This window comes from Tasmannia lanceolata, unplaced genomic scaffold (genome assembly GCF_043159265.1).
Source record: "Tasmannia lanceolata isolate RefF3 unplaced genomic scaffold, GAP_Taslan_0.1 ptg000015l, whole genome shotgun sequence".
In the NCBI taxonomy this organism is placed as follows: Eukaryota; Viridiplantae; Streptophyta; class Magnoliopsida; order Canellales; family Winteraceae; genus Tasmannia; species Tasmannia lanceolata.
The window spans coordinates 9,351,314-9,423,402 of record NW_027518692.1 but is presented as its reverse complement, the minus strand read 5'-3'; the positions used below and the strand labels follow the sequence as shown (position 1 = coordinate 9,423,402).

General features: G+C 40.5%; 2 long non-coding RNA genes across 2 annotated transcripts; both read right to left on the bottom strand.

Moving 5' to 3' along the window:
* Window positions 1-44,935: 44,935 nt before the first annotated feature.
* On the bottom strand, window positions 44,936-46,150 carry LOC143892384 (uncharacterized). Its single transcript, XR_013255486.1, has 3 exons — window positions 45,919-46,150; window positions 45,677-45,837; window positions 44,936-45,555 (listed from the first exon to the last, which is right to left on the bottom strand). It is a non-coding gene; the product is annotated as an uncharacterized LOC143892384 (long non-coding RNA).
* Window positions 46,151-46,215: 65 nt separating this feature from the next.
* On the bottom strand, window positions 46,216-47,294 carry LOC143893051 (uncharacterized). Its single transcript, XR_013255694.1, has 4 exons — window positions 47,225-47,294; window positions 46,977-47,105; window positions 46,514-46,846; window positions 46,216-46,423 (listed from the first exon to the last, which is right to left on the bottom strand). It is a non-coding gene; the product is annotated as an uncharacterized LOC143893051 (long non-coding RNA).
* Window positions 47,295-72,089: the final 24,795 nt, after the last annotated feature.

Below are 72,089 nucleotides of genomic sequence, written 5' to 3'. Positions count from 1 at the left end.
TTCGCAGAGCTCAAAATTTTTTCTGTTTTTGCAGAGAGTTCTGCCGAGAGAGAGATTGAGAGGGGATAAGGGATATGCAGAAAACAGATAAAGAGATCTAGAGATAAGGTGAGGGAGGGACAGACAGAGAGGATAGTAGGGAAGATGAAAAACCGAATGAATGGAGTGAGGAAATAAAAAACCCAAGAGGGATGATCGTGAGATGAAAAGAACAGAGGGGGAGAGTTTAGGGATGAAAGGAACAGAGGGGGAGGTTGAGGGCAATGGAGGTCTGCTGTTGGGATCGTGAAACCAAGGGAGAAAGAAGAGAGCAATGGAGAATAGAAAGCAGAGGGTGATGACAGAAACACAGAGAGTGTGTGATGGGGGAGAGAAAACAGATGCTTTGAAGGGAAAAACAAAAACAGAGATTCAGAAGTTTAGGAAGAAAAAAAAACAGAGATTGAGAGGGTAGAAAGAAGTTGGGAGATCCCGGAAGCTGAGAGAGGTTGGCCTTTTTTGAGCAAAAAAACCGAGCCACCACCTTCCCTTTTTTTCTTTCGGGCTTTCTTTCTTTTCTCCTTTAGAAAATATCTCGGAAAGTTGCCGAGAGATCTTGCTATCTTTCCTCAATGGAGTGTCTTTCCTTTCTTTAAAACCGACCCTCCCATTTTTTTTTTTTAGAAAACTTCCTCCAATCTACTGTCGTTTCTCTCTAAAAACAGAGCCACTATCTTTTTTTCTTTTTAGAATCCCAACCTGCTTTTCTTTCTTTCTTTTTTATGCTAGCTCGTCTCTTTATTTTTTAGATAGGAATACCATATTGTATGTTTTCTTACCTTTTCAGGGGAACATATCACGCGAATACACATAATGCATGGATTTTGGTTATTCGGCTATCCAATTAAATGGGGTGGACATGATAACCATAAAGTGATCCTCATCGCCCGATTGATTGGCTACCATGCACATACACTAAAATGATCTCGACCATCGATTTTATGATCCACTACATGAGCAGGTGGCGCCCCAAAACCATTTTCATAAGATGATTCAAATCGTTCATTAGGCGGACCACGCCACACCAACGGATTGCGCCCCATAAATTAGTTTTGCGGGCCAACCCAAGCCGCTCAATTACTAGGCCATGGCACAAATTGGGTTTCGCAGTGATTTAGCAGCGCACTCCCCTAATCCTTTCTATAAGATTACCCTAACTGTTCATTTAATGGGCCACCATTTTAATTTTTCTCAATAATGAGCCCGGGCCAGATCCAGCAAAGTACATTATGTCCACCATGGACATTAATTTCGCTTATTGGATCCAAATATAATCAAAATTTATTCATTCCATTTAAACAATGCAGGGCGCACCTGCTTGATCCCATTTAAACAAATGTTCAATGCGGGCCCACCGAATGGGTCCAAATTCTCTCTTGCTTTGATTCTCGCGAATAACCACTCTCAACACTTTAATGGAAAAATGTGAAACATGGCGGAAATGATTGAAAAGATCGAGAAAGCATAAGGGACGGACACGAGAATGAAAAACTCTGAAAAAGACTAATAACAAGAACACTAACTTCTTTGTTGATTAGAGCGGAGAAAAATGGGGGTGTCTACAGTTAGGTTGCATTTTGTCTAGAAAGTCCTTTGTTGGCAAAACGCTGCGCAAAATGGTGTTGTCACTTTTGCTTTGGTATTCAATGAATACGTCATCTCTACCAAAGAGGGGCATCTGTAGACACCCCAATTTTGCTCCGCTTTAATCAACAAAGAAGTTAGCGTTTTGCTATCGATTTTTCAGTACTTTCCTTTCCGCGTCCGTCTCTTACATTTTTAAATCTTTTCGGCCATTTCCGTCATGCTTCGTGTTGTCTTGCTAAGTGTTGAGAAGGGTTATTAGCAAGAATCAAAACAAGAGAGAATTTGGACCCGTTTGGTAGGCCCGCATTGAACATTTGTTTAGATTCGGTCAACTCAAATGGGCCTACCAAGGGTTTCAAAATTTTAATTTTTGAAAGTTATGAGAGAGTTGTGCACAAATGGAGTTCATTTTTGAGTGGGGATGCGTTAATAGTTAAAAAAAAATGGTTTCGAGATCTAACAGATTACCTGTTCGGCCAATATTTTATGGAATCTCCAATTTTGCAAATTTTGTCTAATGGGACCCACATTAAAACGTTCTAGAGCTCTCTTTTGATAAAAGGTTAAGGTGATAGTAACTTCTTTTTCAGATCTATGTCATCAGATCCTATATTTATTGAAACTAGCAGCCACCATGTTCATCCGAATCTCTCATGCACTCGTGTGTGAGTCCCACTTAGAATATATTATAAATAAATGCAACTTTGGGGGGTCGTCCACACCTTTCTGAGCTATGATTCCTCATTGGAAGGTTTGCTATAAGAGGATTTGGTTTTTTTTTTTAAAAAGGAAAAAAGAAGAAGCTATAAATAGAAAACACCAATAATCTTTTTCTAAAAAAAATGGAGGATATGGTTTCTTTTATTTAAATTTTTGAAAGAGGGATATTCCCGTAGCTATTTTTGGAGGCTAGCTATACGTGTAATCAACTTTGGAAGGAAGTCTCTGCATGCGTATTTTTTTTAGAAAGCCATAGCGATATTTGGGAAAGAGATTTGATCTTTGCAAGGAAGAAAATTTGGAAAGGAATCAATTAATTTTGTGTTTTGGCAACTTCTCCCTTCTTGGCTGATATATTGGGATAACTCTGTTTGGGCAAGAGAGGAGGAGGAAAAAAGACCTCAAAAGAAAAAGCTCTCTCTCTCTCTCTCGATCAAAAAACAGCACTCCCCATCACTCCCCACGGTATTCCCTCTCCCCATCTCTTCCTCTGTTTTTTTTTTCTATCTCCCCATCACCCTCTGTTTTTCCCTCTCTAACCATCTCCCAATCCTTCTCCCTCTTTTTTTCTGTCTCAACCATCTCATCTCCCAACAACAGCCCTCTTATCCATCTCCACAGCCTTCTCTTGATCCCTTTCAACAGCCGACTCTCTCCCTCTCTGTGGGACCCGATCCCGCGAGAGGGGCGTGGGGCGCGAGCCGCCGCGCACTATCCCTTGGTCTCTCGTACCCACGCGATTGGCGTGTGCCTTTTATTATTAATTTTAATTCATCTTTTATGTGAACTTGGGATCACTAAGGCAATCCGAATTCCACACAAAAGAGACTGACAGAGTCGCCACCTAGATGTGGGATCTAGGACCCATAATTAACCAGAAATCTAGACTCGCTACCTGGTTACAAGAATGGAAGGTATGGGGATTTATCCACCACATGCACCATTCCTGCCCGATAATCGGTCTTCAATTCCAAAAGTTAACCCTTTTAAATTCATTTTTAATGGCTCATTCAACTCTCTGTTAATGTGCTATCTATGTGACATGCATCCTATGATCTAATTTCAATGTGAATCCTAAATGTGTATCTTGATTTCTTAATTGGTTTGGATTCAATCTAAGTGAAAGTTCTCCTAAAATTCTAATTTCATGGAAAATCCTAAGTGATTTGATTGTTTCAACAGTTTTAAAAGTGATTAGCCCGAGTCCTCAGATGATCTGGTATTCATCCAAAGAAGCCTACGTATCCCCGCCTCCACGAGAATCAAGGCAACGTAGTTCTTCGCGCCTATTCTAAATTATGATGCCTAAGACACCTAGCCCTCTATCCTAAACTCGATCTAAAAGACCGGACCAATTATTAAAGTTTATTGTACGATTATTTAAATTCCAGTGAATTGTGAATTTTAGGACACCCTATATGCCCTAACTAAATGCAGATTAGCCCTACGCTTATGCAGGTGGTTCTTACAACCTATGTGTGACTAGGCTGTATTTCCTAAGGAAAACCAAGGGTGGACTAGCGTATCCTACTCTAGTCATCACTCGGCGATGTGGATCGCCAACTGACCGGACGGAGGCGCTCCTATAACTCTAGGACAGACCTCTAACTCTAAAACAAGCACACAGCAAACAATCAATCAAACAACCTATCAAAAGAAAAACCCTAACTCTAAAATTCTCTATCGAGGAGAAACTCCTAACTCTAGAGGAAGGTCTTTTGAAAACAATATTTTAAAGGTTTTTGAAGAAGGTTTAAAACGTTTATTTACAAAAAAAGTTTGGCTGGACTTGGGATGTAAATCCCAAGCTGCACTACGTACCTCGGAAGAGGATCAAGCCAACGTAGTTCGAAAACGAACTCTCAAACTACGCTTCTAAAAGAAACACTCACACTTCAAATTTTTTAAGGTTTTTTTATATTTTCAAATGTTTTTGATATTTTTAAAGTTTTCAAATATTTTTGAGTTTTAAATTTCTAATGTTTTTTGGATTTTAAAGCTTTTCCAATGCTCAGGACCTTTAGATGAATTCACTCTTACAGAGAACAAACAAGCATAACCATAAACTAGGGCAAAGCCCTAAAGCAAAAAGGGGAAACCCCAAACAAGCAACTAACGCCTCAAAGAGACGAACCACAACAAGAAAGATAGCGTCCCAAGAAGAGAGAAAACGATCCAAGATCCCAAGCAAGCAAAGCTTTAATAAGACTGAGTTAGCCTCTAATCAAAGCGAAGTAATCAACAACTCTAAAGGAGAAACTCCGAACTAACAACACTAAAGAGGGGAACAAATGAGTCAGAGACTCTCTAATACTACAACTTAGAGGAGGAATGAGTCAAAGACTCCCAAAAAACGCCAACAGAAGAACCAATGAGTCAAAGACTCCCTAGTAATACCACAAAAGAACGAATGAGTCAAAGACTCTCTAATAATACCTACTAAGAAAACGAAGTGAATCAAAGACTCTCTAAAAGAAAAGGAAACACGAGTCAGAGACTCCACTAACACCCACTAAAGGATAGATGAGTCAAAGACTCTATAAAAGAAATGGAAACATGAGTCAAAGACTCCACTAACACCAACTAAAGATAAATGAGTCAAAGACTCTCTAAGAGAAAAGGAAACACGAATTTGAACATTTGGCAGAGGTAAAACACCCAGCCGGGCCGGACAGCTACCTAGCCCTAGGGTGCAACAAATGTGCAACCCAATACCCATAAGGGTAGGGGTATGAAGCCAAGCCGAGTATGGTGTTCTCCCAAAACCAAACGGCGCACAAAGAGGACTAACGAGAGAATGAGACCGGGCGGGTCTCCCAAACAAACACAAAGATGAAGGTGCTTTAGAGATTTTAAGATGATTTTCACTTAATTTTTATTTTTTTAATGGATTTTACCCATTTTTAACCATATGAGTGATTTTACAAGTGAAGCTGTTGCAAACGAACTCGAAATGAGTTGAAACTTCTCCACCAACAAGATATGATGAGATGTAATTTACTGGAAGATTTTTACAGATTTTTACATTAAACTCATATTTAATATGGATTTAAAAATTAATTAACCAGATTGCAAAAATAACACATAAACTACTAGAAATAGATATCTAAATTCCATGAAATTTCTACAGTAGTAAGAGATAAGTGAAAATAGCATGCTGTGAGATTTCCATGAATTTAGAAAACTATTTACTATCAGTTTCGGATTTTTTAAATTTCAAACCAGATTATGAATTAACACTACAGCTCATATGAAACAAGATCCAAATCACTTGAAAATTTTACAGAAGCAAGAAGTATAGAATTTAAGACTACTGTAAAACTTTGGAGAATTTTATCTGTGATTTGACGTCAGTAACAATTCTCCCAAAATCTGATAATTTTCAAAGAATGCGTAAAATAATATACCAAACAAAATCCAAAAATTCTCACAAATTCATGGTAGAATGTATCATTATCATATTATTTTCTCAAGAAATTTCATTATTTTTGGAATCTGTTTAGTATATCGTTTAGTTTTCTTTGTTAAAAATCATGCAAAAATCCGAAAATATACCAAATAATTCTAAAAAAAATTCCGAGAACGGTGTACCTACCTGTGATCGAAATCCTCGCCGAATCCGAGAGCCGAAAAACTCAAAAATTCCGCCTCCGTGCGATCGCTTCCGCTTTCTTTCTCTTTTTGCTTCTTTTTTGTTTCTTTTTCTTCTTTTCTTGTTTCTTTTCTTTTTTTTTTCTTTTCAACCCCTCATAGCAACTTTGTTAGAACACATGATAGAAGAGAAATGAGTTCTCCCTTCTCTCTTACTCACCCTCATTGAACCATTTATAGCAAAGGAATGGGAGGGTGGTGGTCACCATTGTGGACTTATTCCATGGTAGGTGGCCACCATTGTGGACATATTCCATGGTAGGTGGCCACCATTGTGGACATTGAATTTTGACATGTGTGTGGCCCCATGCATGTTTTTTAAAGTCCTTTTGAGTAGGTAAAAGATAATCCAAATGGGTCCCATATGTGACCAAATTCCCAATTGTGCATAAAATCATATGCCCCACTCCAAAGTATGATCGGAACCGTTCATTTGATGGGCGACAATGTGATTTAATTTGTGCTCCGCTAATCAATCCTATGGGCTGATCCAAGCCATCCAATAGATCAAAATGTGAATATGTTACCCCATTTTTAAATCACTCCCATTTGATGATCCGAACCGTCCATTTGATGGGCGACAATTGATGATCTTGACCGTTCGAATGGTGGTTCGCAATGTAAATTGGTTGTGCCCCCTTAAATCATTCCTCTATGACGATCCAGACCATCCAATTGATGGGTCCCCTACCTAAGTAGGTTGTGTCCTCCTAAATCATTTCAATGGGCTGATCCGAGTAACTCAACCTGATGATCGTAACAAAATTGGTTGTTAAAACGACTTCTCTGAGATCTTGACCGTTCTCTTGATGATCATCTTTAGGTGTTGGATCGAAGTAGGTTCAAAACTCATTTTTCACTAAAACAATGCGCGGGCCACCCTGTTTGATCCAAATCTAAACAAATGCTCAAGACGGGCCCATCAATCGGATCCAAATTCTCTCTTGCTCGAATTCTTGGGAATAATCTCTCTCAACACTTAACGGAAAAGTGCGAAACATGGCGGAAATGATTGGATGGGGTTTCGCCCAAGCATAGCGAACTTCGGTCCGATCAAAATGGGGTGTCTACAGATGCCCCTCTTTGGCAAAGCGTGTGTAACACGCGAATGGCAAAGCTGAACAGACGACACATTTTGACTGACCCGAAAGCAAAGCAAATTTTTGGGTTTTCAGTTTTAAAACGATATTCACAGAGATAAAACTCTACCAACAATAGGGAGATAGCCTCTCACCGACTCTTAACTCGGCAACGACAACTCAAAGAGATAGTCTCTCCCTAATACTCATGACTCAACTGTTTAAATCAATACGCAAAGACTCTATTAAAGCAAACACAAACATACTCTGTTAAAACAAAGCTTTTAAGAAAACGAACCCAATAAAATTACCTCAAAGAAAGCAGACCACTATCGATGCAGACGTAAATCAACCCTTCAAAGAATATCAAATCAAATTACTCAAAGAGTATGTAACACTCATAGAGTCTCAAATCAAACACTCAGAGAGCTTCAAACACATAGAAATCTTTATACTCAAAGAGCCTCAACCACCCGAAGAGTCTGTAACACTCAAAGGGTCTCAACTACTCAAAGAGTCTCAAACACATGCAAAAACCTTTATACTCGAAAGAGTCTCAACTACATAGAGAAACCTTTATACTCAAAGAGCCTCAACTACCCGAAGAGTCTGTAACACTCAAAGGGTCTTAACTACTCAAAGAGTCTCAAACCGACACGAAAATATTTATACTCAAAGAGTCTCAACTACCCGAAGAGTCTGTAACACTCAAAGGGTCTCAACTACTCAAAGAGTCTCAAACCAACACAAAAACATTTATACTCAAAGAGTCTCAACTACCCGAAGAGTCTGTAACACTCAAAGGGTCTCAACTACTCAAAGAGTCTTAAATACACCAAAAAAACATTTATACTCAAAGAGTCTCAACTTCCCGAAGAGTCTGTAACACTCAAAGGGTCTCAACTACTCAAAGAGTCTCAAATTACAACACAAAAACATTTATACTCAAAGAGTCTCAACTACCCGAAGAGTCTGTAACACTCAAAGGGTCTCAACTACTCAAAGAGTCTCAAATTAACACAAAAACGTTTATACTCAAAGAATCTCAACTACCCGAAGAGTCTGTAACACTCAAAGGGTCTCAACTACTCAAAGAGTCTCAAAACATTTATACTCAGAGAGTCTCAACTACCCGAAGAGTCTGTAACACTCGAAGGGTCTCAACTACTCAAATCAACACCAAACATTTATACTCAAAGAGTCTCAACTACCCGAAGAGTCTGTAACACTCAAAGGGTCTCAACTACTCAAAGAGTCTCAAATCAACACAAAATATTTATACTCAAAGAGTCTCAACTACCCGAAGAGTCTGTAACACTCAAAGGGTCTCAACTACTCAAAGAGTCTCAAATACAACACAAAAACATTTATACTCAAAGAGTCTCAACTACCCGAAGAGTCTGTAACACTCAAAGGGTCTCAACTACTCAAAGAGTCTCAAATTAACACAAAAACGTTTATACTCAAAGAGTCTCAACTACCCGAAGAGTCTGTAACACTCAAAGGATCTCAACTACTCAAAGAGTCTCAAAACAAATCAAAACATTTATACTCAGAGAGTCTCAATTACCCGAAGAGTCTGTAACACTCAAAGGGCCTTAACTACTCAAAGAGTCTCAAATCAACACAAAATTTTTTATCGATCTTATATCGAGTTCATTGATAGCATAGCTATCTCCTGCCGAGAATAAATGGGAGTGCATGATCATTGCTGAAAACCAAACTCAAATAACTTGAAAGAATTTTTGGGTATTGACTCTTTTAAAGAGAGGAAAAGCATTCTGTTAAGATTTGAAGATTGCAAAAGTAGGTTCTAGATTTCGCTGGGGACTAGATTTTCTAAAACATTGACTCTTTGAAAGAATGAGTTCAATTGAGGAATTTGATTCAAGAGAGTGTTCAAGCTTCTCTTGCCTCTATTTGCTGAAAATATTTATCTCAATTTTCTTGTATTTGATATCTTTTATGACTCAAGTCATAAAAGATGCCCCTAGTATGATTACTTCCATGACAGAATCCATAGGAGAGCAAAATCAGGATAGGTAAGAAAATTCAAGTTTGCATGGGTTCTTTCTCTGGTATATGGGTAAATGGATATCCACAAATGGATGAGTCTGAGAATTTTTTTCTTCCATTGCTCACTACTTGAGGCTTTGATGTCTTTGGCAAGTTTGAACAAAATGTCTCTTGCCCTTTCCTTGATTTCTAAACCAGGATCTACTCTGAATTTTCTTCACATTTAAAAAGGTATACTCTCGCTCTTCCAGTGCCAAACACTTCGGACATTGAGAGAGAAAACAATGATAAAAATAAGACCAAGACTTCCAATGACTCAATCAAAGAAGACTCAAATTACTCAAGGGACTTGACTCACTTTTGATTCACCCTTAGATAAAATGTGTTATTTTATTATGGTAAGGCTAGGCACTCTTAGAGTACTCTTGAAAACCATGTCAAGAGGCTCTAGTTTCCTCCATCGGGATTTCCGTCATGGTTATTAACCCCTTCGGATTGCTCAGTCTTAATGCCCCTAGTTTAAAAAAAGATATCAAAGCAAGTCTTGTCGACACTACTCGGATTCCAGGATCCTGCCCTGTGTAGAGGTTGCTTCTCTGTCTCCTTGATTTGTCTTTTCGGAAGAAGTCAAAATTAATGTCTTCCAAGTTTTCAGTCTAAAAGACCACTTATCTCAACTTTTGCTTTCCAAGCTTTCAGTCTAAAAGACTACTTATCTCAATTTTTGCTTGTACTCAAACTTGGGAATTCTACGTAACTGAGGACCTCCTTCTGCTTCTATTCAACTCAACTTTTCATGGGAAGTATTTGCCTCTGACTAGATTGTCTCTTCAAGTTTTCAATCCAGCATACCACTACCCTTACCTTCTGATAAGTCAATCATTTTGCTTGTTGACTTAGCAAGAAAAACGACTTTCACCTTTCTCTAGGCCGCCCTTTCGGGTTTTCAACCTAGCGGATCTTCAGACTCTCATTCTTTTCTTTCTGTTTTTCTTTTCATTTGCCTCGAACCTTTGCTTATTTCACCAGAAGGACTTTCTAGGTGGGCTTGGGTTCAAAAGGGTTAAATACATAGGGTTCTAAGGATTTGGACCGAATCCGGTCTAGCCAGACTACCTACGTACCCCAAAAATGGAGGATCAGATCCGCGTAGTTCGCTTAAGGATTTTTCAAAGAATGGTTTAGCATTTAGCTTCAAAATTTTGAAAAGGGATTTTATCCCAAGGTTTGACCGAACTTGAATTAATCAAGTTGCCTACGTACCCCTGAAGAAATGGGGATCAGGTCCGACGTAGTTCGGGTGCATAAATGCCCCGAGTTTATAATATGATTGAAAAGAAATTGTTTAATTTTGCTTTTGGCCCAAAGGGTTTACAAATGGATTTTAAAACATTAGGATTTTGGCTATAAAAGCTCAAATGATCAAGGATGGCCTCCTGATGTATTTGATGTACAAGCTCTGTTGCTTAAGGTTCAAAGACTTAGAAAATTTTCGAGGAGTCTGATGGCATGTCAGGCAAAACTTCAACCACTATGCTCCATTCTCATCTCAAAGATCTTGGATTTATGCTCAAGATTCCACAACTCCTTGTCCGAAAATCTTCTCTCAGTATTTCATCAGCTCCACAGGATGTCTGATGCTTATCTCTTTAAAATTTTACTCTTCAACTGGATGTCTAAAGCAGATGAAGTCTTGCTTTGCTCAACGACAGGGCATTCCCCTGGTTTATCCTTATAGGATCAAGCAAGACTACCTCAAACCCCTCTAAACAGGTTTATCAATTCTTTGCGTTCCTCGGGAGATAAAGTTTTGCCACTCCATCTTTCTCGAGTTTCGAATTTCGATACCACTATCAATGGCTTCGATTTCTTGTTCAAGTGGCTATGCTCGACGCTCTTCCTCTCGTTTGACCATCTTTCAGATCTCGAGGGGAATTTCGTCTGCATTCTCATCCGAGAAGGGGGTCTTGTAGTTGTTTTAAACATTTAATCCAAGAGTGAATCATAAAAATTTGAAGATACAGACTCAAATGCTTTATTGAATTGAAATACTTTGAAGTACATAGATGACTTTGAACGCGCCTCAGTAGGCTCTACATTGAATTTAATCAAAAAGCTAAACACCGACTTTGAACGAGAAAGACTGATTGACATGACACATTTTCTTTTCTTTTTTTTAACATCAACATAACTGAACTTTTCCAACTTCGAGAGAAGAAAGTTGATGTACACTCAATGAAAGACAAATCTAAAGACACAGGACACTTCTTCAAAGGTAGTGAACCGGCACTGAAAGTTTATAGGTGATACACCTTTCTTCATGATAATGATAATTACAAAGTTCGATCCTGAAGTAGGAATCCCAGAAAAGGCAACTCCACAAGGTCTAGTTTAAATGGGGCAACAAAAGGCTTATGCTGACAATGTGGGTAAAGCAATAGACTGATGTATCGAATGAATTCAGAAATGGTCAGTCTTTTGGAAGAAGGGCTTTTTGTTGAACACAGACTTTTGACTTAGAAGCAATCACACTATCTCAATAGTCATGGGATAAAAATTCTAAACAAATAGAGAAAAGAGTAATCTTGACATACATCAACGGGTATGTTAATTTTGGAAAGAATCCTCAATCTATTCCTTAAGATGTTCTTTGGGTATAACCGTTCTTCTTTTGTGAATGAAAGAGTCAGGAACGATAAACATCCCTAATCAAAATAAGTTTCGATCTCAGCAACGATCATGCACTCAAAGAATACAGGTAAGATCAAACTTTTCCATCAATGATTTCGATATGATCCAAGGGTAAAAGATATATGATAGGTAAACATTGATCAATGAAAAATCAATGGCTCAGATAATAGACCATGGCCATAAGAATGACAAAAGTAGAGTCAAGGGCCAGATCTAAAATCTGAATGATGGATATCAACAACTGTAGATCAATATGATTAGATCAAGATGAGATGAGATAGCATAAGATTGCTTTCAACGGATGGATCATGAATGACTAATCCTATGAGATCTTTGGAAATGAATGGGATTTACATCCTAACCCCAAAGGAAAAGTTTTTTTTAATCTTCGCACATTTTATCAGTGTTACCTGAAGGCATCAACCCTAACCCTAATCTAGCGGAGTGGAGAGAGGATCTCGACTCATGACTTTGTTTGTGTACCTAGGACCGATCGTAGCCATTGAAAGATGGACTACGGCCTAATCTAGACACAAATGGGTAAGATATCCTAAACTAGGCTCACACACGTGATGCACATGTGTTCGTATACTACATGCATGTGTGGGTTAATCTAGGGGTAAGGCCAAGAGTTCCCTTAGCGCGAATCCATGTTCGATATACTGTACCAGTGTCCGGCGTATCAGTACGTGAACAAGAGATCCGTTTACGTACCATAAAGGTACTAGGCTAAGGGTGGAATGCTTCTCTAGCACAGAGGCACCAGGTGATGAAATCCCAGTCAACCATGCTAGATAACACTCCGGGTTCCTAAAATAGGACGTGTGTGCATGTGAGATGCAGGGGTTTAGATGAAAGTGATGTAAGTGTGTGCAATAAGTTCGCGCAATCTATGATGCCTTCAGGTTTTGTTAGATTAAGTTTGAGTAAATGTGATGAGAAAATAAAGCATACAAACTAATCTAACAAGCATAAAAGAGATAGAGTTTTCATGAGCCAGTTGAAATAGATTCAAATGAGTTATCCTTTGGAATTGTAATGAAGTTAGGTTATCCCCAGCAGAGTCGCCAGTCTGTGGGACCCGATCCCGCGAGAGGGGCGTGGGGCGCGAGCCGCCGCGCACTATCCCTTGGTCTCTCGTACCCACGCGATTGGCGTGTGCCTTTTATTATTAATTTTAATTCATCTTTTATGTGAACTTGGGATCACTAAGGCAATCCGAATTCCACACAAAAGAGACTGACAGAGTCGCCACCTAGATGTGGGATCTAGGACCCATAATTAACCAGAAATCTAGACTCGCTACCTGGTTACAAGAATGGAAGGTATGGGGATTTATCCACCACATGCACCATTCCTGCCCGATAATCGGTCTTCAATTCCAAAAGTTAACCCTTTTAAATTCATTTTTAATGGCTCATTCAACTCTCTGTTAATGTGCTATCTATGTGACATGCATCCTATGATCTAATTTCAATGTGAATCCTAAATGTGTATCTTGATTTCTTAATTGGTTTGGATTCAATCTAAGTGAAAGTTCTCCTAAAATTCTAATTTCATGGAAAATCCTAAGTGATTTGATTGTTTCAACAGTTTTAAAAGTGATTAGCCCGAGTCCTCAGATGATCTGGTATTCATCCAAAGAAGCCTACGTATCCCCGCCTCCACGAGAATCAAGGCAACGTAGTTCTTCGCGCCTATTCTAAATTATGATGCCTAAGACACCTAGCCCTCTATCCTAAACTCGATCTAAAAGACCGGACCAATTATTAAAGTTTATTGTACGATTATTTAAATTCCAGTGAATTGTGAATTTTAGGACACCCTATATGCCCTAACTAAATGCAGATTAGCCCTACGCTTATGCAGGTGGTTCTTACAACCTATGTGTGACTAGGCTGTATTTCCTAAGGAAAACCAAGGGTGGACTAGCGTATCCTACTCTAGTCATCACTCGGCGATGTGGATCGCCAACTGACCGGACGGAGGCGCTCCTATAACTCTAGGACAGACCTCTAACTCTAAAACAAGCACACAGCAAACAATCAATCAAACAACCTATCAAAAGAAAAACCCTAACTCTAAAATTCTCTATCGAGGAGAAACTCCTAACTCTAGAGGAAGGTCTTTTGAAAACAATATTTTAAAGGTTTTTGAAGAAGGTTTAAAACGTTTATTTACAAAAAAAGTTTGGCTGGACTTGGGATGTAAATCCCAAGCTGCACTACGTACCTCGGAAGAGGATCAAGCCAACGTAGTTCGAAAACGAACTCTCAAACTACGCTTCTAAAAGAAACACTCACACTTCAAATTTTTTAAGGTTTTTTTATATTTTCAAATGTTTTTGATATTTTTAAAGTTTTCAAATATTTTTGAGTTTTAAATTTCTAATGTTTTTTGGATTTTAAAGCTTTTCCAATGCTCAGGACCTTTAGATGAATTCACTCTTACAGAGAACAAACAAGCATAACCATAAACTAGGGCAAAGCCCTAAAGCAAAAAGGGGAAACCCCAAACAAGCAACTAACGCCTCAAAGAGACGAACCACAACAAGAAAGATAGCGTCCCAAGAAGAGAGAAAACGATCCAAGATCCCAAGCAAGCAAAGCTTTAATAAGACTGAGTTAGCCTCTAATCAAAGCGAAGTAATCAACAACTCTAAAGGAGAAACTCCGAACTAACAACACTAAAGAGGGGAACAAATGAGTCAGAGACTCTCTAATACTACAACTTAGAGGAGGAATGAGTCAAAGACTCCCAAAAAACGCCAACAGAAGAACCAATGAGTCAAAGACTCCCTAGTAATACCACAAAAGAACGAATGAGTCAAAGACTCTCTAATAATACCTACTAAGAAAACGAAGTGAATCAAAGACTCTCTAAAAGAAAAGGAAACACGAGTCAGAGACTCCACTAACACCCACTAAAGGATAGATGAGTCAAAGACTCTATAAAAGAAATGGAAACATGAGTCAAAGACTCCACTAACACCAACTAAAGATAAATGAGTCAAAGACTCTCTAAGAGAAAAGGAAACACGAATTTGAACATTTGGCAGAGGTAAAACACCCAGCCGGGCCGGACAGCTACCTAGCCCTAGGGTGCAACAAATGTGCAACCCAATACCCATAAGGGTAGGGGTATGAAGCCAAGCCGAGTATGGTGTTCTCCCAAAACCAAACGGCGCACAAAGAGGACTAACGAGAGAATGAGACCGGGCGGGTCTCCCAAACAAACACAAAGATGAAGGTGCTTTAGAGATTTTAAGATGATTTTCACTTAATTTTTATTTTTTTAATGGATTTTACCCATTTTTAACCATATGAGTGATTTTACAAGTGAAGCTGTTGCAAACGAACTCGAAATGAGTTGAAACTTCTCCACCAACAAGATATGATGAGATGTAATTTACTGGAAGATTTTTACAGATTTTTACATTAAACTCATATTTAATATGGATTTAAAAATTAATTAACCAGATTGCAAAAATAACACATAAACTACTAGAAATAGATATCTAAATTCCATGAAATTTCTACAGTAGTAAGAGATAAGTGAAAATAGCATGCTGTGAGATTTCCATGAATTTAGAAAACTATTTACTATCAGTTTCGGATTTTTTAAATTTCAAACCAGATTATGAATTAACACTACAGCTCATATGAAACAAGATCCAAATCACTTGAAAATTTTACAGAAGCAAGAAGTATAGAATTTAAGACTACTGTAAAACTTTGGAGAATTTTATCTGTGATTTGACGTCAGTAACAATTCTCCCAAAATCTGATAATTTTCAAAGAATGCGTAAAATAATATACCAAACAAAATCCAAAAATTCTCACAAATTCATGGTAGAATGTATCATTATCATATTATTTTCTCACGAAATTTCATTATTTTTGGAATCTGTTTAGTATATCGTTTAGTTTTCTTTGTTAAAAATCATGCAAAAATCCGAAAATATACCAAATAATTCTAAAAAAAATTCCGAGAACGGTGTACCTACCTGTGATCGAAATCCTCGCCGAATCCGAGAGCCGAAAAACTCAAAAATTCCGCCTCCGTGCGATCGCTTCCGCTTTCTTTCTCTTTTTGCTTCTTTTTTGTTTCTTTTTCTTCTTTTCTTGTTTCTTTTCTTTTTTTTTTCTTTTCAACCCCTCATAGCAACTTTGTTAGAACACATGATAGAAGAGAAATGAGTTCTCCCTTCTCTCTTACTCACCCTCATTGAACCATTTATAGCAAAGGAATGGGAGGGTGGTGGTCACCATTGTGGACTTATTCCATGGTAGGTGGCCACCATTGTGGACATATTCCATGGTAGGTGGCCACCATTGTGGACATTGAATTTTGACATGTGTGTGGCCCCATGCATGTTTTTTAAAGTCCTTTTGAGTAGGTAAAAGATAATCCAAATGGGTCCCATATGTGACCAAATTCCCAATTGTGCATAAAATCATATGCCCCACTCCAAAGTATGATCGGAACCGTTCATTTGATGGGCGACAATGTGATTTAATTTGTGCTCCGCTAATCAATCCTATGGGCTGATCCAAGCCATCCAATAGATCAAAATGTGAATATGTTACCCCATTTTTAAATCACTCCCATTTGATGATCCGAACCGTCCATTTGATGGGCGACAATTGATGATCTTGACCGTTCGAATGGTGGTTCGCAATGTAAATTGGTTGTGCCCCCTTAAATCATTCCTCTATGACGATCCAGACCATCCAATTGATGGGTCCCCTACCTAAGTAGGTTGTGTCCTCCTAAATCATTTCAATGGGCTGATCCGAGTAACTCAACCTGATGATCGTAACAAAATTGGTTGTTAAAACGACTTCTCTGAGATCTTGACCGTTCTCTTGATGATCATCTTTAGGTGTTGGATCGAAGTAGGTTCAAAACTCATTTTTCACTAAAACAATGCGCGGGCCACCCTGTTTGATCCAAATCTAAACAAATGCTCAAGACGGGCCCATCAATCGGATCCAAATTCTCTCTTGCTCGAATTCTTGGGAATAATCTCTCTCAACACTTAACGGAAAAGTGCGAAACATGGCGGAAATGATTGGATGGGGTTTCGCCCAAGCATAGCGAACTTCGGTCCGATCAAAATGGGGTGTCTACACTCTCCATCCCTCATCTCTCAAGCACTACACACTACCCTCAGCTTTCTCATCTCCCTGTCTCTCCCACCCTCTATAGCCCACCAAAGCCCAAGCAAAAAGAAAAAAATATATAAAGAGAAAAAAACAGAGTGCGTTTATCTCTCTCACTCTGTTTTTCCTCTCCCTCACTCACTCCCTCTGTCTCTCCCTCTCTCGATCCCTCAAGCTCTGTTTCTTCCTCTCTTGACCACTCTCTCCCTCTGTCTCTCCATCTCTCTCACTCTCCTCAGCCAACCAAAGCAAACAAAAAAAAGAAAAAACAACCGTGCTCCCTGGCCAGAAGCTCTCTGCAACCTTCCCTGAGGAGAATCCACGTTTTCCTCGAACAGAGATCACCTTGCCACACTCCTTATCTCTCCATCTTCCTCATAGCCCATTCACACTCATTCCTCTCACCTATTTGCAACCTATCCCCAACAACAAGTAGTGGTTTTTGTTTTTTTTTTTTTTTAAAAAAAAACAGAGTATCCCACTACTCCCTCTCGGCTTCCCTCTACTTCTCTCATATCCATATCTCCCTCTCGGCTTCCCTCTGTTTCCCCCATCACCCTGGATTTTCTCTCCCTCATCCTCTCCCTCTGTTTTTCACGTTTTCACCCTCTCTGTTACTCTCTCTCACTTTCATCTCTCTGTTACTCTCTCTCTCTATCTCACTCATCCTCAAAATCTCTATATCTGTCGATCCCTCAAATTCTCTATGTTTGTCGATCCTCAAACTCTCAATCTCTCACTCACTCTCACTCTCTATCTGTCTCTCTCTCTCTCTCTCTCTCTCTCTCTTCCCCTCAAACAGTGAGAAAAATAAAGAAAAAAGAAAGAAAAAGAAGGAAAAGACATTGGAGTGCACGTCAGCGGACATTCTCGGATTATCAAGCTCTCGGATTCGGCGAGGATTTCAATTACAGGTAGGTGCACAATTCTCAGATTTTTCCAGGACTATTTGGTATTTTTTTTTTTGCATGATTTTTAGCATTTAATTGAATTTAATTCAATATTATATGTGTGTGCTAAAAATCATGATCTACATGAGTGTTTCACTTCCGATTCGTCCCGAAATTTAATACACTAATCTATTTAAATAGACTAAAATAACCATCAGATCGGATCGGACATTGGATCAAAGGTTTTTGAAAATTTGAGTGAAGAATGGAATTTCATTTAAAATAATGGCTGAGAAATTACAAAATTCGAAAAAATAGCTATCTCAGGATGATTGATTTTGTGGAATTTTAAATTTTTCTTGTGTTCATCACATCAGAACAAGATTAAAGGACATTTTTTGGAGTCGTAATTTTCTCAAAAAGCATGTTTTAAAAATACAAAACTCTTCAAAAATGTCTGTTTGACGAAGAAAAATAAAATATATACTGAATAGATAGCAAAATTAATGAAATTTTGTGGAAAAATAATATGGTGGTACTGATACATTCTACCATGAATTTTTAAGAATTTTTGGATTTTTTTTGGTATATTATTTTATGCTTTCTTTGAAACCAATCAGATTTTGTGGGATTGTTTACTGACATCAAATCACAATTAAAATTCTCAAATTTTTACTGTAGTCTTATATTCCATATTCCTTACTGGTGTAAAATTTTAATTTGATTTGGATCTTGTTTCCTAAGGGATGTAGTGTAAATTCATAATCTGGGCTTAAAATTCAAAAATCCGAAATTGATAGTGAATAGTCTTTAAAATTCATGCAACTCTCACAGCATGCTATGTTTACTCATATATTACTACTGTAGAAGTTTCAATGAATTTAGATTTCTATTTCTAGTAGTTTCTGTGTTATTTTTACAATCTGGTCTCATTATTGCTAAATCAAAAATAAATAGGAGTTTAATATAAAAATCTGTGACACTCTTCCAGTAAGCTACATATATTCACATCTTGTTGCTGTAGAAATTTCAGTTCATTTCGAATTCGTTTGCAATAAGTTCACTTGTAAAATCATTCATGCGGTTTAAAATTGATAAAATCTACTAAAAATTGAAGTTAATTAAAAATCATTATGAAAATTCCTAAAGAACCTTAAATTTCTGTCACATGTTCACTCCTCAATCCATGGAAAACAGAAATCTTAGGATCTTTAGATTTTCCAGGCAAAATGGCCAGTGTGTCCATAATCGTATCTCAATTGCAATTGATCGTTGACAATTCGAATATTTAAGCTATAGCATGTTATTGGCTCCGAGGTTACTGTCCACGGAAATCCTGAGATATGCCAGGCAATATGGTGCTATAACCTAATTATTAAATTGCATAAGGAAAAAAGCACGCGATTCCCTTCCATGGATGCTATTCTAGGCCGAAATTGGTGAACCCTAGAACCTTTGGTATTCCTTAAATGTCCAGAAACCGAAAATGCTTGAAATCTGAAATTCATTAACTTCAATAACTTAAATCGATTTGTCTTGTGTCTCTTGGAACCGTTGGATTACGGTTTCCGTCATAAGAACCATTAGAGACCAATTTAGGAACACTTACGTCATGTCGTGTCCTAGGTTTTAGGGAGTCTTAGGTTTTAGGGAGTCCTAGAGTTAGGAGTCCAGCCTCATCACGGACATTTGCTATGGATAGCAACCGTGCCATAGGTCTAGTTACACTAATCACCCGAATTTTCCCTAGGACAAGCCTAGTTACCTAGGATGTAGGTTAACCTGCATTAGTCTAAGGGACAACTTGCACTTAGATAGGATCATATAGCATCTTAGTTGAAATCATAGGATAATAAAATCTTCAACTTGAATTAAATAACTTCTCTTAAAACTGTTGAAACAGTCAATCCAGTTTAGATCGGTGTCTTAGTTGAATTAGGCATAAGTAGCTTAGCTTAGGTGCATCGAACTACGTCGACTCTGATCCCAGTGAGGCTTGGCTACGTAGGCAGCTTGGATGTCTGATGGCATACCAACCGTGAGCCGGCTCCACAACAAATTGTGGGGTTTTGTATATTAATTTTCTTGTAAATGCTTAATTAAATCACTTAGGATTTTCCATGAAATTAGAATTTTAGGAGAACTTTCACTTAGATTGAATTCAAACAAATAAAGAAATCAAGATACACACTGGAGCTTGCTGTGCACAAGTCCTATGGATGAAAAGCACATTGATGGACTATGAAATTAAATTGGAAAATATTCCCATCCAATGTGACCATACTAGTGCTATAAACTTGACAAAGAACCCCATACAACACTCTAGAACCAAACATATTGAGATTAGGCACCACTTCATTAGAGATCACTCACAAAAATGGGACATTTGCTTAAAATATTTCAAAACTGAGGAACAATTGGCTGATATCTTTACAAAATCCCTTAGTGATGATAGAATATGTTATATCCGAAGTGCCTTGAACATTTGAAGTGCGGATCAAGTCAAAGAAATTGCCAGATAAATACTTTGTGCCCTTCACCAGCTTATCTATATAGTATATATAATATCCCTGTTTGGTAGTATCTACATGAATGAGATGTCAAACATTAATCTTAAGACATCTAGGACACCAATCTAGACTAGAAGGATTGTTTCAACAGTTTTCAAGAGATTATTTAATTCAAGTTGAGTAGATTTTATTATCCTAGGGCTCCATCTAAGATGCCATATGGTCCTATCTAAGTGAAGACATCCCTTAGACTAATGCAGGTGAACCTACATCCTAGGTAACTAGGCTTGTCCTATGGGAAAAAAGGTAACTAGTGTAACTAGATCTATGACTCAATTGCTAACATTAGCAATCGGTCGTGATGAGGCTGAACTCCCTAACTCTAGGACACCCTAAAATCTAGAACACGACATGACATAAGTGTTCCCTAAAGGGGGCTTTAAAGGTTCTTACGATGGAGACCGCAATCCAACGGTTCTGAAAGAAATGGGGTAAATTGATTCAATTTGTTGAAGTTAATGATTTTCAGTTCCTTAAAGGTTTTCAAATCCTAAAATCTAAAGAATACCAATGGATCTAATATTGACAAGTTTTCGCCTTGAATTGCATTCATGGAAGGGAATCGTGCTTTCCACCCTTGAATAATTTAGCACGTAAGTTATAGTATGTTATTGCCTAGCATATTTCTCAGGCTTTTCGTGGACAATGGACCTCAGAGCCAATAACATATTATAATTTAAATGCGCAAATAATCGAGGATTGATCGCAATTAGGATACGATTATGAATGCAATCTTGGCGGTTAAACTATCTTACCCAGGCCATTTTACAAAGGAAATCTATGATTCCTAAGGTTTCTGTTTCAAAGTTTGCTGGAAGTTTTCATGATGTTTATGATTAATTTCATTTTTTAAGAGATTTTATCAATTTCAAACGAAGTGGGTCATTTTGCAAAGCAATTCATTGCAAACGAATTTCAAACAAGTTGAAATTTATACAGTAACATGATATGGACGAATATAGCTTACTGAAGAAATTTCATTGATTCTTATGATAATTTACTATTAATTTATGATTTAATAATATTGAGACCAGATTGTTCGAATTACAAACAAACCCTTAGCAACCGAATTCGAAATCATCTAAAATTTTGGTAGTAATAAGGAATGAATGAATATAGCATACTGTGAAAATTTCATGAATTTGGAATACGATTTACTATCAAGTTTCAATTTTTTAAAGATTCCATGCAGATCATGGATTTACACAGTATCTTATAATAGATCTAGTCCAAATAATCTCACATTATTACAGTAGTTTCATCTTGACAAGGAAAGATTACTGTAATATTTTCATAAATTTTGGAGGTGATTTACTATCAATATTTGATCTCACAAAATCAGACTATTTCGAAAGAAAAATCATAACATCCTAAAATGATGGAAAACTCACATATGATATAAAATGAATTATAAGATTTTCTACTAAAATTTCAGAATCTAAAAATTAAAATTCCTCCATAAAATCGATTTTGAAAGGAAAAAAGATCAATATGTTTTTTTGTAATCAAAATCCATTTATTATGAATAAATCAAAAATTATATCAAAATATTGTAAAAACCTTTAAAATTTTTTTTCTAATGTTCCAGTAACCTAATTTACTAATTTGTAAAGAAACATTTTAAAAATTATTTAATTTCATATAAAAAGAATTAGCACGCAAAACAAAGCATTGATTAGAAAACAGTAAATAAAATATTTTAAAAAAAAATTTCTTGAAATGGAAAATTCAATTTATAATTAAACTTAAACTCTGAAAATTTTCATTAATTTTCAAAATCATTTGATATTCATTAAAAATAGGCTAAAATTAAAATAATTTAAATTCGGACTAAATAAATTCGAAAAAATAAGAAAACTTTTGGGTGATCTAAAAATCCTAAAAAACCGTTGGAAATAAAATTTCATAAAGTTTGGACTTAATTTGATATACTCTTGGTTACATTCATCGAGAAATAACCCTTTTCGGGGTTATTTTTCGAAAAATAGAACGAAAGGTGAAACGATCAAACCGTAGCTGAAAATTAAGTTTTCAGTGGTTCTTTTATTTTATATTAAACTCAGAAAATATCAGTTTTTTAAAAAACCCATGTTTTCAAACACTTGCTTTGATAACCCGATTTAAATCCATATTGAATAAAGAATGAAAGAAAATCATTATTAAATGGAGAAAAATTAATTTTCCCATAACATTCTGGATTTTGAAAACTTATTATTTATTTTATAACATACTGAAATTTCATTGAAAAATTCACTGATTTAACCCATATACGAAAATAAAAACCCTAGCATGCTTTTCTACTTTTGATATTACAAAGATGAAGGAACCTACCGTTGATCGCGCTCCTTGTCTCTAGGGTGCGTAGATCCGAGGTAAACGCTTTGTCGCACCCTTTTATACGCTCTAGAAACCCCAAAGAACCATAAACTAGCCTCCAATATGTTGAATGTATTGAATATGTGAAAGCACTGTGTGAAGAACCAAGTGGAAGAGATGAACAACAAAACAACAAAAGAGATGAATGAATTTCAAGGAGGACGAGAGACATGGATCAATTTTCTAGAGATAAGCCAAAGGTTGTGCTTGCTTTGTTTTTATAGAAAAAGTTAGGGTTAAGAGAAAAATAGTAATTTCCCATGTGAGAGCTCCCATCTTTAGTTAATTTCTAATTTGTGCTTTAACTTTCTCATTCTTTGATTTTCATATTTAACTTATTTCTAAACATTGTTTCTTGCAAGCTAAGCAATACTAAATTACACAATGGAGATCCTTCAAGATCAATCTAGAGGCCTTCTCACATATGAAACTAGCTTTTATGAATTATTTTCGTCCAAAAAGGGTTGCCCGACGTTTGAACTCGTTTGTGACCTATTTAGAGGCTGACTCGGAAAAAGTCATAAACTAGAAAGTTGTAGATATTTTCGAGACGTTCGAAACAAGTATAATATCAAATTTTTTGAACAAGAAGGTAAAACGTTAAGGCCATTTTAAAAACCTGATCATATAAGCCCTTTCTAATTATAACTCTTCCTTTCTTTATTATTTTTTCAAAACAAATATGATGTCACCAACCACCTCATCCCATGTTGGACATTTTTGCAAGTGGCCTCCCCATGTGGGACTCCCACTTATGTGGCCGACCCACATGGGTGGGTCCACATGGACCCCCACCTTGTGGGCTTTAGCCCAATGGGCCTTCTCACATGGGTTTTGGTTTTTTTCATAAAAATTTAATAAAATTCTTTTAAATTCAATATTTTATGGATGGACCTAACCTATGTGACCTTTATAGTGCACCCCTAACATATGGTTGAACCATCTCCTTTATAGAAATAAATTTTTTGGACCAAAACACCCCTATTTGACCATTACCCACCAAAATACTCTCAAATTGATTCATTTTTTAAAGGGGAAAGTTAAAAACGTAAAATTTTCGTCATCAAACCTCAAGAATAGAAAGTTTTTAAGTTTACTTCTTTTGATGGGTAATGTCAAACATGATCATTTGGCATTTCCTAAAAATGCCCAAAATGCCCTTAACACTCAAAATTTCCAAATCAAGCGAAACCCCTGAGAGGTTCTAAATTTAGCAGGGTTTTCAAAATTCATTGAATCACTCAGGATTTTTCATATACAACCCGAGGGTCAAACGAAAACACATTGGAAATTACCAAATTACCCATGTGGTGCAAAATTGATAAAATTAGGGAAACTCCTGAGAAATTCCAAAAATAGTAGATTTTCTTACTTGATTGGAAATTTGAATTCTTATCTTCTGGAGACTAATGGAACCCCCTAGAGACCTTCGTGATTGTGAATCAACTTTAAAACACCTAAAATGAGGTGAAATTCACCCTATAATGCAAGAATGCCTAACCTAATGCAGATGACTGACACAGACCAATAAAACCTTTCATTTTTTAAAGCGTAGCAACATGGGGGTGTCTACAGATGCCCCTCTTTGGTAGAGATGACATAGTCATTGAATACCAAAGTAAAAGTGACAGAGTCATTTTGCGTAGCTTTAATTAACAAAAGATTCACTACACACAATGCAACCTAAATGCTTCCTAATGCAAGACCCAAGACGAAGTCATAGAATTTTGAGAAATTGAATTATTCAGATGAAATTCTTTGTCATAGAGGTGCTAAGCTTTTTCTTTAGGGCAGAAGAAAAAATCTTTTTGGTTTAGAAGCTCCTGCGCATTTACTCCAAACCAAAAGGAAGAAGAATATCTCGATTCAGAGGCACTTTCACTTTTTCTCTGAAAAGAGGAGAAATGGAAGATGAAATTTTGATCCAGAGGCACTTTCACTTTTTTCTGAAAAGAAAAAGAATTTTCAATCCAGATGCACCTTCGCTTTTTCTCTGAAAAGAAGGAAAAATGAATTTTCAATCCAGAGGCACCTTCGCTTTTCTCTGAAAAGAAGAGAAAAGAGATTTTCAATCTAGAGGCACCTTCGCTTTTTCTCTGAAAAGAAGGGAAAATGAATTTTCAATCCAGTGACACCTTCGCTTTTTCTCTGAAAAGAAGGGAAAAGGGATTTTCAATCGAGAGACACCTTCGCTTTTTTTCTGAAAAGAAAAGAAGAAGAATTTTCAATCTAGAGGCACCTTCGCTTCTTTTTTTTTGAAAGAAATGAGAGAATTTTGAATCCAGAGAAAAGAAAAGATTTTTGATCGAGAGACACTTTCGCTTTTTCTCTGAAAAGAAATTGAGGATGAATTTCGATCCAGAGGCACTTTTGCATTTTCTCTGAAAAGAAAATGAGGTCGAATTTCGATCCAGAGGCACTTTCGCTTTTTCTCTTAAAAGAAAAGGAGGTTGAATTTCGATCAAGAGGCACTTTCGCTTTTTCTCTGAAAAGAACAGGAAGATGGATTTTCAATCGAGAGGCACTTTCGCTTTTTCTCTGAAAAGAAAAGGATGATGAATTTCGATCCAGAGGCACTTTCGGTTTTTCTCTGAAAAGAAAAGGAAGATGGATTTTCGATCTAGAGGCACTTTCGCTTTTTCTCTGAAAAAAAAGAAAATAGAATTTTCGATCCAGAGGCACTTTCGCTTTTTCTCTGAAAAAAAAGAAAATGGAATTTTCGATCCAGAGGCACTTTCGCTTTTTCTTTGAAAATAAAATGGAAGATAGATTTTTGATTCAGTGGCACTTTCGCTTTTTGTCTGAAAAGAAAATGAGGATGAATTTCGATCTAGAGGCACTTTCGCTTTTTCTCTGAAAAGAAAAAGAGGTTGAATTTCGATCAAGAGGCACTTTCGCTTTTTCTCTGAAAAGAAAAGGAAGATGGATTTTCAATCTAGAGGCACTTTCGCTTTTTCTCTGAAAAGAAAATGAGGAGGGATTTTCGATCAAGAGGCACTTTCACTTTTTCTCTGAAAAGAAAAGGAAGATAGATTTTCGATCCAGAGGCACTTTTGCTTTTTCTCTGAAAAAAATGGAGATGGATTTAAAATTTAATCTGAACTTGATTTGATGACCTGAAATGAACTTGAACTTGAAAATTTGAAATAGCCTTGAGTTGATGATTCGAAATGAACTTGAATTTGGAGATTTGAGCATGAACTTGAATTTGATAAATTTGGAAATTGATGAACTTTAGATGTGTGAAATCGGATTCGAGGACAGTAGATGTTGTGGAAGACCAAAATTCAAACGAATGACGAGACAACGCAAATCAGGAGTTAAATGCAATGGCTATCGACATTTATCCCTAGAGAAGAAATGATGAAACATGACTTATGACAATTGCTAAGAATGCTTTCAAGAACTTTTAAGAAGAGGTTACTGCCTAAAGACCATTGGTCTTCATTGCTGGAGATTCTTGGTATTCATAATTGAAACCCTGATCTACATGCCTGAACTGGTAATCTTGAACAATGGCTCTCTTTGATACTGAAATTGGAAGGTGGGATTTTTTTTTCGGCAGGTATTTGGACAAACATTTCTAGACCGTAATGGTATGCAATAAGCTAGAAGAAAATTCTAAATTTTAATGTTTAATCTTGCTGAGGAGTCGGTCCAACCATTGTCATTTATGAGACTCCCAAGCCTATGGTGCCTTTTTGGGACATGGTCTTCTTATGGAAACTGTGCCTTCTGACGTTCTGCTTCTAAATTCTTTCTGAAGTGGCTTGCTTAAATCGAATCTTTCATATGACGACTCATGAAGTTCTTCCGTCAAGATTTGTATGGCTCAAGTGCAGTTGCAGATAAGCTGACACCTTACCTCTTTCACCAAGGCAGTTGCAACCTTTGGACTCAAAGACAATGACCGACTCTATTCAAAGGGAAAATCTGGTAAAAGACACTATTCAAATAATCAAGGATTTCTGAAAGAATAGAAATGGATGGACTGACTAGACCAACTTAATGTGATGTTTCTGACTTAGTTAATATTTTGTTTAGTAGGTCTGGTCTTTCAAAGAGTAATTTTGCAATTGATAAACACTGGACTTCTCCTTTTGAAACAGTAATAGTCTAAGGATTTGATTACTACTCCTTGGATTGCCTGGTCTCATGCCCCTAGTTTCGAGGATGCAAAGTGTGCCTGCTTGAACTTCTTGAATCCTCGATCTTGATGCTGGATATAGATTTTTTGAATATTTTCTCCTACCATGACCAAGTCGCCATTTTCAGGTTTTCAACTTAGCGAACCGTTTGACCTTAACTTTTGTCTGAATCGCCCGTTTGGGTTTTTAACTCAGCAGGCTATCCCCTTAGCTTTTGCCTAAGCCGCCCTTTCGGATTTTCAACTTAGCAGGGGAATGATCTTAATTTTTGCCTAGAGCGCCCTTTCAGGTTTTTAGTCTAGCAGATCTTCAAACTCTATTCTTTTCTTTTTCTTTTGTTTTTTGCATTGGGACCTAAATTCTTGATTCTGAACACCAAAAGGACTTTATAGGTAGGATGAGCTTTTTCAAAGAAAAGACTTATGGCTTCGCAAAAATTTTGACCGAACCTGTAAATAGGTTGCCTACGTATCCCAGTGTAGGAATCAGGTCGCACGTAGTTCAGGGCAGATGCCCCTAGTTTGAAGGTAAACTGATTTTTCTATTCTTTTTTCTTTTTTTTTTCTTGATTGACTCTATTTTCTTCTTCTTTTTTTATTGACTCTATTTTCTTCATTTTTTTATTGACTTCTTTCTTTTGATTGATTGACTCTCTCTTTTCTTCTTTTTGGAACTATTGAATTTTTTCTTTTGAAACGATCGAACTCGGTTTGACCGAGCTGCCTACGTACCCTAGTGTAGGGATCAGGTCTCGCGTAGTTCGGGGCTGATGCCCCTAGTATAATGGGTTTTGAAAGAAAATATTATTCAGGCCCAAAGGAGTTTGCAAAAAGGGTATTCTTTTTTCACACTGGGTCAAGAACTTGGGATTTGTTCTGCCAATGGAGGCCTCCCAATGTTCAGGTTTGGAATTGATCAAGGTTGATAAATTTTCTTTATTTTTTTTTTCACAGAGTTTGGCGGCATTTCCAGGTAAGAGATAATGGGTCTTCTTCTTTCAAGATTCTAATATGCACTTTTGACTTTGATAGAGCGAAACTTGTTCTTTAACATCCTCCATTTATGAATCAATAGCTCTTGATATTTGACGATCGCTTTTCAATACTTGCTCTTGAACTCTTATCTTAAATTTGTTGGTTTCATATTATGAATTTGGGAACCAAGGTCATTGACTGGAGATATGAAAGTTGTTTCCAATCCATTCCCCTTGTATGGTATATGTCTCTCACTTCTATCTATGTCTTGCCCATGGTGTCGGTTATAGCACTTCTAGATAATCCTCTTATCCTCGAACTGAGTTTATTTCGCGTTCTTTTGGAGGGTAATGCATTTCCAATTGGCATTTACTGGATTAAAATTTTCGTGCCAATGTTTCTCATTTCAATTTTCTCTTTGAGAGGTTGGGCCCGGCGCTCCTCCTCTTGTTTGAACATATGCTGCCAATCAAGGGGAGTTTCGTCGGTATATTTTTCCTCATTTGAAGAGGGAGTCTCATTTTTATTTATTAAGATCAGAAGCAATCACTGAAAGATTATAGGGAAGCAAATTTCATTTAATAGAAATACACTACAAATGATGACCTATCATGAACATGCTCAAGATTCACAATTTTTTGAACTTGAAAATAAATGCAGAAAAAGACTCACCCGGACTAGGCGTTGACTCTATAACCTTGTAAGACTAGACTCAATTTCTGAACAACATATTGACCGACTCAACACAAAATAGTAAATTACTGAAACTTTAAACACTGCAAAGGTCTGTCTTTGGAGGCTCGGCAAAGGCGGCTAATGACCTGTACTTTCAACCCCCTTCCGCAACTGGACCTGTGCTTCTTTCAACCCCGGGTTGTCTTACGTATTGAGATTTGCCTGGCGGCGGTATTGCATGAGTCGGCATAGGATTATTGATGACGTTCGGCCTTTGTTGAAATGCCAATTTTTTCTCATCAACCAACTTCTGGATCACATACTTCAAGGCTATGCATCGATCAGTGATGTGGCCCAGGCCTTGGTGGTAATCGCAGTGCTCATGTGCTCTCCAACTTCGGGGTAAAGGATTGAGAGGTGGTCTAATAGAAGGCAAAATGATGCGCCCTGAGGCTAAACAATCTTGTAGGATTTTTAGAAGGTGGAACGGGTAGGGGATAAAAATCCTTCTTTGGTTGCTGCTGGGGTGCGACCATGGGTTGATCATAATCCATGACTATAGGGTTCTGAGGTCTCGGCAGTTGAGGACTGGCACGAGAGACACTGCCAACCTCTTTGACCTATGCAGGTGCAGGCTTCTTAAAATCTCGAATATTAGGATTGCTTCGGTTATACACCCCTTGTGACATTGCTTCTTCAATTTGTGTGCCAGCATTAATGAGGTGCTCGAAGTCAGGATAATACTGGAGAGACATGTGATAATAGAGCTGAGGGGACAAGTTTTTTAGTATCATCTGAACTTGGTCTTTCTCAGTAGGACGGTCAATCATCTGTGCTACCAACCCCCTCCATCTTTTCACAAATGTCAAGAAAGACTCCCTTGAATCTTGTTTGGTCTTTTTCAAGTCTTTCTTAGTGATTTATGCCCCGTCATCATACTTGAATTGCTTCACAAACTATGCAGCAATGTCTTTCTATATCCTATAGCGGGTCTTGTCCAATCCCAAAAACCACCTTCTGGCAACCTTAGTTAAAGAGACTGGGAAAAGCTGAGCCATCTGTTTAGAAGATAAGCTCTGAGGTTGGCACATGATAGTGAACATCTGGAGATGGGAAGTTGGGCACCCCGTGCCATCATACTTGTCGAAGTCTGGTATCTGAAAATTCTTAGGAAGCCGAATTTCCAGGAAGAGTGTGAGATCATTTAAGTTAAAGGCCCCTTGCTCTTGAATCTGCATATTATCAACCTTCTTAGTTACCTATTCCAACTTCTCCATAACCGACCTATCAACTGGCAATGAGACCAGGTTGTAGTTCTCTTCATCAGTAACATCAAATGGGCCTTGAGGAATGGGAATCACCATAGGCTTAGGATGAAGCTCTGACATGATAGGGTTCATGGGTTCTTTGCCCTTTGAATGTGAAGGAAATGATGGACAAAACTTCTAGGCGAATTGGGCTTTAAGAAACTGATTATCTTCTTTTATTCCTTTCATTTGTTCAAGGAGTGCGGCCATCATAACTTCAAGGTTATTGGTCTGAGGGTTCTCAACGTGTTCTGCCATGGGTGTAGATGGAGATGATGGAGAAGCTTCCGAAGGAGATGGGGGAGGTGACTTTCTGACCAGACGAGAGTCTATTCGAACCCAAGTTGCTTGAGCGGGATCAATGGTGAATGCTCCTGACATGGAAACAATAAGCACAAGGTATAAGATTGAGATTCAGCATGTATTTTTTCTCAATGATTAGAGATGACTGTCGCCTTTGCAAGCAATGGGATGACATAATGAATCCTGAAATGAGCGAGGTATGACAATTGCGACATGATAGTAAAGGGGAATGCACCTAGTCTAAGGACTATGGAAATGAACACTCGGTTATTAAGAGAGAAGATTTGAATAATGCCCCTAGTGCAAAGTAACATAATCCTATACTAGGAATTCAATGAGCTCAAACTGCGGTGTCATGGAATAGACTTTCTTGACTAGAATGAGACCAATGAGTTCTTCTAATACAGCCTTAGGTATGAGAGACGAATAGACAGACAATTGAGAGGAAATGATAACCGTGACAATGATCCGAACAAAGGCTGATGAGGTAATGGACCTATGAAATGGGCTTTCTAAACCTCAAGATGATGAATATTAAGCAAGGGAAATTTAGAAAATGAAACTAATGAAAGCTACGGGATTAGATTTAATGGGACCATGAGTATGGAGATAAAATCACCGTTCTTGATAGATGGATCATAGATGAAGAAGGATACAATCAAGATGAGATCGTACATGAGGGATAATCTAAGAAGATAACCTATGAGATCTTGGAAAAAGATGAGAGTTATATCCTAATCTCTAAGGGAAAGCTTTTAATCTTCTTACATCTTATCTGGTGTTACCTGAAGGCATCCACCCTAATCCTAATCTAGCGGAGTGGAGAGAGGATCTTGACTCATGACTTTGTTTGTGTACCTAAAACCGATCGTAGCCACTGGAAGATGGACTACGGCCTAATCTAGACACAAATGGGTAGGATATCCTAATCTAGGCTCACACATGTGATGCACGTGTGTTTGTACTATATGCATGTGTGGGGTAATCTAGGGGTAAGGTCAAGAGTTTTCTTAGCGCGAATCCGTGCTCAATATACTGTACCAGTGTCCGGCGTATCAGTACATGAACAGGAGATTCGTTTACACACCATAAAGTTACTAGCCTAAGAGTGGAATGCTTCTCTAACACAGAGGCACCAGGTGATGAAATCCCAGTCAACTATGCTAGATAACACTCCGGGTTCCTAAAATATGACGTGTGTGCATGTGAGATGCAAGGGTTTAGATGCAAGTGATGTAAGTGTGTGAAATAAGTTTGCGCAGTCTATGATGCCTTCAGATTTTGTTAGATTAAATTTGAGTATAATGTGATGAGAAAATAAAACATACAAACTAATCTATCAAGCATATAAGATATAAGATAAAGTTTTCATGAGCCAATTAAAATTAATTCAAATGAGTTATCCTTTAGAATCTTAATGAAGTTAGGTGATCCCCAACAGAGTCGCCAGTCTGTGGGACCAGATCCCGCGAGCGGGCAGCGGCGCGAGACCCATACTCTCTCTTGGTCTCTCGTACCCACACGATTGGCGTGTGCCTTTTTTTTATTATTGATTGGCCAACCAAGTCGGCAACAACCAAGCCATAGGGTGCAAACAAACGTGCAACCCAGTACTGACAAGGGCAGGGGTAAGCCGCCAAGCCTACCAAGGTGTGATTTAATTCATCATTTCTGTGAACTTGGTATCACTAAAAGAATCCGAATTTCACGCAAAAGAGAATGAAAGAGTCGCCACCTAGATGAGGAATCTAGGACCTATAAACAACCAGAAATCTAGACTCATTACCAGGTTACGAGAATTGAAGGTATGGGGAGTTACCACCACATGCATCATCCTCGCCCGATAATCCGGTCTTCGATTCCAAAAGTTAACTCTCTTGAATTTCTTTTAAATTGCTCATTCAACTCTATTGAAGTGCGACCTACGTGACATGCATCCTAAAATTTAATTTTAATGTAATTCCTAAATGTGTATCTTCATTTTCTTAATTTGTTTGAATTCAATCAAAGTGAAAGTTCTTCTAAAATTCTAATTTCATGTAAAGTCCTAAGTGATTTAAATACTTTTAATTTAAGGATTAATATACAAAACCCCACCACTTATGTGTGGAGCCGACTCAGGCTCGGTATGCCACTCAAGTATCCAAGTTGCCTACTTATCCCAGCCTCACTGGAATCAGAGTCGATCGTAGTTCGGTGCCTGAACTAAGCTACATGCCTAAGACATCTAGGACACCAATCTAGACTGGAAGGACTGTTTCAACAGTTTTCAAGAGATTATTTAATTCAAGTTGAGTAGATTTTATTATCCTAAGACTCCATCTAAGATGCTATATGGTCCTATCTAAGTGAAGACATCTCTTAGACTAATGCAGGTGAACCTACATTTTAGGTAACTATGATTGTCCTATGGGAAGAAAGGGTAACTAGTGTAACTAGATCTATAACTCAATTGCTAATAATAGCAATCAGTCGTGATGAGGCTGAACTCCCTAACTCTAGGACACCCTAAAACCTAGAACATGACATAAGTGTTCCTAAAGGGGGCTCTAAAGGTTCTTACGATGGAAACCGCAATCCAACGGTTCCGAAAAAAATGGGGTAAATTGATTCAATTTGTTGAAGTTAATGATTTTCAGTTCCTTAAAGGTTTTCGAATCCTAAAATCTAAAGAATACCAATGGATCTAATATTGGCAAGTTTCCGCCTTGAATTGCATCCATTGAAGGGAATCGTGTCTTCCACCCTTGAATAATTTAGCACGTAAGTTATAGTATGTTATTGCCTCGCATATTTCTCAGGATTTCCGTGGACAATGGACCTCAGAGCGAATAACATACTATAATTTAAATGACAAATAATCGAGAATTGATCGCAATTAGGATATGATTATGAATGCAATCTTGGCGGTTAAACTATCTTACCCAGGCCATTTTACAAAGGAATTCTATGATCCCTAAGGTTTCTATTTCAATGGCTTAAAGAATGAATACATGATATAAAATCAAAGTTTGCTGGAAGTTTTCATGATTTTTATGATTAATTTCGATTTTTAAGAGATTTTATCAATTTCAAACGAAGTGGGTCATTTTACAAAGTAATTCATTGCAAACGAATTTCAAACAAGTTGAAATATACATAGTCATATGATATGGACGAATATAGCTTACTAAAAAAATTTCATGGATTATTATGATAATTTACTATTAATTTATGATTTAATAATATTGAGACTAGATTGTTCTACTTACAAAGAAACTCTTAGCATTCGAACTCAAAATCATTTAAATTTTTTTTAGTAATAAGGAATGAATGAATATAGCCTACTGTGAAAATTTCATGAATTTAAAATACGATTTACTATCAATTTTGAATTTTTTAAAGATTCCATGCAGATCATAGATTTACACAGTATCTTATAATAGATCTAGTCCAAATAATCTCACATTATTACAGTAGTTTCATCTTGACAATGAAAGATTACTGTAATATTTTCATAAATTTTGGAGGTGATTTACTATAAATATTTGATCTCACAAAATCAGACTATTTCGAAAGAAAAATCACAAACACATGATTGCTAACATCCTAAAATGATGGGAAACTCACATATGATATAAAATGAATTATACGATTTTCTACCAAAATTTCAGAATCTAAAAATTAAAATTCCTCCATAAAATCGATTTTGAAAGGAAAAAAGATCAATATGCTTTCTTGTAATCAAAATCCGTTTACTATGAATAAATCAAAAATTATATCAAAACATTAGAAAAATCTTTAAATTTTTTTTTCTAATGTTCCAGTAACCTAATTTACTGGTTTGTAAAGAAACATTTTGAAAATTATTTAATTTCATATAAAAAAGAATTACGGCACGCAAAACGGAGCATTAATTAGAAAACAGTAAACAGAATTATTTTTTTTGAAATTTTCTTGAATGAAAAAATCAATTTATAATTAAACTTAAACTCTGGAAAATTTCATTAATTTTCAAAATCATTTTATATTCATTAAAAATAGACTAAATTTAAAATAATTTAAATTCAGACTAAATAAATTCAAAAAAATAAGAAAACTTTTGGGTGATCTAAAAATCCTAAAAAACAACTGAAAATAAAATTTCATAAAGTTTGGACGTAATTTGATATACTCTTGGTTTCATTCATCGAGAAATAACCATTTTCGGGGTTATTTTTTGAAAAATAGAACGAAAGTTGAAACTATCAAACCGTGGCTGAAAATTAAGTTTCCAGTGGTTCTTTTATTTTATATTAAACTCAGAAAATATCAGTTTTTTAAAAAACCCATGTTTTCAAACACTTGCTTTGAAAACCTGATTCAAATCCATATTGAATAAAGAATGAAAGAAAATCATTATTAAATGGAGAAAAATTAATTTTCCCATAACATTCTGGATTTTGAAAAATTATTATTTATTTTATAGCATACTGAAATTTCACTGAAAAATTCACTGATTTAAACCATATACGAAAATAATAACCCTAGCATGCTTTTCTACTTTTGATATTACAAAGATGAAGGAACCTACCGTTGATCGCGCTCCTTGTCTCTAGGGTACTTAGATCCGAGGTATACGCTTTGTCACACCCTTTTATACGCTCTGGAAACCCCAAAGAACCATAAACTAGCAGCCTCCAATATGTTGAATGTATTGAATATATGAAAGCACTCTGTGAAGAACCAAGTGGAAGAGATGAACACAAAAGCAACAAAAGAGAGGAATGAATTTCAAGGAGGAAGAGAGACATGGATCAATTTTATAGAGAAAAGCCAAAGGTTGTGCTTGCTTTGTTTTTATAAAAAAAGTTAGGGTTAAGAGAAAAATAGTAATTTCCCATGTGAGAGCTCATATCTTTAGTTACTTTCCAATTTGTGCTTTGACTTTCTCATTCTTTGATTTACATATTGAACTTATTTCTAAACCTTGTTTCTTGTAAGCTAAGCAATGCTAAATTACACAATGGAGATCCTTCAAGATCAATCTAGAAGCCTTCTTACATAGGAAACTAACTTTTATGAATGATTTCGTCCAAAAAGGACTGCCCGACGTTTGAGCTCGTTTTTTAACCTATTTAGAGGCTGATTTAGGAAAAGTCATAAACTAGAAAGTTGTAAATATTTTCGAGACGTTCGAAACAAGTAGAATAGCAAATTTTTTGAACTAGAAGATAAAATGTTATTGCCTTTTAGGTAACCTGATCATATAGGCCATTTCTAATTATAACTCTTCATTTCTTTATTATTTTTTCAAAACAAATATGATATCACCAACCACCTCATCCCATGTTGGACGTTTTACAAGTGGGCTCCCCATGTGGGGCGCTCACTTATGTGGCCGACCCACATGGGTGGGTCCATATGGACCCCCACCTTGTGGGCTGCACCCAATGGGCCTTCTCACATGGGTTTTGGTTTTTTTTATAAAAATTTAATAAATTTCTTTTAAATTCAATATTTTATGGATGGACCTAACCCATGTGACCTTTATGGTACACCCCTAACATATAGTTGAACCATCCCCTTTAAAGAAACAAATTTTTTGGACCAAAATACCCTCCAAATTGATTCATTTTTTAAAGAGGAAAGTTAAAAATGGAAAGTTTTCGTGATCAAACCTAAAAAATTGAAAGTTTTTAAGTTTGTTTCTTTTGGTGGGTGATATCAAACAGGATCATTTGGCATTCCCTGAAAACGCCCAAAATGCCCTCAACACTCAAAATTTTCATACCAAACAAAACCCATGAGAGGTTCTAAATTTAGCAGGTTTTTCAAAATTCATGGAATCACTTAAGATTTTTCAGACATAACCCAGGGGTCAAACAAAACACATTGAAAGTTACCAAATTACCCATGTGGTGCAAAAATTGATAAAATTAGAGAAAACCCTGAGAAATTTTGAAAATAGCAGATTTACTTACTTGATTGGAAACTTGAATTCTCATCTTCCGGAGACTAATGAAACCCCTTAGAGACCTTTGTGATTACGAATCAACTTCAAAACACCTAAAATGAGGTGAAATTCACCCTAAAATGTAAGAATGCTTAACATAATGCAGATGACTGATACAGACCAAACAAACCTTTCACTTTTTAAAACGTAGCAACATGGGGCTGTCTACAATTAGACCATCCAAGATAAGTCAAAAAGCCTAGAAGAGTATGGCTCTAAGACTTAGGCTATGGGCTTTTTGTCTATACAAAAAGGAAATGATACTAAAATAAGAACACGAGACAAGCCCAAACAACACATATGGAGCAACAATGCTCCAAATGAGTGTACTTATCATATGTGAAGTACTTATCATATGTGAAGTAATAACCACATTAAGAGACATATGATAAGCCACTAAGGACAAAATTTGCCTTTAAAGCTCCCCCTTTGAAAAAGAATTATGCAATGCATGAATCCAAAGGTTTGTCCTCACATAGACTCCAAGGATTTTTGGATATATTTTCTAAAAGATACTAAATTAGACTCAACCCTTGAGCTATAATGACACTTACTCTCTAAGTGTCGGTTTATCATGATCAAAATGATAGTCATAGTCTAGCTTATCATGATAAACAAGCATAGCACAAAAGATTTACAATTTTTGACTCATGCTCCCCCTAAATGTGGTATTTTATTTTTTAAATTCATGTTTTACTTCCCTAAGTATGTCACATACATAACTAACTAGGGAGATCACATATAAATGTATACCTACTCATGTTTGAGATGTTGGCACAATACCACATGGTTAAGTATTTTAATTATTGGTGAAAATACCGTCTCCATCTTAGAAACTAAGAAGGCTAAAGATACCAATTAAATAGCTTTTAACTTAAGGTTTGACATCTCATACAGGTAGATACTATCAAACAAGGGGTGATAACTATAAAATATATATAAACCAATTTGAACTCAATTCTATAGGACTAAGACATAGTAAGAATGGTCAATAAAATACCATGTCTTAGGGAGACATCCATGGCTCATGAAGGTGGGAGTATACCTTATGAGAAAGATATGATCCGTATCAAAGCATCCATGGATAATCAACAATGTTTGAACAAGGTGACCATGATACATGAAGTACAAGGTCCAAACATCTACACTCTACATCCACAACCCACATATAATAACAAGGCATTAAGCACAAAGTGCATAAGCCCATGGAAAACCAAAATGTGTGGGAGACACATGTTCTCATCACAAGGTATAGGGTATCAACCACCAAGGTGAAATATGTCCAAATAAGATACTAGATTCACAAGATGTTTCTAATTTTACTTAAATACATTGAATCTAGACCACTTTTTATTTTTCCTACACAATATATTCTTTAAGAATCTATGGTAGGATCCAATGATACTACGGATATAATCATCTAGTGACACTACCTTGGACACATATATTTCAATATGAACTATCACGACTACTTGAACAAAATACATATAAAATACCTATACATATTAAGGTTCATCTTAGTCATGAGATTATCCAATTAAAGCTCTTTGAAAATACACTAATTTTTAACCCATCTATGATTCTTATTACATTGGATGAAAATTATTAAGTATGTAATAGAATGGGTTTGATAGGACAGCTAGGTGCAAAGTAATAAACATGTTTATTCACCTAGGGCACAAAAAGATGTCTAAGAAGGAATTTGAAGTGATTTCTTAGACATAGCATCTAATATCTTAGTTTTGCTAAAAATGATATTTTAAAAATAATTTAAGTAGATAATTATCTAGCAAGTGACATGTTTGTCCAAAAATAGAGTTTAAAGAATGATACTTTGGCATTTTCTCAATTTTTTGCTCAAGTACTATTTTATTGCCAAAAATTTCCATTTGAGTTCAAGTCTTTAAACTATCTTCTCTTTTTTATTTTGCTAGGATGATGTGATCATTTAACCTAACTCCTAGCAACTACCAAAATGTTCAATTTAAGTTCAAATTTTAAAGATGTACTTGAAAATTTAATTTGAACACATGGGCAAGAGTTGTGGTTGAATATTCTATAAGCACAATTTATGATTTTCACTTTAAGTTCTCTAGAGTGGCTTTCTTTTGTGGATGATCACTACGTGCAAAAGGATCTAAGTCTTAGTGTCTGCACTTAGGGTAGAACATATAGATACACAAGAATCAAACAAAATAAGTCTATTGTATCTATAAGTTGTTTTTTTATAAAAGATGTGATCTTTAAAACACATAAGAGGCTAGATGCAAAGAAATAAGAAAAAGACATCTAGCACCCAAATGAACACAAAGGATATGGTATTTAAGCTCAAGACTAACTAGATACATGGGAATCAAACATATTATATCTAGTAGCATATATTCCATAGGATTTGACAATTTTATCTCAAACATAAACTAGACATCAAGTGAGATATCTAGGGAACATTTTCCAATAGATATGATAATTTAGTGCAATGTGTCAAAGTCTAATACAAATCAAGTTTTAAGCATATAGACTTTGGATTTTCAAAAAAAGATTTATCATTGAAGCACCAATATGCATAGATACATTGGAATCAAACAATAATAAATACAAGGTATCTATACAACCAAATTTATCAAATGATATTCAAATTTTAGCACATTCTCCTAAATCTACTAAGCATATAAAATGCCTCAAGTAGGGGGTTTTGGAACATAAACCATGTAGGTTCCAAGTAAGTTTGTTCTAGTTGATGTATATTTTCTCACCCAAACAAACATACTACTTTTTACAAGTTTAAAGTTACATTTAAACTTGTATTGTCCATATCTACCACAATAATCACATGACATAGATGAGTAGGTAGATGAACAATATGATCTACAAGAATGAAAGTGATGACAAGCATGTTTTGTACCTTCTTGTAGTCTATGATTTTCCAACTCAAGTTTCTCAGTCTTGATTTTTAAACCATTTATTTCCGTTTTCAAGTTAATTGATTCAAGAGATGAGAACATTCTTATCCTTCTTTTAAGGATTGGTTCTCTTGTTTTAGTTTTTTAATATTTTAATTTAATTCTTCAATTTCAAGGACAGACGAATCATTTTCCTTTTCTACTCTTTCAAGTTCTTTTTCGTCTGAACACGGTGACCCTTTCAAACCAGTGTAAATCCGTTTTGATGCGGTATCTAATCTAAGCTAACTCGTTCCAACATGTTAGCTCGTTCCAACATGTTAGCTCTCCATGGTAAGTCCGTCTGAAAATGGTAACCCTTTCAAACCAGTGTAAATCCTTCTTGAACACAGTATCTAATCTGAGCTAACCCCTAATGACGCGTTAGCTGTCCAGGGTAAGCCCGTCTGAACACGGTAACCCTTTCAAATCAAAATAAACCCGTTTCTGTACGGTATCTAATCTGAGTTAACTCATTACGACGCGTTAATTCTCCAGGGTAAGCCCGTCTGAACACGGTAACCCTTTTCAAACCAGTGTAAATCTGTTTCCACGCGGTATCTAATTTGAGCGAACCTGTTACGATGCATTAACTCTCCAGGGTAAGCCCGTCTAAACACGGTAACCCTTTTCAAAACTAGTGTAAACCCATTTCTGTGCGGTATCCAATCTGTGCAAACCCGTTCTGACGCATTAGCTCTTCCGGGTTAACCCGTTATCACGCGTTAACCCTCCAATCCAATGTGGACCCGTTATCACACGGTATCCAATCCGACCCATCCTATTATAGCACGGTAGCTCTCTGGGAAACATTTGTTTTTTACAATAAACTTTTCGAACCAAAAGCGTTTCACTCTTGCAATAATCCTGCAAATCAAATCAAGGCCCGAGTAAGTCTGTTTATACATGGTAACTCGTCGGGATCAGACACTAAGCACAGTGTTATATCAAAATCTTGCGTACGATCCGTCGTATCAATCAACAGATGTCTCTTTGACATTTCTGTTGTCAGTGTCCGCACTAGATGTCAAAACAACATCCCCCGAGGTCCATCCCCAAATCAGGTGCCCTTAACTTGACCCAGAGGTCCCTCCCTACCTAGCCTCTACCTTCTTCCATTAACATCCATATCCCATATATTCAAAGAAAATATCATCTCTTTCTTGACATTCACTCGGCCTCACATAGAACCGAAATCTTTGACGCCTAAACTCTTTGGCTGCATATTATTTGTGATTTATCTCTTGGTGGATGAGTTTTCTCTTAGTATCTCCGAGGACTAATTAAGCTTGGATTGGGCTCTCTCTCTCTCTCTCTCAAACGTTTGCCCATCACTCCATTCCCACCACCAAATTTGGCCTTCGTCGAAGGATCTACCCACGGCGAATTTCACTAAAAGCAAGGAATTGGCAGCAAGCATCAAAAGAGGCCGAAACTTCGTCTTTGTGTCGGTAAATTCTCTCGGACGCGAATCGGATCGCTTCCAAAGCTAGATTTGCGCTTACATTATATATCGGCAAACACTCTTGGATTCGGCACGGATTTTTACCAAAGGTAGGTTCTCTCTTCTCAGATTCTCTAGAATTATTCCGTATTTGTTTATTTATTTTTGCATGGTTTTAGCATTTACGCTTATTTAATTCAATATTATATGCGTTGGCTCAAAATCGTATTTTACATGAGTATTTCAAGTCCGATTAGTGTCAAAATTTAATACAATGATCTATTTAATTGGACTAGAAGAACTATCGGATCAGATCAGCCGTTAGATCTAAGGATTTTTAGAATTTGAATGAAGTTTGAAATTTAATTTGAATTAATGACTGAAATATTGGGAGATTGGAAAAAATAGCTACCTTAGGATAATGTGTTTCTTAGAATATTATAATTTTCTTGTGTTCATCATAACAGAACAATGTTAGAGGACAACTTTCAATGTCATAATTTTCTCAAATATCATGTTTAAAAATAGAAAACTCTTAAAAGACATCTTTTTCAAGAAGAAAAATGGAAAATATACCAAATAAGTTTTAAAATTAATGAAATTTTTTAGTAAAATAATCTGATACTGATATAATCTTCCATGAATTTTACATGATTTTAGGATTCTATTTGGTATGTTTTTTGATGTTTTCTTTGAAACAGCCAGATTTTGTGAGGTTTGTTATTAATATCAAATCATAATTAAAACCCTTGCAAACTTTACAGTAGTCTTATATTAAGAATATCATGTTACTGTAAAAGTTTCAATTGATTTGGAATTTGTTTGTTAGGGGATGCTGTGTAAATCCATAATCTGACCTGAGTCTATAAAAATCAGAATAAGAAATTGATAGTAAATCGTATTCAAAATTCATGAAATTGTCATAGTAGACTATATTCATTCATACCTTATTACTGTAAATATTTTAATTAATTTAGAATTCGATTGGTAAGATTTTCTTTATAATTCCAATAATCTGGTCTCAATATTATTAAATCGGAACTTGATATCAACTTAACAAAAAAATTCATGCAATTTTCTCAGTAAGCTATAGTCATTCATATCTTGTTAGTGTAAGAATTTCAGCATGGCCATTTTCTTTGTAAAATGGCCATGCTATGATAGTTTAGATGCCGAGACTACATTCATAATCGTATCCCAATTGCAAGATCCTTGACAATTTGAGTATTTAAATTATAGTATATTATTGGCTCCGAGGTCCACTGTCCACGAAAATCCTGAGAAGCATGCCAGGTAATAACATACTATAACGTAAGTATTAAATTGCGCAAGGGGAGGGCACACGATTCCCTTCCATGAATGCAATCTAAGCATAAAATTTATCACCCCTTAAAGTCTTTGGTATTCCTTAGATTTTAGGAGTTGGAAACCTTTAAAAATCTGAAAGCATTATCTTCAACAAAATGAATCGATTAATCCCATGTCTTTCGCAACCGTTGGATTGCGATATCCATCGTAGGGACCTTTAGAGCCCCCTTTAGGAACACTTATGTCATGTCGTGTTCTAGGTTTTAGGGTGTCCTAGAGTTAGGGAGTTCAGCCTCATCACGACTAATTGCTATTATTAGCAATTGAGTCGTAGATATAGTTACACTAGTTACCTCTTTTTTCATAGGACAAGCCTAGTTACCTAGGATGTAGGTTAACCTGCATTAGTCTAAGAAACATCTTGCACTTAGATAAGACCATATAGCATCTTAGATGAAATCCTAGGATAATAAAATCTTCAACTTGAATTAAATAATTTCTCTTAAACTGTTAAAACAGTCAATCCAGTCTAGATCGGTGTCCTAGATGACTTAGGCATGAGTAGCTTAGTTCAGGTGCACCGAACTACGATCGACTCTGATTCCAGTGAGGCTGGGATACGTAGGCAACTTGGATACTTGAGTGGCATACCAAGCCCGAGTCGGCCCTACACATAAGTGGTGGGGTTTTGTATATTAATCATTAAATTAAAAGTAATTAAATCACTTAGAATTTTCCATGAAATTAGAATTTTAGGAGAACTTTCACTTAGATTGAATTCAAACAAATTAAAAAAATCAAGATACACATTTAGGAATTACATTAAAATTAGATTTTACGATGCATGTCACGTAGTTCGCATTTCAATAGAGTTAAATGAGCAATTTAAAAGAAATTCAAGAGAGTTAATTTTTAGAATCGAAGACCTGATTATCGGGCGAGGATGGTGCATGTGGTGGTAACTCCCCATACCTTCCATTCTCGTAACCAGGTAACGAGTCTAGATTTTTTATTATTTATGGGTCCTAGATCCCTCATCTAGGTGGCGACTCTATCATTCTCCTTTGTGTGAAATTCAGATTCTTTTAGTGATCTCAAGTTCACGGAAATGATGAATTAAATCACACCTTGCTAGGCTCAGCGGCTTACCCCTGCCCTTGTGGGTACTGGGTTGCATGTTTGTTTGCACCCTATGGCTTAGTTGTTACCGGCTTGGTCAGGTAGTTAATAAAAAATAATAATAAAAGACACGCGCCACTCGCGTGAGTACGAGAGACCAAGAGAGAGGAAGGCGGTTCACGGGCAGCGACCCTCTCGCGGGATCGGGTCCCACAGATTACTTGAAATAACCATGATATCTTGCTTCTATGTCTTGCTTTCTTTCTTGTGAACAGAACATGTTCACCTCATATACAAGCAACTTGCCATGATCAATCAATATGGGTTTGGGTTCAATCAAAACATGAGAACCTCGATCAGTTAAAAAGAGATTACTCCTAAAAACAATCGAAGGCTTTCTTTTAGCTAACCAGAGTCTAAATGACTCATTACCCACACTTCTCAGAAAAATCACGAACTACGCGGAACTGATCCCATCCACTTTGGGGTACGTAGGCAGCCTGACAAACCCAGGTTCGGTCGCCCTTTGGCAAAGCCAAAATAGAACGTTTTACATTACCCCCTTTCGATCATTTTCCCCACAGAAAAGCCTCGAACTACACGTGTCTAATCCCATTCTCCTTGGGGTACGTAGGCAGCCTGATCAATTCAGGTTCGGTCCCATTTGGCAAAGCCAAAGCACCCAACTAGTTTCTGCACAGAAAAAGCCTCGAACTACACGGACCTGATCCCAAACATTTCTCGGGGTACGTAGGCAACCTGATCATCTCGGATTCGGTCATCGTTGGTAAGACCAGCAAACCTTTTTCAACGTCCCCCACAAATCTTTCAAATATCCAGAACAAAAAGATTTGAAGATCCGCTAAGTCGAAAACCTGAAAAGGCAGTTTAAGCAAAAATTAGGATCATCATACCTGTAGAAACACAACGTGAAACATGTTTTTAGCAAAAGTTAAGGTATAAAAGGTCCGTGAAGTTGAAAATCCGCAAAGGATGACTTGATTGTTGGCAGGGCATATCTTCGGAATGACCAGTAAGAGAATTCTTTGATCCAAAATAAGATGAGTTAATACTTCAAACAATCTAAAGGGTCTCTGGACCATGGTTAAAAACTAAGGGCAGGGAACATTGCTTATGCGTAAGAACCTTTAAACTCATCTATCTAGGGTTTCGACTTGCCTAAATAAATCAAAAGCATTTATTTCGATAAAATCAAGTCTCCCTTCTTTCCTCCCTACATGGGAATCCAGAAAAAACAGAAGAAATTTTGTTTTCTCTCCTTTGCCTAGCTAAGGTAATCATATGTTGAAGGAAGGCACAGCGAGTTCCTTTATCTCGGAAGTCATGATCCAACTCAGTACTTCAGGTCTCAAAAGATCAACTCAGTACCCCGTGTACAGATCTCAGATTATCATCTCAGCATCCCGTGTATAGATCTCAGAAGATCAACTCAGTATTCCGTATTGCAGTTCTCAAAAGATCAAGATTCAGCTTGGTACTTCGTGTACAGAAAGGAGACCTTTGAAGGAATGTAACCTTGCAGTCTGTAACTATCAGAATGTATCTCCCTTGTATTTGCATTAAAATTGCTATCCTTGGTCTTGCCCTATATTTCGCTTTCTCTTGTCTATGGAAATAAATACACTAGGGGCATTTTTGTATTATTAATCATAGAAATATGATTAATAACACAAAAATACATGTTCAAATCATCAAGAAACCATGCAAGGGGCATTTTTACATTATTAGTAGTCATTAATAATGCAAAATGCTCAAGAATGTTAGCCTTTGTTAAATACTGCAAATTACTTTCACATGTTCAAGATTCCAAGTTGTTTCTAGAACTATACTAGGGGCATTTTTGTTTAAATATCCATCTAGAATAGATGTCTATTTATACAAAAATTCACTCTTTTCTCCAAAGGCAATAACACAAAACAATTGCAGATAAAAGCAAACAAGCCAAAAAGTTATCCATATATATATGTCTGATCAAATACAAAATACATCTCATCCCCAACTGGAGGAATCAAAAAGAAAAAAAAACATAAACAGAATACACAAATCACCGCCCTGGCGGTGGTAGATCTCTCGGATCCTGCTCTGGACGATCCCAAACACAGAAAGGGGAGGGCATGTCTGTCCTAGGCTAGGAAGCTAAAGAGCCCCCGGGTCTCCACCCCGTGAAACCCGGACACTGCCCAGCAAGCGATCTAGCGAACTGGATCCTATCCCGGAGTCAAGCCTGTCACGAGTCGGACCAAGCTCCGCTCCAGTAGCTACGACTGCTCTATCACTAGGGCCTACGTCTGGCTCTGGAGGAGGACATACATACATGCCTCCCGGACCAACTCTGATCCTCACTCTCTGCGCCCGAGCAGTGCTCCGCCTCATCGGTCTCTTACCCAGCCTTCGATCAGGTGGGGAAGTGTCATCAACTTCCAAGGCTGCGGCCTTGGCGACGTAGTCCTCGTCAGACTCATCATCTCCCTCGCAAGTGCTACCTCTACCCTACCCTACAAGCATCTTTGGCCTGTATACCTCCTCTTGCTCAAGATCTCTCTGCCTGTGCCTCCTCCCCTGTATCCACAAGATGTATCAGAACATCAAGATATATCAAATCATAGGTACAGGAATTCAAAATTCAGAAATGAGAAAAGTAGATACATGTCTGGTCCGTGGACCCTCGCATGCAGCTAACCTCTATCTCAAGGTCTCTATCTCATGCTGGAGCCCGATAATAAGATGAGCGTCCTCTTGTCGTACTACCGCCACCCTCTCATTCTTTCCTATCTCATCACTGGCAAGTGTCTGTAGAGCACCCACCATCATCAACAACTGGTTCGCCTGATTACAAGGGATCTGCAATTGCCAACCAAAATCAAATAGAAAATGCAACCAAAATTTAAATTCTGAAGTTAATGCGTAATTAAAATCACATACCTCGGCATAGGTCTTCGGAATAGGGTATCCAATCGCCCCTGATGGTCGAGGCAACTCAAACTCCTCTCTCCTGTCGTAGGAAGGTATCGTCCAGCCTGGCAACGGAAAGTACTCAGGAAGTGAAGAAGGACCAGCCCCTGAAGAATCGGGTCGAGTAGCTCGTCTGCGAGACGCTCGGGCATGAGCTCTCCGTACAACTGGCGGGCGAGGAGCTATCCTCGTCGGAGAAGAAGACGTCGAAGAAGGCGTCATCACTGGCTCTTTCCCCCTGCTACGAGTAATAGGTCCCTCTCTCTCTCTCTCTCTCTCTCTCTCTCTCTCTCTCTCTCTCTCTCTCTCTCCCTCTCTCTGGCGCTGGAGCTGTCGGAGCAGACTCTCTGATAACTGGACCACCTCTAGCCGTAATGGTTGTGGCCCTGATGGCGGAGTAGAAATCCCCATCCTCATCATAAGGCTCCTCTGCGGGCACAAGAGCCTCAGGGACATCATCTGTCTCCGGATCCTCCTGTAGAAGACAAAAAGTTCGCATCAGATATTGCATTTCAAAACCAATCAATTCAAACTGAAGGGAAAAAAGGAAGGTATAAAAGAATACCTCTCCTGAGGTCAAAGGACCCATCAGCTCAGCAGAGGCCCAAGCTCTGTAGTCTCTTGGTCGGAAGTGGTCGTCTGGGATGATAAATCCATGTGTCCGTAGGACCCCTCGCCGAGTCTCAGGCACCCAGTCTATGGTCCTCAAACTGCCAGCAGGATCATAGGGGATCCTCTGACTCTCGTGCCCTAGCGACTGTCAGGCGATCCTGTCAGGAAAACAAACGGCTAGTCCCATGTGGCAAACAAACGCCACCGTCCTCCGAGTAACGCTCCTGGCATGAGCGTATCAATCTCCCATGATCTTTGGATGATCATCCAAGGGTCTCCACCGGACCTGCCAAATCACAGACCATGTGTCACTGGCATGAATATAATTCAAAGCAAAGAAGCTGCAGTACCGGAAAATGAAAGCAATTTAAAGTACTCACAGTATCCAGCTGAATCCGGTCAATGGCTCGACTAACCTGATCTACCGAGTACAGAGGGCGTGATCCTGTCTCCTATACTTTCTAGCGTCTCTGCGCTGGAAAGAAAACCCTCGTAGGATGTCTCGGTACAGGAGCGAGAAGGCCGAAGCACTCATAAGCCCATGCCTGTTCAAAGTCATCAGAAAATATTTCAGTTGCTTAAACAGTTCATATCATAAACTATGAATTAAAAAGAAGCAGCTACAATATTTTCAAAATTAAAGAGAGAAGGGATAGAAGCGTACTACCCAAATGTACCAGAGACCGCACAGAGAGTGTGATCCATCTCTGTAGACACCCCCATTTTGCTCTGCTGTAATCAACAAAGAAGTTAGTGTTCTTGTTATCAGTCTTTTTCAGTGTTTCCCATTCCCGTGTCCGTCCCTTATGCTTTCTCAATCTTTCTGATCATTTCCGCAACGTTCCGTATTTTTCTTTTCGCTAAGTGTTGAGAATGGTTATGCAGAAGAATCCAAGCCAGGGGAGAATTCGGACCCATTCAGTGTGCCCGCATTGAACATTTATTAAAATTTGGACTCGTTTGGTGGGCCCGCATGGAACATTTGTTTAGATTTGGATCAACAGGGGGCCCGCGTATTGTTTTAATGAAAAATGAGTTTTGAACCTAATTCGACCTAATGACTAAGGATGACCCTCAAGAGAACGGTCAAGATGAATTATTCGGATAATTCTCGAAAATAATTTTGAGGCACAATTTTATAATTAATGGTTTGGATCACCCAATGGGAATAATTCAGTGGCTACCTCCCCAATATTGTGATCAAACAATTGGATGGTTCGGATCATCTTTCGGAAATGGATAATGGGCACTGTCCTGTGCCACCAAATGAACGGTTTTTGTTTATTATCTAATTGAAATGGGTAGGTAAATGGGAATGGGTGTGCGTGGGAGAAAGGGTGGGCCCACTAATGTTTAAAATCGCAATTTCGGAAGAGAGACATGTTCGACCAACTTCAAGTGGGGCCTATCATTGTTTCATTCAAGATAATGTGGCATATTAAATGGACGATCCAGATCATCTTACACCAATGAGTTTGGGGCGCCATCGATTTGCCTGTATCCCATCCAATAAATGATCCAAATGCATCCAACCTTATGCCTGTTAATGAAGGGTTCGGATTTTACTTATGGAGTTATTGTTCAAAAGGACATGGTAAGAAGGGACCCACTTGGATTTGAATTTCACGTTGCCCAAAGGAGTTACAAAAAAAAAAGGGAGGAAGACCTCTCGGCAACTTTTCCCGGAGTAGAGAGATTGGTTATAAGGAAAAATAAAAAAACGAAGGAGAAGGAGAAGATTGGTTGTTCTGAAATCCCCTCACTCACCCTCTGTTCTTCCCTTCCCTTCACTCACCCACGTTCTGTCTCTCACCCTCTGTTTTCACTCTTTACGTATCAATCTCGCAGATTCCCTCTCTCTCTGTGTTTTCCGCCCATCTATCTTATATATTCTCTCCAACAGCAGCTCCATGGTCTCTCCACTCTCTAATCCTTCCTCTTCCCACGGTTTCTCATCTCCCCTCTAACTTTCCCTCAACAGAGTTCTGAGAAATAAAAGAAAAGAAGAAAAACAGAGGATCGGTTTCGGTGACTCTCGGACTCTCTCCACACCAAGAATAATGCAAAGGCTCCCTCTCTCTTGATCCCTATCCCTCTGTTCTCACACAACCGAGCCATATCTCAACCCTTTAAGCACTCAACACCCACTTCTATCTTTCCTTTTCCATTTTTCTAAAAAACAGAGTGTCGTTTTTTTGTTTAAAAAAAAAAAAAAAACGAAAGAAAGAAAGTGTTACTCGGTATGTCGCTCTCTGTTTTCTCCATCTCGCTGGGTTAATCATTATCTTCCTCTCTACCTCTTTGCTTATCTCACTTTCCTTCTCTGTTACTCTCCCTCACTTTCCTTCTCTGTTACTCTCTCCCTCGGTTTTCCTACTCCCCTCTATCAACCTCTCTCTATATCTCTATCTACCATTCTCACTCTCTCTCCATCTCTCTCTATCTAACTCTCTCTCTCTCTCTCTCTCCCTCTCCATCCTCGGTGAGAAAAACACAGAAAAAAAAAGAAAAAAACAAAGAAAAAGAGAAAGAAAGCGGAAGCGGATCGTGCGGCGGCGAGATTTTCGGATTTTTCGGCTCTTGGACTCGGCAGAGATCTCGACTACAGGTTAGTACACTATTCTCAGATTTTTCCCGGATGATTCGGTATTTTTTTATATTTTTGCATGATTTTTAAGCATTTAAATGAATTTAATTCAATATTAAATGTGTGTGCTCAAAATCACGATCTGCATTGGTGTTTTATTTCCGTTCTATCTCGAAATTTAATACAATGGTCTACTTAAATAGAATAAAATAACTATCGGATCAGATCGGACATTGGATCAAAGGTTTTCAAAAATTTGAGTGAAGAGTGGAATTTTATTTAAAATAATGGCTGAGAAATTACGAAATTCAAAAAAATAGCCATCTCAGGATGATCTATTTTTTGGAATTTTAAATTTTTCTTGTGTTCATCATGTCAGAACAAGATTAAAAAACATTTTCCGGAGTCGTAATTTTCTCGAAAATCGTGTTTTAAAAATAGAAAACTCTTCAAAAATATCTTTTTGACGAAGAAAAATAAATTATATACTAAACGGATTCAAAAATTAATGAAATTTCGTGGAAAAATAATATGATACTAGTACATTCTACAACGAATGTTTGAGAATTTTTGGAATTGGTTTGGTATATTATTTTATGCTTTCTTTGAAACTTATCAGATTTTGGGAGAATGTTTACAGACATCAGATCACAGATAAAATTCCCAAACTTTTTACAGTAGTCTTATATTCGATAGTTCTAGTTTTTGTAAAATTTTCAAGTGATTTAGATCTTGTTTCATATGGGATGTAGTGTTAATTCATAATCTAGTCTGAAAATTGAAAAATCCGAAACTGATAGTAAATAGTTTCCAGAATTTATGAAAATCTCACAGCATGCTATTTTTACTTATATCTTGCTACTGTAGAAATTTCATTGAATTTAGATTTCTATTTCTAGTAGTTTCTGTGTTATTTTTGCAATCTGGTCTTATTGTTGTTAAATCAAAATTAAATATGAGCTTAATGTAAAAATCTACAAAATTCATCCAGTAAGCTACATGCATTCCCATCTTGCTGCTGTAGAAATTTCGATTCATTTCGAATTCGTTTGCACTAATTTCACTTGTAAAATCACTCACATGTTTAAATTTGATAAATTCCATTGAAAATTCGAAATTAATAAAAAATCATTATCAAAATTTCTAAAGAACCTTACATTTTTGTCGCATGTTCACTCCTTAATCCATTGAAACAGAAATTTTAGGATCTTTAGATTTCCCTAGAAAAATGGCCAGCGCATCCATAATCGTATCCCTATTGCACTCGATCTTTGACAATTTGAATATTTAAGCTATAGCACGTTGTTGGCTCCGAGGTTACTGTCCACGGAAATCCTGAGATATGCCAGGCAATTAGGTGCTATAACCTAAGTATTAAATTGCACTAGGAAAGAGCGCACGATTCCCTTCCTTGGATGCTATTCGGGGCCGAAATTAGTGAACCCTAGAACCATTGGTAATCCTTGAATGTCCAGAAACTAAAAATCCTTGAAATCCAAAATTAATTAACTTCAAGAACTGAAATCGATTCATCTCGTGTCTTTCGGAACCGTTGGATTACGGTTTCTGTCATAAGAACCCTTAGAGCCCAATTTAGGAATACTGGTGTCGTGTCTTGTCCTAAGTTTTAGGGAGTCTTAGGTTTTAGGGAGTCGTAGAGTTAGGAGTCCAGCCTCATCACGTACGTTTGCTATGTATAGCAACCGTGCCATATGTCTAGTTACACTAGTCACCCAATCTTTCCCTAGGATAAGCCTAGTAAACTAGGATGTAGGCTAACCTGCATTAGTCTAAGGAACAATTTGCATTGAGATAAGAATCATATAGCATCTTAGATGAAATCCTAGGATAATAAAATCTTCAACTTGAATTAAATAACTTCTCTTAAAAACTGTTGAAACAGTCAATCCAGTCTAGGTCGGTGTCTTAGTTGAGTTAGGCATAAGTAGCTTAGCTTAGGCGCACCGAACTACGTCGACTCTGATCCCAGTGAGGCTTGGGTACGTAGGCAGCTTGGATGTCTGATGGCATACCAACCGCGAGTCGGCTCCACAACAAATGTGGGGTTTTGTATATTTATTTTATTATGAATTCTTAATCAAAATATGTAGGATTTTCTTGAAATTAGAATTTTAGGAGAACTTTCAGTTAGAATGAATCCAGACAAATTAAGAAATCAAGATACACATTTAGGATCCACAATGAAATTAGATCATAGGATGCATGTCACATAGATAGCACATTAACAAAGAGTTGAATGAGCCATTTAAAATAAATTTAAAAGAGTTAGCTTTTGGAATCGAAGATCGATTATCGGGCAGGAATGGTGCATGTGGTGGATAACTCCCCATACCTTCCATTCTTGTAACCAGGTAGCGAGTCTAGATTTCTGGTTAATTATGGGTCCTAGATCCTACATCTAGGTGGCGACTCTGTCAGTCTCTTTTGTGTGGAATTCGGATTGCCTTAGTGATCCCAAGTTCACATAAAAGATGAATTAAAATCAATACTAGGAAGCACACGCCAATCGCGTGGGTACGAGAGACCAAGAGAGAGGCGTGGCGGCTCGCGCCCCACCCCTCTCGCGGGATCGGGTCCCACTGTCTCGTGACAAAGCATTCATCTCACGGATCAGATAAGCGTAAGCCGCTCCTCCCCAGTCATACACCGCCAGCCTGTCGATGTCGCGGATGATGCTCAAAAACTCTCTCCGAACAGTATTCCCTGTGTTGCTAAACAGGGTGCGGCCCAGAAGGCCCATAACAAAACTCCTCACCAACTGGCAATAGTAGTCATCTCTTAGAACTGCTGGTCTGGCTGGCCAATGATCTAGTCGGCTCATCTGAAGCCTCGGCATGGAAGTATGTGAAGGTCTACCATAATTGTCCAGAGGATCGTACTCTGGCACTCTTAAATGCTCTGTAACATCTGCCTCTGTAACATCGGTCAGCTGAATGGGGATCCCTCCCATCCGAAGTTCCATCAGTGCGGAAAAGGCTGCAGGAGTCATCATGACTTCTCCAATCAGGAAGTGAAAAGTGTGGGTCATCTCCCACCATCTCTCAGTGAGAGCAAACACAAAGCCTGTACCCACCCCCTCAGAATCAGTATAGACAAATTTGTCTAAACCCATCCCCACTATATATGCCTGAGTCGGGGGGTCTAGGGCCTCCCATCTAGTCCTGGTGTCTCTCACAAACCCTCTCGTAACCATATGAGGAAGAGCCTGTGTTAAAGGCGACGAGAAACAACTAAGGAGCTATACTACTGAAAGCGCCAAAAGCTAAATATGTTCCTAAGTATAGGAATTATAAAAAACTAAGGTTAAAGAGCATACCTCTTCGCCGTGAAATAATCGATGTGTCCGACCGTACCTCTCAGAAGGGTACCCTGATACCATGGAGCGCGATCCCGCTCCTCGTCCTCTGAGGACTCCCACCCTACGTCTCTCCCCCGATATGAGGCCGGCGCACCATATCCGCTGCAAACTGAAGAAAACTCATAAACCTCGCGAAGAATGCAAAACTCAAAAACCTCAGAGAGAAACCGACTCAACTCGTTAGAAAATGAGGAAAATGAAGGTTGTACTGCTATTTAAACCCATACAACCCTCCCATTTTTGTCCCAGACGAATTGGGATTCGTCTAGGACGAATTCCCAATTCGTCTGAGATGAATTTGGGGAATATTTCCCCCAATTTTGGGAATATTCCCCCCAATTTGGTCGTTTTCACCGTTTTGTGCCCTTTTTACTCACATTTCGTCCATGGATTCCACCAATCTTTCAGCTATGGATCAAGTCAACTCTCTGGGCGGTACCCAGGTTTCTCGAGTGTGTTTATTCAGAGTATAATCAGGGCTCCCGTACCCACGAATAAATCAAGGATTCGTACATCTTTCTTTACAAAATCTGCGTAGGGCATCCTTTAAGCATCAACCTCCTCTCAAACCTCTATTTTGGAATTCTGAAACCCTTGAAAACAATCCAAAGCATCCTAAAATCATTCCTGGCAGAAGTTGAGCACTTCTAAATGAGTCTCGCACTGTGCCAAATTTAATCTGGAATGCGTAAACATCTCGTTTTCTCCCCAGCTGAGTATACCAATGTCTACCCGCTATTTAGTCCTAAGGGCAATCTTATGCCACTCAAAGCCTCCCCTACAGAGCAATCCTCGTCACCAATAGAGTCAAAGTTCTACGTCAGAACATTTCTCACCCAGCATATCGATCAATCACCCTGTGAACTCAGGAAATGCTGAAATCCTTTCAATAACGATTCACCTGGTAATGGATTTATCCAAACATGGGTCAATCAAGATCAATCTCGATCTGTCAGCGAATGCTTACATCCCCTTCAAAATCAATTCTTCAATCATCGACAAGATGTCGACCGTTCCCCCCCAAATTATTCGGATCCCCTGCGGAATGTGCAATCAAATCCCCGCCGGAGTTTGCACCCAAATCCCCAGCAGATGTTGTCCCAAATCCCCAGCGGAATATACAACCACATCTCCAGTAAAGTTTGTACCCGTGTCTACAAACAAAGTTTGTGACCACACCCAGCCTTCAAAACCAGCAAAAGCCCCATGAGGCATCATCCCCAGCAAGAGTTGTTTTAAATACTTTTCAAACCAGTGTAAATTCATCTTGAACACAGTATATAATCTGAGCTAACCCGTTACGACGCGTTAGCTCTCCAAGGTAAGTCCGTCTGAACACGGTAGCCCTTTCAAATCAATGTAAATCTATTTTCGACACGGTATCTAATCTGAGCTAACCCGTTACAACGCGTTAGCTCTCCAGGGTAAGTCCGTCTGAACACGGTAACCCTTTCAAACCAGTGTAAATCCGTCTTGAACACGGTATCTAATCTGAGTTAACTTGTTACGACGCGGTAGATCTCCAGGGTAAGTCCGTTAGAACACGATACCCCTTTTCAAACCAGAGTAAATCCGTTTCCACACGGTATCTAATTTGAGCTAACCAGTTACGATGCATTAGCTCTCCAGAGTAAGTCTGTCTGAACACGGTAGCCCTTTCAAATTAGTGTAAATCCGTCTTGAACACGGTATCTAATCTGAGCTAACCCTTAACAACGTGTTAGCTCTCCAAGGTAAGTCCGTCTGAACACAGTAACCATTTCAAACCAGTGTAAATCCATCTTGAACACGGGATCTAATCTGAGTTAACTCGTTACGATGAGTTAGCTCTCCAAGGTAAGTCCGTCAGAACACTGTACCCCTTTTCAAACCAGAGTAAATTTGTTTCCACATGGTATCTAATCTGAGCTAACCCACTACGACGTGTTAATTCTCCGGGGTAAGTCCGTCAGAACACGGTACCCATTTTCAAACCAGTGTAAATTCGTCTTGAACACGGTTTCTAATCTGAGTTAACCCGCTACGACGCGTTAGCTCTCCGGGGTAAGTCCGTCTGAACACGGTAACCCTTTTCAAACTAGTGTAAATCCATTTTCACGCTGTATCTAATCTGAGCTAACCCGTTACAATGTGTTACCTCTCATGGGTAAGTCCGTCTGAACACGGTAACCCTTTCAAACCAGTGTAAATCCTTCTTGAACATGGTATCTAATCTGAGTTAACCCATGACGACGCGTTAGCTTTCCAGGATAAGTCTGTCAGAAAATGATACCCCTTTCCAAACCAGACTAAATCCATTTCCACATGGTATCTAATCTGAGCTAACCCGCTACGACACGTTAGCTCTCCGGGGTAAGTCCGTCTGAACAAGGTAACCCTTTTTCAAACCAGTGTAAATCCATTTTCATGCGGTAGCTAATCTAAGCTAACCCGTTACAACGCGTTAACTCTCCAGGGTAAGTCCGTCGAAACATGGTAACCCTTTCAAACTAGTGTAAATCCGTCTTGAACACAGTATCTAATCTGAGTTAACCTGTTACGACGCGTTAGCTCTCCAAGGTAAGTCCTTGAGAACACGGCACCCCTTTTCAAACCAGAGTAAAATCTGTTTCCACATGGTATCTAATCTAAGCTAACCCGCTACTATGCGTTAGCTCTAGGGTAAGTCCGTCTGAACACGGTGACGCTTTCAAACCAATGTAAATCTGTTTTGATGCGGTATCTAATCTAAGCTAACCCGTTACAACATGTTAGCTCTCCATGGTAAGTCCGTCTGAACACGGTAACCCTTTCAAACCAGTGTAAATCCTTCTTGAACACATTATCTAATCTGAGCTAACCCGTAACGACGCGTTAGCTCTCCAAGGTAAGCCCATCTGAACACGGTAACCCTTTCAAATCAAAATAAACCCGTTTCTGTACGGTATCTAATCTGAGTTAACCCGTTACGACGCGTTAATTCTCCAGGGTAAGCCCGTCTGAACACGGTAACCCTTTTCAAACCAGTGTAAATCCGTTTCCACGCGGTATCTAATCTGAGCGAACCTGTTACGACGCGTTAACTCTCCAGGGTATGCCCGTCTAAACACGGTAACCCTTTTCAAAACTAGTGTAAACCCATTTCTGCGCGATATCCAATCTGAAGCAAACCCGTTCTGACGCATTAGCTCTTCCGAGTTAACCCGTTATCACGCGTTAACCCTCCAATCCATTGTGGACCCGTTATCACACGGTATCCAATCCAACCCATCCTGTTATAGCACGGTAGCTCTCTGGGAAATGTTTGTTTTTTACAATAAACTTTCCGAACCAAAAGCATTTCACTCTTGCAATAATCCCGCAAATCAAATCAAAGCCCAAGTAAGTCCGTTTATACATGATAACTCATCGAGATCAGACACTAAGCACAGTGTTATATCGAAATCTTACGTATGATCCGTCGTATCAATCAACAGATGTCGTTTTGACATTTCTGTTGTCAGTGTCTGCACTGGATGTCAAAACAACATCCCCCGAGGTCCCTCCCCAAATCAGGTGCCCTTAACCTGACCCAAAGGTCCCTCCCCAAGTCAGGTGTCTTAAACCTGACTTCCGATGACCCTCCCGGCTGTTAGTAATGACGTCCATCCCATGGCTCGTTTTAACGGTCATATTTTCAAAATTCCGTCGGTGAGAGGTTTCCACTCAATGACCTGACAGCAAGGTTCCTCGATGAGGGCTGCACGCCCTAAGAGCCGATGTGAGTCTTGCAAGCCTATCATTAGTCTCCAGTGACAAAATTTTGATGTCTCCTTACTTTAGCATTCAGGTGCCTTACACCTTCTACCAAAGAGGGGCATCTGTAGACAACCAATTTTGTCAAGGCAGTATTAATGATAGGTGATGCAAGGAAGAACCTTATGACGAGTTCCAGAGCACCAGTTGTGTTTCTCTCAATCTCTCTTTAGGGCAACTAACTAGGTCTGAAAGCCGTTTCACCACCACCAGAAAGCCTGTTTCCACACAGCAATCGCCTTTTCAGCAAACCAAAAGCCTGTCTATACAGCACCCGCCTTTTACGGCATAAACCAGTAAGCCCGTCTGCACACGGCATTCCCATCGGTAGGTTAACTTAAGGCCTGAAACTCTCTTTTAGGCGCCCAAAGGACACTCTATCTCCCAAAAACACCTGATGTCTAGTTCATTGGAAAGCCTTGAACACAAGGAATCCAACGGACCTGACTACGTGCGAATCGGAGTCCAATCGGAAGAGATATGGACGGCCAAATGCATTGATAAGAGACAAAACTACCGCCACCCGAAAGCTCGTTTTAACACAACAAACGCCTTCTTCGTCGAACCAAAAGCCTGTCTGTACAGCACCCACCTTTTACGGCATAAACTGGTAAGCTCATCTGCACACTGCATTCCCAATCGGTAGGTTAACTTTGGGTCCAAAACTTTCTTTTTACTCCCAAAGGACACCCTGTCTCTCAAAAGCACCCAATTTTTTATCCATTGGAAAGCCCTGAACATAAGGAATCCAATAGACCTGACCGTGTGAGAATCGGAGTCCAATCGGAAGAGATATGGACGATCGAACATATCGATAAGAGACGAAAAAACACTACAAAACAAAACAGAGAAGAGACGAACTATCGCGAGAACCGGGGACGACATCATCCACCTTTATGGGGATGATGTCATCTCAGAATTTGTCCCAGACGAATTCTGGTTCGAACCAGATATTTTTTACCCCGGGGGGAAAAGGTTTTTTACACCTTAACTCTCTCTCTCTCTCTCCCTCTCCCCCTCTGGTGATATACACCCTCCTTCTGTGTAATTCCTTCCCTTCTGAGTGAGATTCAAGCCCCGAACCCCTACAGAAAATCAGACAGAAACCCTAGTTAGCTTGCTTTAGAAGAGAGAAAGTAGAGAAACACTAAGTAGCTCTTTTCGGACGTCAGCACTCTGCCGAATTACTGAAGGTTCAGAGCGTCTTTTCTTTTTTACGTCATTGTTCTGCCGAATTTCGCAGAACTACGAGCTACTTTTCCATAGTAGCGTCGTTGTTCTGTTGAAATCTCGACAAACTCGGAGGCTTTTTCGGCTATACAGTGCCCTTACGCCACCAATTTCTCCATAGCCTCAGAGGCTCCCTTTTCAACACAGTGCGGTAGCGCTACCAAATTTTGAGGAACCCAACGCCCTATTCTTAATATAGAGCTGTGGTTCTGCCAAATTTTTGGCAATCTCTGAAGCCTCCCCACTCAAAACATGCGCAGTTACGCTGCCCAACTCTCCAGTGGTAAGATAAAACCCTAAAAAATGTATTTCCTTTACTTTTCTGTTGTGTATTTATGAGACTGTTAGGGTGGGGTTCATCGTCCAGATGTAAAGCCCCTCTACATGCCTTTTACTAATTCTAGCACTTTACTGCTTTACGAAAGTAAGGTATGTGGTGGTGAATATGTTCCCCGGTTCACGGCGAACTTATATAAACCCCGCTATCTTTCTTTTATTTTACTTTCTGCAATTTACAGCTTTCTGCACAAGTAAGGTACGAGATTGAGATGTCAAAGAGACTTGCTATGGCCGAGCGCTCGAGACAAAAATCCCTCCAGCTTGCTTTTTTAGTTTCTGCACTTTACTACTTTATGAAAGTAAAGTATGTGGTGGTGAATAAGTTCCTCGGTCCACGGCAAAGTTATATAAACCCCGCTATCTTTCTTTTGTTTTATTTCAGTACAGTCATTTTCCATTTGATTTAAGTTAACCTGATCGTGAGTAGTTGCGATATCTGGATCTTTCGTAAACAACTTACGATATCGATCAGGTTAACTATCTCTTATTTTTTATTTTTTCTTTAAATTCATTTCATTTACATTCAGAATTAAGCATAATCTAACAAGGGAAATAAAATCAATTATTTTATTTCAAATCCTTCCAAAATGCCAATCCAAGTTAAGAGACCGGTTTAATCCGGTCAAGAGGGGTGCCTAATACCTTCCCCAATTGTAACCACAACCCTTACCCAGATATCTGTAAGGACCATGTTTTAAAAACAGAGCAAAATATGAGGTTCACAGGCCCAGAGCAAAAGAACCCCTTTGGTTACTATTCTTCTAATGGAATTCGAGCCTTGTTGCTCATTCCCTTAGAAGAACAGTCACGGGTCCAAGGCCCTAACCTAGGTGGCGACTCTGAATTCTCTCTATCTCGCGAAGTTAGGACCTTTGTCTCGAGTTCGTAAGATACGCAGATCAAATAACACCCCCCTTAGTACCCAATTGTGGTGATCCCCTATCGTCCTGCGCAAACACGGGAGAAAACTAGCTCCCATAGTAGCTTACTCTAGTTTCTTTGTAACCTCATTGACATTGTTGTTTTCTAGAGACTTATTGGAGTCTTCTTCTTCATCATCACTGATTGATACCATGATGGCGTCTGAATCCGGGTCTGTGATCGCGCGGTCGGTAGAGAGCCTCCGCGAGGTCTGCAATCACAAACCAAGGGGGTCAGGGGGTCCGGGGTGGGTCCCTGACGACCACTTCAACACCCAAGTCAGATCCTTCGACCAATCAATATAAAGGACAGCGAGAAGAGGAAGGGTTTTGATCAGGTTTACCAGGACCAAAACGCGGATTCTTTTCTGGGTGAGTGAATGAGTGGGCCGGAGGGGATTAGCAGAGAGAGTAGGATCATGTTCCTAATCTCCTCTGTTGTTGCCTCGCCTCTTTCTCTGGTTGTTCTGCGGGAGCTGAGAATGGGGGAAGTCTCCCTTCAAAACGTGGATCTTTGCGTGTCATCCTTTCCCTCTCTTTTAAAGGGAGGTGCGTGGGCCTTTTCATCATTATGGAGAAAAACTTTCCTTTGCAGGATTGGGCCGTCCCCCTGTCTCGCCGGCGCGCGTGGCTTTGCCGGATATTTCCTTCCATAACTTGTGATGATGAGGCCTGGACGGTGACACGTGTCATGATTGCATGGTCTTTGCCGTTTTCCAACGCCTTTCTTCATGATGGCTAGGCTTTCCTTGTGCATGGACGATAAGTGGCGATATCTGAGAGCGACGCCGTATTTGTGTCCCATCATAACTCCCCCTTACTCCTTTGGTCCATTGAATGGGCCAAGGGAGTAACGTTTTGCTCGAGCGACGTCATGATGAGGGCATTTATGAGGGCTCCGGGGTACGAGGAGACGTGCCATTTTATCCGGCGGCCGTCCCCGGGAAGCGGTAGCGTCGTTAGGTGGGTTGCCTTGTTTCGAGGCACCAGGATTCCTTTCTTGGGAAGGGAAATTACCCTGGCGATTTATTGTGGCTCTCCGTCCCCTTTTTTTGTAGCAGGCGTTCTTTCGTGCCTTCTTCAACAACATGTCTGGTTCTTCTTCACGAGTCAGGGGCAAGGCCTGTCTTCCCCAGGAATCGTCGAGTGACCCCGACTTGTCATCTGATCTGGAGGAGGACCTTGCGGCTAGGAGGAAGAAGGCTAGGAGGAACTCGAGCCCTTCCTCGGGCTTCCCCCCCTTCGCCTTTCCTCCCTGCCTAGGGAAGACAAGTCGTCTCGGTCCCGTGTCGCCAGGGAGCGCTCATTTTTCTCCCGAGCCTATCGCCAGGGAACGGAACTGCGCTGCCGTGTTTCGAAGATGGGTAAGGAGATCGAGGACCTGAAGCGGGAGAACGAGGCTTTGCAGAAAAAGGTTCGCTTCCTCAATGAGCAGCTGTTTGAATATGAGGTGGACCCCCTGCTGGAGAGCTCCTGGGAGGAGGGGGGGACCCTTCGGGAGAGGAGTCTTCTTCCGATTAGTCCCTGACCTTTCCTGTTTTTCTGCGTGTGTTTTTTTTTCTTTTTCTTTTTCCTATCGGGGATTTTGGGGCCTGCGTGCCCTGTTTCTGTTTCTTGTTTCCCTTTCTCTTTGTAGGCCTGTGGGCCAGGAGGATGTGAATGGACTATCTTTATGAATCGGTGCCGTGTCTCTTTGTGCTGCTTTTTCCATTTGTTTGATGTAAATTATCTTTGCTGTGAGGATTTGTGTCGTTCTGTCCGAACCTGAGCCTTTTCCTGGTGCTTTTAACTTCCTTCCCCTGTTGTGCTCGTGCGCCGTGGCGCGCGTTTTTCTTTGGTGGGACTGAGGTCGGGCCCCTCTGCTTGGTTTCTTACCTCCGGGCCCCTCCCTCTCATTTGGTGGGGAAGAATCGGAGGTGCTCTGTGATGGTGAGGTTTGGGCGGCGAGGAAGTGACACGTGTCGAATTCATACGGTCTTGCAGTTTCCCATCGGCTCTTTTTACGAAGGTTTGGCAGTATGGGTGTATGGACGACACGTGGCGAAAGCTGAGAGCGGCGCCGTTTTTTATGTCTCATCATAATACTACCTTTGGTCCCTTGACTGGTCGAAGGGAGCAGGCTTGTTTACCTGGTTTAAGGAATATCATGACGAAAGCATTTATGGGAGCCTTGGGGTACAAGAGGACGTGCCGTTTCGTCCGGCAGCTCCTTCCCGAGGAACTACGGTGTCATTATGCGGTGCCGGTTGGCCATCCAATGGGCAACGGACACGCGTAGGTGAGTCGCTTCGCTTTCCTACCCGAGAGTCTTCCATAGGGTTTATAAGGAGCGAGTTCTTCTGCTTTGTATGCAGATTACCCTTCCGTTCCTTTCCCCTTCTTTGCTTTCTTTCGGCCTTTCTTCGAGCTCGTCGGAGATGTCGTCGTCTTTCCAAGGTCTCTCTATAAGTGGCGAGGGGAGAGTTGCTATCGAGGGGAGTCCTCCCAGTAGCCCCGAGATTAACCCTGACGGGTTGGGGCCTCGGCAAACGATTCCTGAGAGGAACCCACCTCAAGGGCTTTCCCCGCGCTCTCATCTTCCTCCCCTTTACGAGAGGGAGTCCCATGAAGCTTTTGCCCATCGCCACCGCTCGTTCTTCTCTTATGTCCATTGTGGGGAAATGGAGGTTTGTACCCGGATGATCGACATGGATCGAGAGATAGCGGCCTTGCGTGCGGAGAATGATTTGTTGAGGAACCGGGTGCGGTGGTTAAATGACCAGACCCGATTTGCTGAGAATCGCCGTTGGGGGAGCTCTTCGGAGGAGGAGCACAGTGATAAGGAACTTTCCGATGCGGAGAACTCTTTCAGCGGCCGGTTGCTCTAAGCTGGGGGCGGTGGGGTGAGCGGGATTTAGGAGGAGGCTTTTCCCCTTCTTTTTTGTTGTTGGGGGCCTTGGGGCCCGGGCCTGCGTGCCCTTATCTTTTTTTTTTCACTTTCCCTTTTTTGTAGGCCCGTGGGCCAGAAGGAAATAGTTATGAATGGCCCTTTTCATTTCGGCTTTTTTTTTCCGACTTGTATCTTATGTTTGCTTTCCCTTCGCGTGTTTACTCTCTTGCGCGACCCGAGCCCTTATCGTTGTGCTTGGTACTTTTTCCCTTGGTGGTATTGTACGTTGGGTCCTTGCGACATGCCCCGAGCCTTTCCCAACCGTACGCGGTATTTTCCATCTTGTGGATTCGTATGCCGGCCCTTGTGCTGGGGTCCCGAGCCTTTTGCCATCGTACGTGGAATTTTCCATCTTGTGGATTTGTATGCCGGGCCCTTGTGATCAGACCCGAGCCTTTTGTCGTCGTACGTGGGGAGGGTTTATGGATGGCTTGCTGGGGAAGTTACTTAGCGGTAGGGGTAGCGACGTCTTTTCAGTATGGCGCTTCGATATTGGCGGTTCCCTTGAATTTCCCAATCGGTGCCACGTGTGCGCGTCCCATCGGATTAGAAAGGAAGGGAGATCCATCGACGCGTGCCGAAACCCTAGCCCTTTTTAAAGCCTTTTGGGGGATTTCATTCTTTGCTTTATTTCTTCGTCGTCCTCGGGTGAAACGGGCTTTCTTCCGCGGCGATTTTTCTACGTATTGCTCTTCACCAACCTTCTTCTGGTGAGTTCTGTGTCTTTTATTTCATCCGACATTTGATAGTTTACGATGTCTGTCGCGACTGTTCCTCAGAGTCCCTCTTTTGAGTCGGTAGAAGTAGTGGAGAGGGCTCCGCCAAGAAAAAGGAGGCGGTTGTTCGTAGAGGGAGGGGGCGGCGACTCTCGAGATATACAGCAGCCTACAGAGTTGAAAGATAGCTTCGGAGCCTCTGGATCATCGGTGAGGGCCGCTCCTTCGGAATCTCTCGCTCGAGCTTCTTCTGCTCGTGAAGCGGAGATTATGGACATTCGGTCTGGTGCCGTTATTCGTCCTGGTAGGGTGGCGTGCTTTAGGAGCACTTTGGGAGAAGGGGCGGCAGAGAAGATTAGGAGGGAGTTCCACATTCCCGATGATTATGGGATTAGGGTTCGTTCCTTTGTAGAGGGGGTGTGTGAAGGTACCACGGAGGAAGAGGTAGCTTTCTACGTGGAGGCTTTTCGGGCGGGGGTTAGGTTCCCGCTCTTGGGTATTATAGTGGAGGCCCTTGAGTTTTACCGGGTGGCCCCCTCCCAACTGGCGCCTAATAGTTGGCGCACTCTCTTGGCCTTTGTGGCTAAGGCGGGTCTTCATAAGGTTCAGCCTACTCTCCCGCTGCTCCGGGCCTGTGTTGCCCTTAGTCCTCTTGTAAAAGGGGAGGACAGCTGGTTGTATCTGACCCAGCGTCCGCAGGTGAAGATTGCGGCGAACTTGCCTTCTTCTATTAAGAAGTGGAAGGAGGAGTATGTGTTCATGGAGGCGCTCCGTTGAATGGCGAAGGAAGTCCCTCCCTGACGAGTCCGATTGTAGTAAGTTTGACTTGAGGAAACTCGTCTCAGGGGAGGCTATCGATGTTTTCGAGTGTCAGTGGGAGAGGGGTCTGAAGAGGCTCGGCTTGCTGGGAGCCACGGCAAGGAGGCCCCGCTGTACGCGCGAGGGAACGGGGGAGAGTTCCACCAGCCATCGCGGTGAGCCTTTTTTCCTGTGTTTGTCCACATGTGTCTTGGGCATATATTTTTTGAGTTGTTGTCTTCCTTCGTTCTGAGTTGTTGTTGTTCTCCTGTTTTGGCAGGAGGTATGTCTTCTTCTGGTGATGCTGGTAAGGGGAAGGGGATCGCGGCGGCGACGAAGGGTATGGTGAGCCGCAAGAAGATTCCTTCTGATTTTATGGCCGCGGCCAGGTTGGACCGGTCGCAATCGAGGCTTCCGGCATCTGTGCCGTCCAGCTCCTCTGGTCGATCGGTCGGAGAAAAGGGGGCGACTAGGCCTTCTCCCCCGGAGTCGGAGCCTTCCGCCAAGACTGTTGTCCCTTTTGGCGCTCGACAGGGGGATGCTGGCCGTGCGGCGCATCCTCCTGCCTTTACGGAGGACGTGCTAAGTCGGATGGAGGGGGCGGTTATGACCAAGCTTCTTCTAGATCGGGTAGAGCTTTCTCCGCAGTGCTTCCAGGCGCGAGGAGAGCTGTTTAAACCTGACTGGAAGATTGGCGTTGAGGATAGCGTTCTTGTGAATCCCCGGGTTGGGGTGGAGCTAGGGGTGACAACCGCCCTTCTTGGCGACGAAGCTGAGTTAGAGGGCTTTGATCATAGGGCCCTGGGGGCTCAGTATTTTCAGTCGACATCTTGCGTAAGTACCGGGTAGCCGGTTTTTCTGATTGTGCTTTTCTCTTTTTGTTGTTTTTGAGATTGTAAGTTGGAAATTTTCTGATGGCTTGCTTTTGCAGTCTCAAAGCTATGCCAGGAGGATGGTGCAGTGCCTGCTCGAGGATGAGGCTGAGATAAGTGCTTTTGAGGAGCGAGGACTTGGACAAGGCCCGGGCGGAAAAAGTGGCGTTTGATGATACTGTTGCTCAACTTCGGGCGGACCTCCGAACAACCATAGAAGGGAGAGGCCGTGCGGAGGAGGTGGCTCGACGAGTGCATGCCAGGGAACTGGCGAAGGCGCGGGAGGAATGGCGCGAGTCGGAGGAGTTTCTCGAGGCTGCAGCCGCGTTCAGCGTGGATATTGAGATTGATGCGTTTGCTGAATGCCGGCGGCGGGTTCAAGAGATCGATCCCTCCTTCCCTCTTGACAAGCTGATGCACGAGGCTGAGGTCGATCCTTTGCCGGCACCAGTGGAAGTACCGGAGCTGGTCGGAGAGCAGGCGGCTGCCCTGGTAGATCCTGTAGTCGTCGAGACGTCTGAGAGGGCTCAATGATGTCAGGATGCCCTTTGGATTTTACGTTTCTTTTTCTTCGTTGGGTCTGTAATAACTTTTTGAATTCTCCTTCTTTTCTTCTTCTTTTCCTCTCTTTTTTTTTCTTTCTTCTTTTCTTTTTTATCTACAATGTGCTCCGGGTTATTCGAGCCTTTTGGTATTGAATTTCAATTTGATCGCCGAGAATACTTCTGGTGTACCCCGTGGGGCGTCTTGTTTGTGGAAGGACTATCTTCCCCTTGAGTGATCGGTTCGGGGTTAATGGGTCCCGCCTGCCCTTAAAGGGGAGGTTTTTTTTTCATGGAGAGCGTTTTAGGGTATTTTCGGGGGGATCGCCCCCGATGTTACCTCTGTCTCACTCCCTGTCTTTTTTCATGGGGAGCGTTTTAGGGTATTCTCGGGATGGTTGACCCTGATGCTACCTCTGTCTCACTCCTTGTCTTCTTTCGAACCCTTTTTTATCGTGGGCCAGAAAGTGGAGATGCGCGTGGCTCAGGTAGAAATGCTATTCCATTGATTTTGTAAAAGGAAAAACACGGCTTTGCTTCTAGTAACCACAAAAAGGAAACAAACAAAAACACTTGTCATATCTAAACAAAAACAAAAATGCGGACCCTACCCTACCTTTTCATTGGTAAAATTCTCGGAGGTTATCCATGCTCTGACTTCGAGGGACTGGGGTTCCGTCGAGGCGCTCTAGCTGGTAGGCCCCGGGGCAAAGTGCTCGAACGACTCTGTAAGGTCCTTCCCATTTAGGTGTGAGTTTCCCGGGGTTGCGAGGGTCGGATACCTCCGCCCGTCGTAGTACCAGGTCTCCGGGCTTTACCGAGCGCTTTTTTACTCTGGTGTTGTAGCACCGCGCCACCCTTTGCTGGTAGGAGGCGGTTCGAAGGAGGGCTTGCTCCCTTTTCTCGAGCACGAGATCGAGAGCATTCCAGAGGAGCTCAAAATTTCCTTGTTCGTCATAACTCTCTGTGCGGAAGCTGGAGAGGCCGATTTCTAGTGGAATGACCGCTTCGGCCCCGAAGGTTAAGCTAAAAAGGGATTCCCTAGTTGCGGTCTGTGGCATTGTTTGGTAGGCCCAGAGGACGCTAGGGAGTGCTTCTACCCAGTTTTTTCCAGCTTCTACTAGTCGTTTCTTGAGGCTCTGGAGCAAGGTCCGGTTAGTTACCTCCACCTGCCCGTTGGCCTCCGGGTGCGCTACGGAGGCGAAACGGTGTTCGATGCTTAGGTTATCGCAGAATTTGCCGAACTCCGCGCTTGCGAATTGGGGTCCGTTGTCCGTTACGAGCGTTCTTGGAATGCCAAAGCGACAAACTACGTCATGATAGAAAAACTTCTCCGTTGCTTTCGAGTTGGGCTTTGCCACGGCTTTAACTTCAACCCACTTGGTGAAGTAGTTGATGGCGACGTACAACATCGTGTGTCCCCGGGGGCTTTTGGGAACGGCCCGAGCAGGTCCATACCCCACATGGCGAAGGGCAGGGGCCCTGCCATTGCAGTGTATGGGGTGGCCGGCTGATGGGGGTGGTTGCATACCTCTGGCACGGGCTGCACTTCTTGACGAATTCCTTGGCGTCCCTGAGGATTGTAGGCCAAAAGTAGCCGTGCCTCACGATTTTCTGAGCTAGAATCCTGCTGCCTCCGTGGTCTCCGCAGATGCCTTCGTGTACTTCTCGTAGTGCGTACTCTGATTCGGAGGGTACCAGGCATCGGAGGTACGGCCATGTGTACGACCGTTTGTACAGCCTGGGTCCGTGGACCACATAGTGGGCAGCCCTTGCGGTTAGGCGCCGGGCTTCCAGCTTGTCTTCGGGTAGTACTCCGTCTTCCAGGTAGCGCATGATGGGGTCCATCCAGTTTGGTCCTGGTGGAATCTCTAAGACTTGTACCTCATCGATGCTGGGGTGGGGTAGTATTTCTGTGAGTGTGGTGCCGAAGTCGTGGGTTTCTTCCGAGGCCATTTTTGACAACGCATCTACTCGGTTGTTCATGTCTCGTGGTACCTGGAGGATCTCAACTTCCCTCATCTTTTGTAGCTTTTCTTTTACCTTCTGGAGGTATCGCTTAATCCTGGGGCCTTTGGCTTCATATATTCTGTTCACTTGGTTGACGAAGAGCTGGGAGTCGCTATAGACTTTTAACTTTCCCGCGCTGAGCTTTGTGGCTAAACTTAGCCCTGCTAGCAAGGCTTCGTATTCAGCCTCGTTGTTGGAGGCTTTGAAATCTAGCCGTAGGGTGTATTCTAGCGTGAATCCTCCGGGGCCGTGGAGGACCACTCCCGCCCCGCCCCCCGTTTGGCCTGCCGAGCTGTCAACATGCAGGGTCCAGTGCATCTCGTCGCTCTGTTCCGCTGAGTCTTGAAGCATGTCTTCGCGAGTCGTCTGTTCGGTGGGGCCCTCGCCATTTTCCATTGTTGCTGGTTCCGTGGCCGGGGCCGTAGATTCCACTATGAAGTCAGCAAGGGCTTGGGATTTAATAGCCGGCCTCGGTCGGACCTGTATGTCGAATTCTCCCAACTCGACGGCCCAACTTACCATCCTGCCCGAGGTCTCTAGCTTTTGGAGAATTTTCCTCAGGGGCTGGTCGGTCAGAAGCACAATGGGGTGGGCTTGGAAGTAGGGGCGGAGCTTTCGGGCGGCGCTGACGACTGTGAGGGCAAATTTCTCTATGTTTAGGTATCGGACCTCTGCACCGTGGAGAGTCTTGCTCACATAGTACACCGGGTATTCCTTCTTGGTACTTTGTTTGGCTAATATCGCACTTACCGCTGTGGGGCTGATGGCCAGATACAGGAATAGTTCTTCTCCCGGCTCAGGTTTGGCGAGTACGGGCGGCGTCTGGAGGTACTATTTCAAGGCGTCGAATGCTTCTTGGTAGCTGGGGTCCATTCGAATTTTTGTATATTTTTCAGTTGTTTGAAGAAGGGCTGGCATTTTTCTGCCGACTTGGGCATGAATCGGCCAAGGGCGGTGATTCGCCCTGCGAGCCTCTGCACTTCTACCGCCGTTGTCGGGGGCTCCATTTCTAGGATGGCCTGGATCTTTTCGGGGTTGGCCTCGATCCCTCTCTGGCTAACCATGAAACCTAAGAACTTTTCGGAAGTTACTCCGAAGGCGCATTTTGCGGGGTTCAGCTTCATCCGGGCTCGTCGCAGGGTGTTGAAAGTTTCCTGAAGGTCGGAGATGTGTTTGGAGGCTTCCAAACTTTTCACCAGCATGTCGTCAACATACACCTTTACGTTCCTTCCGATTTGCGCCCGGAATAGCTTATTTACGAGCCGCTGGTAGGTGGCGCCCGCATTTTTTAACCCGAAGGGCATAACGGTGTAGCAGTAGTCGCCCTGATCGGTGATGAACGCTGTTTTCGAGATGTCTGGTTCGTGCATCTTCACCTGATTGTAACCTGAGAAGGCATCTAAAAAGGTGAGGAGCTCGTGCCCGGATGTGGCGTCGATGAACTGGTCTATGCGCGGGAGGGGGTAGGGGCCCTTCGGGCAAGCCCGGTTTAGGTCTGTGAAGTCTATGCAGGCCCGCCAGCCTCCGCTAGCTTTTTTGACCATGACAACGTTAGACAGCCACTCGGGGTACCGGATTTCCCTGATAAACCCGGCTTGTAGTAGCTTCTCCACTTCGGCCTTTATGTGAGTTTGACGTTCTACCGCGAAGTTCCTCTTTTTCTGCCGGACGGGTTAAGGGTCGGGTTCACGTTTAACTTGTGAACGGCCAACTCCTTGGGTATCCCGGGCATGTTCTTAGCGGACCACGCGAACATGTCTTTGTTGGCTTTGAGGAAGTCGATCATCTGGCCTCGCAAGGTGCCTTTTAGCAGGGAACTGATCCGGACTTGTCTCTCCGGCTGATCTTGGGTTATGGGGATGGAGTCTAGCTCCTCGGCGAGCTCTCCTCTGATTGTGCAGGCCCGCTGCCTGGGGTCTTCACTACCGATTGTGAAGTTATCGGCCGGAGCGTTGGTTACTCTTAGGCTTGCTGTGTAGCACTGGCGTGCTATCATCTGCTGCCCCCGGACTTCCCCTACTCCGGTTGGGGTAGGGAATTTCATCTTGAGGTGGGGGGTGGAGACCACCACTCCCAAGTCTCTTAGAGCGGGGCGTCCTATGATGGCGTTGTAGGTGAAAGGTATGTCCACAACCATGAAGGTGGTCAGGATGGTCTTTTGGAGGGGGTAGGTTCTGAAAGTCACGGGTAAGTCGATTTTGCCATTGACCCGCACCGATGCCCCGGAGAACCCGTAGATGAAATTCTCTGCGGGTCCCAGCCTCTCTTGGCCCAGTTTCATTTCTTCGAAGGTTCCGAGGTGTAGCACGTTGACGGAGCTTCCCGTGTCAACCAGGATCTTCCCTATGTCGAAGTTGGCGACAACTAGCCTAACGACAAGTGCGTCGTCGTGCGGGGTCTGTAGTCTGTCAAGGTCTTCGTTGGAGAAAGTGATGATCTGATCTTCACGGGGCGGATCTGTTTGGGCTTTTTTGGGAGGCATTTCCATTGAGAACACCCGTTCTGCATACGCCCGCCTACCAGCCGTTGTCGGCCCTCCCGCTGCCGGCCCGCCCATGATGATGTTAATTTTTCCGATAATAGTAGGCGGCTGTTCGCGGGCCTGCGGTTGTTCGGGGGGTTCTTCTTTCCGGGGGCGCTGGTGGCGGCGGCATGTGTCGTGTCTGCTGTGGGATCGACATCTGCTTCGGGAGTGATGCCTGCTCGGGGATCGATGTCGCTTGTGGATCGGGGCGGCTGCTGGACCGGCGCCTATTGGGTGACTGACGCCTGCCTCTAGGCTCGTCGGGCGGATGTTGGACCTCGCGCCAATATGATGGCGTCTGAATCCGGGTCTGTGATCGCGCGGTCGGTAGAGGGCCTCCGCGGGGTCTGCAATCACAAACAAAGGGGGTCAGGGGATCCGGGGTGGGTCCCGGACAACCACTTCGACACCCAAGTCAGATCCTTCGACCAATCAATATAAAGGACAACGAGAAGAGGAAGGGGTTTGATCAGGTTTACCAGGACCTAAACACGGATTCTTTTCTGGGTGAGTGAATGAGTGGGCCGGAGGGGATTAGCAGGGAGAGTAGGATCGAGTTCCTAATCTCCTCTGTTGTTGCCTCGCCTCTTTCTCTAGTTGTTCTGCGGGAGCTGAGAATGGGGGAAGTCTCCCTTCAAAAGGTGGATCTTTGCATGTCATCCTTTCCCTCCCTTTTAAAGGGAGGTGCGCGGGCCTTTTCATCATTATGGAGAGAAAAGCTTCCTTTGCAGGATTGGGCCGTCCCCCTGTCTCGCCGGCGCGTGTGGCTTTGCCGGATATTTCCTTCCATAACTTGTGATGATGAGGCCTGGACGGTGACACGTGTCATGATTGCATGGTCTTTGCCGTTTTCCAACGCCTTTCTTCATGATGGCTAGGCTTTCCTTGTGCATGGACGATACGTGGCGATATCTGAGAGAGACACCGTATTTGTGTCCCATCAATGGGATCGTGAGATTCATCAAATTTCACATGTATTACTTCTTTGACAATCAAGGTTCTCTTGTTATATACTCTATAAGATTTGCTACGATTGGAGTAACCTAGAAAGATTCCATCATCCGACTTTGGATCAAATTTATGGAGATTATCTTTGATATTTAGGATGTAGCATTTACAACTAAAGACTTTAAAATGACTTATATTAGGTTTTCTTCCTTTCCAAAGTTCATAGGGAGTTTTAAGAGTTTTGGATCTAATTAGAACTCTCTTAATGACATAGCATGCCGTATTAACGGCTTCGGCCCAAAAATGTCTAGGGGTGCTATAGTCATTCAACATAGTCCTAGCCATTTCTTGAAGAACTCTATTTTTCCTTTCTACTACTCCATTTTGCTGAGGTGTTCTAAGTGTAGAGAAGTTGTGATCTATTCCATGTTCAGTACAGTAATTTTCAAAGCCAATATTTTCAAATTCGGTTCCATGGTCACTTCTTATAGATGTTATAGTTATACATTTTTCACTTATTACACAATTTGAAAAATATTTGAAAGGTCTCATCTTTACTAAAAAATATAAATTTTTATATGATGAAAGGCCTTAAAGTCCATTATTTTTCAAAAAGTATCGTACGGCCCACACAAAAGGATGATCCAAACCGTCCAGAAGATGGGTCACAACCTAAATAGGTTGTACCCCAAAAATCATTTCCATAGGTTGATCCTAACCATTCGATCTGTAGAGGGACCGCACATTAGAGAGTGGATCATAAATCAGATGGTTAGGATGAACCTATGGAAATGATTTTTTGGGCACAACCTATTTAGGTTGAGTCCCATCTTATGGACGATTTGGATCATCCTATAGTGTGGGCCATACGGTAATTTTTGAAAAATAATGGACTCTTAAGGCCTTTCATCATATAAAAACTCTAAAAACATAACCCATGTATATCTAGAAAAGTCATCAACAATAACATATACATATTTCTTGCCACCGATGATACAAGTTTTCATAGGACCGAAAAGATCCATATGAAGAAGCTGTAGTGGTCTAGTGGTAGACATCAAACTTTTGGGTTTAAAAGAATCTTTAATTTGCTTTCCTTTTTGACAAGCTCTACATACATTATCATTTGAGAATTCGAGCTTAGGCAAACCATTAACTATCTCTTTATTGCAAAGTTTAGATAGCAATTCCATATGTGCATGTCCTAGTCTTATATGCCTAGTCCAAGAGTTGTTATCAATAGAAGTAAGACATTTAACATTTTGGTTTGTGAGTTCTTCTAGTGCAAGAGTGTAAACATTATCATTTCTAGTGGCAGTGAATTTTACAGTGTCGTTGTGTGTGCACTTGATAGTACATTTATCATTTCTAAAGGTAACTTCATTACCAACGTCACAAAGTTGACTTATGCTAAGCAAATTCATAGCCAAACCATCCACAACCAAAACATTGGATATTGTAATATCTTTGAAAGTGATTGTACCTTCACCAATGATTTTTCCTTTCTTGTCGTCACCGAAAGTGACTTTACCTTGATTTGCCATGGTGATCGATGAGAACTTGGAAGGATCTCCAGTCGTGTGTCTTGAGCACCCACTATCGATGTACCATTTGTCAGTTTTCATTCCTCCTTTTAAGCACATCTACAAGACAATGTTTATATTCTTGACTTAGGTACCCAAGTACTTTTGGGTCCTTCAATGTTAGTATCATACAATTCATCTTTTCTAATCCATACATATTTTTACATTGATTTGTTTTCTCTTCCTACAAGCATAGTTGTACTGTCCAATTTTTCCACACTAATGACATGTGGGAACAAATGTGTTAGAGTTTACATATGACTTTGATGTGACTTTATGTTTATGCGATTGAACAAACTTGTTCTTGTGAGATTCTTTCTTTTGGAATCTTTGGTATCCCAAACCGGCTATTCCATTAGAAATATTTCTCTCAAGTAT